A 56,874-nucleotide genomic window follows, 5' to 3' on the forward strand; every position below is an offset into this window, starting at 1 on the left:
TCTTACAACAGGGTGATTTTTTTTTTTAATCCAATTAGTTTTTATTGAAAACACGGCAGATACAAAACAGGGTGATTTTTGACCATACAGATCATGAACAAACTACCTCAAATGCTTCTACTTCAGAAGATATATCAGACACCTCTGCCTCCTCTAATGATATCTCTTTTGTCACAACGAGATCTAAATCATATAAGAATAAAAATAAAAATAAGAACTTTAATTTTTCCTATAACAAACAAGGAGTTTCAAAAAAAAAAACGACAAAGGCGGGCAGGCAGAAAGCATAAAAGGAGCCCGAAAATATTAGAACCTGAGGATGTGCCTATTTGGAATTTGTCTGCCTATATTTTATCTGAAAATCAGATTTCTCTACTCAGCAAAGGTCTTGGTTTCTCACCCAATACCAATTTTGATGTTTTTCATACCATTCTAGATTTAAACAAATTTGCCAGAAATATTACGCTCAAAAGAAATTTCTATAAAGATGCTGATAATGTCATACAGAAAGGAACAGTTTCTGATGTTCCACGGGATGGATTTTCTTTTCCTCTTTTCCATGAACAAAGAGCTCTAATGGATCTACGTCTACTTCAATCAGAACAGAATTGGACTTTGAATTCTGAGGAAATTAAATCCAAAATACAACTGTCTAACCAAGCATTCTATCCAGTGCAATCGCGACCTATGATATTGGATACTTTTCAGGAGTTGATAGTTCAGGATTTAACGGAGTTAAGCAGAACACTCGCCCCACATAGGGATAACCTTACAAAAGGGGAAAGAACCGCACTTTCTGAACTGCTGCATAATACACAGGTAGTAGTCAGACAGGCAGATAAAGGTGGGGCGATTGTTCTGCTTGATTCTGGTTTATACAGAAAATTAACACTTGTGGATCTACAGGATATTGAGACCTACATATTATTACAGAATGATCCTACTGATCACTATAATAACTTAATGTTAAAACTTTTGGAGGAGGGCGTTTGCATGGGAGCCATCGATAGCAAAACAAAGGATAATTTATTTGTCTCATTTCCAATTGTTCCAATATACCACTCGCTACCAAAAATACACAAAAATAAATTTCCACCTCCCCTCAGACCCATAGTTTCGGGAATAGGGTCTTTGGGGGAAAAATTAGGTGGATGGGTGGATCAATTTTTACAACCACTTGTCTATAATATTCCCGGTTTCATCAAAGACACAAAAGAGATTGTTAAAGCACTGGAAAACTTTCAGTGGCAAGAAAACTACCGTTGGCTCTCATGTGACGTAGTATCATTGTATCCATCAATACCCCATCATATTGCTTTAAGATCACTATCACAACATTTAGATAGGTTTAGTAATTATGAGACCGAACTTAAAGATTTCATTTTGATGGCCATCCAGTATCTTCTGGAACATAATTATTTTTCATTTGATGGACAGTATTATCTACAGTGCAGGGGGGTCAGCTTCTCCCCCTCGCTGGCAAATATTGTCATGGCGAGGTGGGAGGAACAGTTCCTGTATGGTGAAGCCAACCCATCCAGCAGCAGTATCCTGTGGTATGGCAGATACCTGGATGACATGCTGCTGATATGGGTTGGGGCGCCAGAGGAAATTGTACATTTTTCTGATTATATTAATATGAACCAAATAATAAATTGGAGATTTTTCATAGATAGAAAAAGCTCACCAACCAGCGCTGAATAATAAGATTATTTGATATTTTAATATTTTATTAATCGACAGTATGAAAAAATAATGAATAATTCCTTGCCCGGGATAATACACACAGATCAAGTGGGGTTCGTACAAGGTCGGGAGGCGCGTGACAATACCAACAAACTGTTCCTCCTGATGACCCGGTCGAGGGCTCATTCTCTTCCCATGTGTTTACTCTCAGTGGATGCGGAGAAGGCCTTTGACCGGGTCAGTTGGAATTTCATGATGGCCGCTCTAAAGCAGGTGGGTTTGGGCAAAAAATTTTTAGATAGGATTGCGTCCCTTTATTCGAGACCCTCAGCAAAAGTTAGGACGAATGGGTTTCTGTCGTCATCGTTTCAGGTCCACAATGGAACAAGGCAAGGATGTCCATTGTCACCTCTGCTCTACGTCATTGTCATGGAGCATCTAGCGGTCGCCATAAGAAATAATGCTAGTATCCATGGGATAGAGGCCGGGGGAGGGAATCGCAAGTTAGCTTTATTTGCTGACGACCTTCTCATGTTTATTTCCCAGCCACACATATCCTTCCCGTCTTTGCTCAAAGAGTTCGAGGAGTTTGGTAACTTAAGTAATTTTAAAGTGAACTTCTCTAAATCAGAGGCTATGAATGTGACCCTGTCGGCGGAAGATCTAGCCCGTACAACCCAAAATTTTCCCTTTAAGTGGCAACCGTCAGCTATAAAATATCTGGGGGTAGTTGTACCTCGGGATCCAACAAAAATTATGCATCATAATTTTCTACCCCTGTTAGAGAGGACAATTAGGGATTTAAAGAAGTACGACAAAAAAAGACTATCGAGGTTTGGGCGTATCAACGCTATTAAAATGGATGTTCTTCCTAGGTTTCTTTTCTTGTTCCAAACGGTACCTATTCAGCTGCCGGGGAGTTACTTTTCCAAAATTCGGACGGCTTTGTCAAGGTTCGTTTGGGGGAATAGGAGACCTCGGACAAGCATAAAAACTCTTACCAGACACAAAAATAATGGAGGGGCAGGGCTCCCAAATTTCCAGTTATACTACAGGGCAACTATTCTAACGAGGATAATGGATTGGCACTTCCATAGGAACTCGAAACAATGGGTCGCGATCGAACAGGACGGATTGGGAGTCCCTTTGCACTTCCTCTCATGGATGGGAAAGGAGAGTAGGTCACAGATAGAGAAGGGAATGGAGTTTATTTGGACAGTGATGGGGACGTGGGACGGTGAGGTTAAGAGGGGTTCTCTCTCACAGGGGAGGGGTCCACTTACCCCCCTCTTTGGCAACCAGGAGTTCCCTCCGGGGCTTCATTCCAATAAATTTCTGGGATATACTCGGGTGGAGGAAACTCGTTTTTTTTATGTGCTCCAGGGAAATACCCTGCCCCCTTATGCATCTCTACGGGCCACAGGGAGAGAGGTTTCCTGGATAGAATATATGCAGCTGAAATCGTTTCTATCCAACCAGGACAGGGAGAGGAAGTTGAGGACCCCCCCTACTCCATTTGAGAAATTGTTCTTGCAGGGTTCGTCACCTGGGCATGTCATCTCTCTTATTTATAAAATGCTGAACCAGAGAGACATGTCGGACAAACCCAAATTTGTCTATAGATGGGGAGAGGACATTTCGGAGGACAGATGGAGCAGGGCGTTTCTGTGGACCCACAAACTTTCTCTGGCTTGTGCCGCCCAAGAGAAAAACTATAAAATTCTCACAAGGTGGTACCAATACCCGACCAAATTGCATGCTATCTTTCCCTCAGTGTCCGACATGTGCTGGAGATGTGGTACAGAAAAAGGGTCTATGTTACATATATGGTGGAGCTGTGCTAAATTGCAACCATTCTGGGACTCAGTGTTTTCTCTGTATAAAAAGATGAGTGGGGGTGAGGTGGAGAGATCTCCCCAGGTGGCCCTCCTCTCTATCCTCCCAGGTTCATTCAAGTCACAAAAGAGGGACCTGCTGCGATTTTGTTTAGCGGCAGCCCGTATAATTATTCCCAGATACTGGAAACAGACTAGATGCCCCACGTTAGCTGACTGGGTAGAGGAGATGGCAAACCTCCAGAGAATGGAGGAACTCACAGCTGAACTTAATGGGCTCACGGAAAAATTTATCACAGTGTGGGGACCGTGGATTACGTTCATGGAGTCTCCTGAGTTCACGGTGAGTCTGGCAGGTTATTTGGGATGAGAAATGGTGACATACCTTGTCTTCCCCTCTCCCCACACACTTTTTTCCCCCACCCCCTCTTTACCCTACTTTCTTCACTCTATTTGATTCCTTCTTTTCTAAGCTTATATCTGTTGTTTTTTTTTTTTCTAGTTTTCTACTTTTTCTTAAATGTTTATTCAATAACTTAAAAGGGGATTGTTTTATGCTGAGAGTGGTCTTGTCAATTATCAGGAAGACATGTTTAGCTGGAACTCTGATTTCTAGTGTATGGTTTGCCATGGAGTGTTAGCATAAGGATAGCTTATAGAGTTCCAATGAAATCTACAATGTGATGTTATTTTTGTCATTCCGAAACTGAGAGATCACTGTTTATGTATTATAATCTTTATAAATGTTCAAGATGTATGCTTGATTTATAAACTTAATAATAATAATACAGATTTGAAATAAAAAATAATGAATAATAATACTACTACATAGGACAAAAAACACAAAAAAACACAAAAAAACACAAAAGAGATATACAGACAAGAGGGAGTATAATAATACTGTACTATCGTGGAGCCCCGGCCGGTGGCACCACGAATATTACTAAGTGTTGGTAAAACTAAAGGTCCGACCAAAAGAAAATGAAAGATGATTGTTATAAAAGTTTTTTTGCCCAAGGGGGGGGGGTACCACGTCCGTGTTAGCCCATATGTGAGGGCAAGGGTTCCTTCTGGCGAATGTTAGTGCACAGATGTATCCTTCAAAATCGATTAGATTGTGCTGACATCCACGCTGCAAGTTTTCACGGTCCCTGAAATAAGATTGAATATGCCGCGCTTCTACCAAAGGCTCTGACAGGCAGAGGGATCAGTGCACCAGGGACTCGTTACAAGTCTCGGTGTATATTACCTGACACCCGCGCTGGCATGGGGACTCCGTGAAGTATGGTCCTTGCGTGGAACGATTCTCTCTCACCGCTGGTGAGGAGGGAATAATGCCGGGTTGGGATTTGCGAAAATCCTTAGATCCAGATCCTTGAGGAAGGGGGACTGGTGACGCCCCCGAAACGCGCGTCGGATTTAGCTCAGTTTAATATTGTGAAGTGGACGCAGTTGTCTGCTTGTTCCTATCGATTACGGACTCTGCCGATTTACTGGCAACTGAACGTTTAAGCAAGGTGCACGGAGGAATCTACGCCTTGGGACGGTGCAATCTTGCTTCAGTAACTCTCAACTAATATCCTGCTTGGATCTAAGGATTTTCGCAAATCCCAACCCGGCATTATTCCCTCCTCTCCAGCGGTGAGAGAGAATCGTTCCACGCAAGGACCATACTTCACGGAGTCCCCATGCCAGCGCGGGTGTCATGTAATATACACCGAGACTTGTAACGAGTCCCTGGTGCACTGATCCCTCTGCCTGTCAGAGCCTTTGGTAGAAGCGCGGCATATTCAATCTTATTTCAGGGACCGTGAAAACTTGCAGCGTGGATGTCAGCACAATCTAATCGATTTTGAAGGATACATCTGTGCACTAACATTCGCCAGAAGGAACCCTTGCCCTCACATATGGGCTAACACGGACGTGGTACCCCCCCCCTTGGGCAAAAAAACTTTTATAACAATCATCTTTCATTTTCTTTTGGTCGGACCTTTAGTTTTACCAACACTTAGTAATATTCGTGGTGCCACCGGCCGGGGCTCCACGATAGTACAGTATTATTATACTCCCTCTTGTCTGTATATCTCTTTTGTGTTTTTTTGTGTTTTTTGTATTTTTTGTCCTATGTAGTAGTATTATTATTCATTATTTTTTCATACTGTCGATTAATAAAATATTAAAATATCAAATAATCTTATTATTCAGCGCTGGTTGGTGAGCTTTTTCTATCTATGAAAAATCTCCAATTTATTATTTTTTTGTATCCAGGCAATTTTGGGGTGTTTTTTGCCTACAAACCAGCTGCAGAATTTTAAGTGAATGGTTGGATCTAGCGCTTACTCCTGTCCTTGGACAATCTATTAACCTCATTATATTAATATGAACCAATTTAATTTAAAATTTACAACTGAAACTCATATTTCCAAAATTAATTTTTTGGATATAACTCTGTCGGTTGATGATACCAACCATTTGACAGTAACACCTTACAGAAAAATTACAGCGTGCAATTCCATACTGACTGCCAACTCCTGCCATACTTCACATACCAAATTAAATATACCTATTGGAGAACTCATTCGTACAAAGAGAAACTGTAGTGACCATAGACAATATTTGATAGAGGAGAAAAAAGTTTGTGACAGGTTGACAAATAGAGGTTACCAAAACTGGAAGTTGAACAGGGCAAAAAATATAGTATCAAAAATGGATAGAAAGGATTTATTATTTAAAGAGAAAAATAGGAATGATATATACTCCAATAACATATCATTTGTAACAGCTTACAGTAATCAATTTTCTCTTATTACCAATATAATAAAGAAATACCTACCTATTCTTAATGAGGATTATAAATTAAAAAACATAATGAAGACCGGAGTAGGATTTATTGCAAAAAAAGCCCCTACATTGGGTAATCTCTTGTCCCCCAGCTTATTCACTAGTACAGAGAATAAAACATCACAAAATTGGCTCAATTTAAAAGGTTTTTTTAAATGTGGAGCAACCAAGTGTAAGGCTTGCAGCTATGCACAAAAAAATCGCACATTTAAATCAAATAAAAACCTAAAAGAATACACAATTAATCAATTCATCAATTGCAATACAAACCATGTAGTATACCTCATTTCATGTGATGCATGTAAACTCCAGTACACAGGATGTACAGTGGGACCATTAAAGACTAGAATAAGACGCCACTTATTAGACGCGATAAATCCACAAGCTGTGTCTGTATCAGCGGCTTCCCGTCACTTCCAAACTGTACATGGAGGGGATCTACATAACTTTAAATTCACAGGTATTGAAAAGGTCTTCAGACCAATCCGGGGTGGGGATCATAGGAGGAAACTCCTTAATAGAGAAACATATTGGATCCTCACCCTGGAGAGTAGAATACCACATGGGATGAATTATCGACAAGACCTTATTTTACATTACTAATCCTCACAATTTTTCTTCACTGCTATTTCCCCCCCCTTTTTGGATTTTGAGATAATGGATAATAATAAAAATGAAATCATATATTAATAATCTGAACTAAAATTAACAATTGGATTATAATCCATATATAGCAATAATTACTATAATCCAATATTTTTCCACCACAATAAATTTAATGTATTAGCTAGATCTCTGGGTTCCAAATTATCAATGGGTGACAAAAAACCTCATATATAGTCCATCAGTAAATTAATTAATGAACATATATATATTTTTTCCCTCTTAACAATTCCATCTTTCATGGTATATATAGTTATGGCAATTGAAAGACTATATAATTATAATTGATGGGATTAATATTTCAATAAGGATTATTTTATTATTAGTCTTCTAGATAAGAATAAAAATAAATAACAATAAATTAGAAATAAAAAATAATATAAATGGAAAAAAATATTGAAATATAAAATATCTAATTAATTAATTAATACTAATGAATTTGTCTGCCAATTACCATCATATACCTATACTAGGTTCTCTACAATGATTTTTCAGGTATAGTTCTTATATAAGATGACCACTTTTTGAAGGTCCTTTTTCATTCTGGATTACGATTATAACCGAATAAGGAGAAATTCTCTCTCCGCCTCCTCTTCTCCTTTATATTGCATTTAGATAGGGGTCTAATTTACCGATGCTTTCTTATATGGAATATCAATAAGTAATGCAAGATATCCACATGGATGTGATTTTTCTATTATGACCGTATAGTGTTTGTTCTATATAATCATGCATTAGCTTACCACATAATTATATTTTAATAATTGTACATGATATGTTTTTAACCACTGTATTTTAATTCACTTTTTTCCATCATTGGTTTCTATCTATCACTTTATTCTTTATCTTTTTCTTTTTTTCCCTATTTTTCTTCATCTTCTTCCCTGTTTTCTCATTCTTCGTCTCTCTCTTTTTTCTTTCTTCTTACTTTTTCCATGGAAAAACCGCAGTGCATACACCTATGTAATGTGATGTGTTCTTTTGTGAAAGTTTCCTTAATGAAAACATGTGCATATAATTTGGGAGGGTGTGTGTTATACGATATAGGAAGCCGACATCCCTTCCTCCCCAGAGCATGATTAAGACTCACGTCGAAACGCGTAGCTTTGTGGGGTCTGAATAACATCTTTGCAATATCCTGCTGACCGCTTGTAATTTCCTATTTTATGGATTTATAAATAAAAATGAATTTTAACAAGATATTTTGGACCGCACTGGAAATTCCCTTTTTCTGACCACTTTTCTATGGTCTGTGATGTCGGTATTTGTTTGAATTATATGTTTTTAAAGAATTTTTCAAAAAATAAACTTGAATTTTTTTAAAATAAAATTATTTATTGTCCAAGTACTATATATTTTTTGGTTTTAGTAAAAAAACAAGAATAAATAAAAAATAATTGACAAATCGTCCTAGATTTTCCTTCTTCTTAAGGACGATATGCCCAAATTATTTAAAAAGCATGAACGGCTATAACTGAAGAGTCGCAGGATGTAAGACCTTTGTGAATGACGCTCTTATCTTCTTCTAATCATAGAGCTAAGATGATAATACAAGTTATTCTGTTGTTTTCACAGCCGATGACTAATTACATTTTATTACAAGGGGCACACATCTTTTTTCCAGATATTCACGTACATTCATGCAGGTTCATGTATCAGAGGACGAGTCTGAAGCTGTGAAAAGAAATGAAAAAAATTGTTTGTCATGGATAATAACATAAAATAATTGCACAATAACATTGATAAATATACACAGAGTATTTATGTTCTTATTCTACTTTGGTCTATGAAGTTACACAGTACATAGCACTTACATTGGGTGAAATAATTATTGAACACGTCACCAATTTTGTAAGTAAATATATTTCTAGAGGTGCCATTGGCATGAATTTCTCACCAGATGTCAATAAGATACCATCCAATCCGCACAGGCAAACCATAGATTTCCAGAAATTATGTGTAATAATGAGAAATGACACATGCAAAAAGTATTGAACTCATTACTGGATTGTATTTAATACTTGGTACATTCTTCTTTGTTGGTGATGAAGCCTCCAGACCCCTCCTGTATGGAGACACTAGTCGCCTGCATTGTTCAGAAGAATTTTGGCCCATTCTTCCGCACACACTCCTCACATCCTGCAGGTCCCGGCTCCTATGATCTCTGAGCTTTAGTTCCTTCCAGACATTTCTATTGGATTCAGCTCCGGAGATCGGCTCCGCCATTCTAGCAGATTTATTTTCTAAAGGGCGCGTTACACGCTACGATATATGTAACGATATGTCGTCGGGGTCACGTCGATAGTGACGCACATCCGGCATTGTTTGACATATTGTAGCATGTGACAGCTATGAGCGACTGTGAACGAGCAAAAATACTCACCTTATCGTTGCTCGTTGACACGTCGCTCATTTCTAAAATATTGTTCAATTTCCTGGATGCAGGTTGTTCATCGTTCCCGAGGCTGCAGACATCACTCCGCGTCACACCCCGGGAACAAGGAACAAAGCTTACCTGCGTCCCGCCGGCAATGCGGAAGGAAGGAGGTGGGCGGGATGTTACGTCCCGCTCATCTCCGCCCCTCTGCTTCTATTGGATGGCCGCTGTGTGATGTCGCTGTGACGCCAAATGTCCCTCCCCCTTCAGGAAGTGGATGTTCGACGCCCACAGCAAGGTCGTCCGTGCGGCAAGTACGTGTGACGGGGGTTATCAACTTTGTGCGACACGGGCAACAAATTGCCCGTGCCGCACAAACGATGGGGGCGGGTGCGATCGCACATGCGATCGCTGGAGAAATCGATGCGTGTAAAGCAACCTTTACTCTGAAGCTAGTTGAGCGTTTCCTTGGCTGTGTGTTTGGGATCATTGTCTTGCTGAAATGTTCGGTCTCATTTCATCTTCATCATCTGGTAGATGGCAGCAGTTTATTATCTAGAATGTCTTGGAACATTTGACATTCATCCTTCCTTCAATTATATGAAGTGTCCAGTGCCGTATGATGAAAAACAGCCCCACACCATGATGTTTCACCTTCACATTTCACTGTTGGTGTTTTTGGGGTGATTTGGCCTCTAAACATGTTGTGTATTATGGGCTCCAAAGAGTTCAGTTTTTGTCTTCTCTGACCAGACTATATTCTCCAGTATTTCAGGCTTCTCTAAATGCTGTTGAGCAAACTTTAAACGCTCTTGAACCTGCTTTTTGTTCAGCAATGAAATCTTGTTTGAAGAACGTGCATACAGGAGCGTGCATACAGGCCATGGAGGCGGAGTGCATTACTTATTATTTTCTTTTAAACAATTGTGCCTGCTGATTCCAGGTCTTTCTGTCACTCTCGACAGGTGGTCCTTGGCTCTTGCAAAACTCTTCTGATAATTATTTTCACTCCTCTGTCAGAAATCTTGCAGGGATCACTGTGTCGTGGCCAGTTTAGAGTCAAATGAGGTTCTTTCTGAATTACGGCCTCAACACTGCTCAATTGAGAAGTTTAGAAATTGCTCTGTAACCAATGCCATCAGTATGTTTTGCGACAATAAAGTTCTGAAGGTCTTGAGACAGCTCACTGGTTTAACCCATCATGAGATGTTTCTTGTGTGGCACCTTGGTAATGAGACACCTTTTTATCAGCCATCAATTCAACCAGCTGATATTATTTTTCATTGAGTGGCAGGATTGTTTTCTAATTACTGATATATATCAGCTGGTGTCAGGACTTTACATGGCTTTTTGCACATCTTTCTTCATGTGTTCAATACTTTTTCCCTGTGTCATTTCTCTTTATTACACATTACTAAATTTATGGACATATATGGATTTCTTTGCCTGTGTGGATTGGATGGGTTGTCAATGACATTTGGCAAGAAATTCATATCAATTGAACATTTAGAAATATATTTACATTGAATATTGGTGACTTGTAGACATGAGTGAGCACTACCATACTTGGGTGCTACTCGTGAAGAGCAGTCGGTCGCTTAGATGGGCACAAATCGTGTACCGACTGTCACGATTCCTCTGTGCAGCGCATATTGCACAATAGGAGATGCTCTGCTGTGTTTTTCAGGAGTACGTCGCTGGCAGTGTCACGATTCCTCTGTGCAGAGCATCTTGTATTTGGAGATGCTCTGCTGTGTTTTCCTGGGGTACTGAGCTGGCAGGTTGATTGACTGCGCAGGATTCCATGCTTGTTCTGGGAGGTGCTGTTTGCTCAGGTATTTCATCGTGCTGGTAATTGCTCTGCTTCTTTACTGAGCATGCTCTCTCAGAACCTCGCCAATAGTACATTCTGGTTCAGTTGTTGTGCTGTTGACCTGTGTTTCTGCAAGTATTCTGAGCTTTATTCTCTGACCCTGGAGTGTTGTTTGACTCCTCTTTGCCCGCTCCCTGTTCCTGTCGTGACCTCCTGGCTTTTACCTTGGACTGTTAGCTGACCACGTCTTAGTTTACTCCCTGAATCTATTACGTGCCTTCCTGGAATTCTGACCCTCGGATTGTGACCTGACTACGCCTCTGTGTACTCCCTGTATCCATACGTGTCCTTCTGCTACCAGACCTAGGCTTTCCTGACTACTCTTCCGTCTGTACTATCCGTAAGTAGTGACTTGCATTACACCGACTATAATGAAAGTCAATGGGAGACTCAAGCCTTTTTCTGGGAAATTTTCCAGAAAATTGCTCGAGTCCCCCATTGTGTAGAAGATGATAAAATATCACAAATAGTGAATGCAGAGATCAGCGCCCAGTGCAGAATACTCACTGCCAGCTGCTGTGTAATTCTTCTTTTCTGAAATAAGCAAAGGAGAAGGGATTAAATACAGAAAACAGGAAAAATTGTGATTTAAGAAAGTTAAAAAGATTCTCTTTCCTTCTGAATATATAGATAGAAATTTTGTACAACAGAATTCTAGGTGACAGATAACATGAGCATGAAGAAGTTTTATTTCTCTACCTCTTATTTATTTTGGACAGGTATGAAATGCTACCATCTTTCCTCCTCACAGGTTCATTGTCTTGGATGTGAGGCTAGGAGTTTATCTCTTGTAGAACGCCTTGTGAGAGAATACAAGCCATTTTGTATTCTATAGAAACCATTTTGTCTTATAACTTTATGATGTTATAGGGTTCAACTAACACTAATGGGCGGGAAGTTTCACATTTCTACACACAGTGGAACCTTGGTGAACGAGAACAATCCGTTCTGGGACTGTGCTTGTTAACCAAGTTACTCGTTCAGCAAAGCAAGATTTCCCATAGGAAATCATTGGAATGCAGACAATTCGTTACACAACTTGTTAAATGTCCCATCCTGGTGCCCTATTGTGCCATTCCACACACGTACAAACACGCACAAACACAGATTATGCTCACCTTACCTTCCGTTCCCTCGCCGGTCTCCTAGAACTTGCAGTTCGCCCGTATAAGATGTGTATCGGGTAACCAAGGGGACCGATGCCGGACCTTCCACACTCAGTGTGCTGAAGTCAAAGGCCTCCAATTGACCAGCGCCTTTGAGTAGCGCCTGACAGCGGACGTTCCTTCCTTTGTCGTGATGGTTACCGGATACACATCCTGTGGAAGGAGGACCTTCCCCTGTCAGCCGCTACTCAAGGCAGTGCGCTGGCCAATCAGAGGCAAGTGGCTCCTGCCTTTGACGTCAGCGCGCTGGGAGCTGAAGGTCCAGCATCAGTCGGCTTGGTTAGCCGATACATGCAAGTTCCAGGAAGCCGGCGAGGGAACAGAAGGTAAGGTGAGCATAATATGTGTGTATGCTTGTGCGTGCTTGTGTGTGTTTGTGTGGACTGCAAGAGCGGGTTAGAGCGCGGTGGATGTACGGAACCGGAAGTGTGTGCGGTGAGTATTTTGCTCGTACAGCAAGGCTTTCTCCTAAACCGAGTTACAAATTTACAGAAAGCTTTGCTCGTTAGGCGAAATACTCGCTAACTGGGTTACTCGTTAAGCGAGATTCCACTGTACACCCCTGCGGCTCTTATTGGTGCATAGTTACTTCTTTGTTTGGGATACTATATCAGCTGGTCACATGATGTAATAAAACCGAAACTCTCAGTACACCATACTAAGTGTGTGTGCTGTGTTGATTTCTCCAGGCGCTTGTATAACAAATCTTATTAATTTGGAGTTCCAGTGGCATAGAAGGAGTGGATTTTGCTCACAGACTCATGGAGCTGAGTATCTATAACTAGATTTATTTTCAAAACAGATTTCTGTGTGTCCAGTGTGTGCAACTCAGAGCGTCTTCTCTTCCATTTCGTGGATCAGATTCGGCCTTAAAGTCAATCGGAATTTATTAAAAAAGGGATGTAAATGGAAGCCATCTTCATCCATTGCTAAACAACAATATCTAAAAAAGTTCACACATTCTTAACCCCTTCAGATTTATAAAAGAGATGAGAAAAAGAAGATGCAAAATGTAGGAAAAAGAGATGACACCTGGAAGTAATGTAGGAGGTGGTCCCGATCCCCCCACTCTTACTAAGTGTTGTATTAAAGAGTATTACATAATGTGTGTTTTGCTGTAAAGATATGATAGCGCAATATGAGGAGCACCCGTGGATAAATTTCTTTGGATTAAATTATAAAAACTGCTCACCTGATTAGGTTGTGCGCCCTCGCACAACCTCGGTGGTGGGTGTATAATTCCTCTGGAGGATGAGGGGCTGAGTTTGCTGGCACTATCCGATGTTTAGCTGGGTGGATATGGACAGTTTACCGCTGATGGCTCCTGGTTTACTGGCTCCTTGGTTCCTGGAACTCAGATCGGCTCTGCGTCCTCCCGCTGGGTTGCTCAGAGTGGACTAGTAAGATCTATAAATCGCAGCAGCTCTTGCCGGATTCCCTTGCGGGAGTAGACAGTGTAGGATACTAAAATGACCGGTCTTTTTGAGCGCTAATGATAGATCTTAAAACTTGGATTATTTAGTAGATAGTAAGGCTTTATTATTAAAATAAAGCTCTTGTTTTCACAATGCGTTTCAGCAAGATCCACTTGCTTTCCTCAGGTGTAACAAGAGCCAATACACATTAAATTTATAGGTGAAACAAACCCCTTTTGGTAGGGCTTATGGGTGTGTCATACATACAAATGATTTAACCCTTAAATATTAAAAAGATTTTTTTAGGTAGGTTATAAAAAGTCGGATAAGATTATGTAAGATCTATAAAAATTATAAAAAGTCTATAAAAACCATAGAACATAATTATCTAATAAAAGCGGGATATATACAACTTTTTCTGAAATATAATATAATATAATCTGGTATCATAATAAAATTTTGTTAAAACTGAGTATACCCTTTTTCTATTATAATATATATCAATATATATAAATATATGTGCAGGTATACAGATATGGGGGATTGTCAGGTTCTTATTGTCATGTTCTTTTTTGTCAAAATTTCTTTTACCCATTGATTTTTAATATTACCAGTATCTCTTTTGATTTTTCAATAAATTTGTATTTTTTCTCAACATACATACAGTTTATTAATATTATATTTTATTCATCTTTTTTGCTTTTATCCTTTATTCATTTTTAATTTATTTGTTTATATGTGTATATATTGTATGTGCACATATATATAGTCTCATGTATACTTATTCTTATGCACGTATTATCCTATGGAATTATTTTCTGAATGGATATAGTTATTATCAATATTTAGCAACATTATCTATCATTACATTGTGCCCTTCCGGAGCTAGCGTGCCCAATTTGAAGATCCAATAACTTTCTTTTTTAATGAGTTTATTCACTGACCTTGGATCTATATTGTCAATGGAATCTATAATTGTAAGTTTCATTTTTGGATCCCTATTATGTACATTATTGTAGTGTCTAGATACACTATGTAAGGGGTATCCATTTTTTATATTATGTCGGTGTTTATTTAACCGTGCATGCATTTCTTGAATAGTTCTTCCCACATATTGGATGCCACATGGGCACTCCAACAAATATACTACATATGTAGAGTGGCAATCATATCTGTTTTTTATTGTAAAGGTTTCCCTTGTAGTTTTTGGCATGTATGTTTTTTCTCCTCTTGTGATTACCTGGCAGCATAGACATTTTGATGTATGGCATGGGTAGCAACCCCAGTGGTTTGTGTCGCTCATCTTAGCAGTTAGAGGTTTCTGAATAGTGTTACTTGGTGCAATTAAATTACCCAGACTCCTATTTTTCTTGTAAATGATAATGGGTCTATTTGGTATATAATCTGTTAATATGGGGTCACTTTTTAATATGAACCAGTATTTTTTGATTAGTCTCTCAATATGAGTTCTTGGTTGGCAGAATGTAGTAACAAGACTCCATTTAGATAATTTGGATTTTTCATCCTTATTCATATCATTCACTTGTTTAGGTTGTACACATATTTCCTGGGTAAGGTAATTTGTTTTTTTTATATGCATCCTGTATCAATCTTTTAGGTTATCCCTTTTCCAGGAATCTATGTTTAAGGATTTTGCACTCTTTCATATAGTCCGTATCTGCTGTACAGTTCTTTCTAATTCTTCTGTATTGCCCATATGGTATATTTCTGATCCATCTTGGTAGGTGTCCGCTGTTATATTTTAAATAGCTGTTCACATCTACTGGTTTAAAGTGTGTGGATGTTGTAATTGTTCCTTCTTCGTTTAGATTGATTTGTAAATCTAGGAATTGAATGGTCTTATTTGAATATGTAGCCATTAATGATAGACCCCATTCGTTTCTGTTGATGTCCTCTATAAATTCTAATAATTTCTCTAGGGGGCCTTTCCATATGATAAAGAGGTCATCAATGAAACGACGGTAATGTACTATGTGTTCCTTGAATATAGATTGCGCGATGGAGACGGATTCAAATGCACCCATAAAGATGTTGGCATAGCTTGGTGCGAATCGCGTCCCCATCGCGCAGCCTCTGATTTGTTTGTAATAGGCACCCTCGAAGGTAAACACATTATTCTCTAAGATAAATTGTATTGCCCTTAGTATGAATTTCCGTTGTGGAGTTGAAATTTCCATATCCTTTAGTAGTACTTTTTCAATGGCTGATAAGCCCCTGGTATGCGTTATATTGTTATATAGTGAGCAAACATCCATCGTGAGGAGTATACTATTCTTCAATGGGGGTAGGGCTAATACTGCCCTGATCAATTGGGTTGAGTCTTTCAAATATGATTCTAACTTTACCACATATTCTTGTAGGAACAGATCCACAAAATGAGAAAGGTTGCTGGTTATGGAATTAACCCCTGATATTATTGGGCGTCCTGGCGGGTTAATCGGGTTTAGATTAATACCAGATAAATATAATCTGGTATAAATACCAGATTATATTATATTTCAGAAAAAGTTGTATATATCCCGCTTTTATTAGATAATTATGTTCTATGGTTTTTATAGACTTTTTATAATTTTTATAGATCTTACATAATCTTATCCGACTTTTTATAACCTACCTAAAAAAATCTTTTTAATATTTAAGGGTTAAATCATTTGTATGTATGACACACCCATAAGCCCTACCAAAAGGGGTTTGTTTCACCTATAAATTTAATGTGTATTGGCTCTTGTTACACCTGAGGAAAGCAAGTGGATCTTGCTGAAACGCGTTGTGAAAACAAGAGCTTTATTTTAATAATAAAGCCTTACTATCTACTAAATAATCCAAGTTTTAAGATCTATCATTAGCGCTCAAAAAGACCGGTCATTTTAGTATCCTATAATGTGTGTTTTGGGACTACTTTAAAGTGTGAGCTCTGCGTGTCATACATGTATGATGGTTATATGTACGGATATAGATGGAAGGTTTGTTGGTGCAGGAAGAGTAATATGCAGGTGCTGGTGAGCAGAGAACTAGATACTTTTGGTAACTAAGGCAACAATGGCCCCTGTTTCAGGTGTGAGTTGGATTGGCTGACTCACCCCCTCCTTGAGACTTCGTATGGTTTAGCCCAGACAGAAAAGTGCAGGAAAGTGTCTGTGAGGAGTAGTGATGGGCAGTCCGGCTCTTTTTGGTGATCCGGTTCCCATGGCTCCGCTCACCAAAAAGAGACGGATCTTTCACCTTGTTTTCAGCTCCTTATTCAATATGTGTTCACCCCAGGTGAACACATATTTAAAATTATAGTAACGCCGCCAAAGCCACGCCCACCCGTGGCTAAGCCCTGCCCACTGACAAGCGGCAATTAGATTGCTGAGTAGGCGGAGTTTAGCCACGGGTGGGCGGGGGTTTGACTGCGAAAAGAGCCGTTTAGTGATTTCAGTGGCTCACACTGGTGATCCGGCTCCTGTCGTTCACAGCAGGGAGCCGGATCTTTGTGTCGAATCGTTCGCGACCGACACATCACTAGTGAGGAGAGAGACGTCTGAGGGAGATTCCAGAAGTGGTTGTGCCACAGGCACGGAGAGAAAAGCGGGACGTTGCCTGAGATGAAAACCCAGAGTGTTACTCAGTCGATACCCGACCCAGGAGAAGATGTCGGCCGGATGAGGACAGTTGCCCCGTGACTCAAGAGAAGAAAAGCTGTTTCCGCTCGGCTCAGGAGAAGTGCACACCAATTGACTTTGTATCCCAAGAGAGGGCCGGCTCCATGGACGATACCGTGAGTTTGTTCTTGTGCGCTCTGGTTAAGGTTTAGTGCAGGCCTCTGTAGTTACAGTGCGGTGTCCGCTCGGTCCCATTAGTGGAGGCCATTAGGTTAGAGCACAGAGTAGTAAAGTATAAGTATATTATCTGCAGTTATTTGTACTTTTATTCATTGTGGTAATTGAGGCGACAGTTGTAGTTTACTTCAGCTAAATAGCTCAATTGTGTATTAAAGGGAACCTGTCACCAGTTTTTTCACTATTAAAGTAAAAGCGTCACCTTCTGCAGCTCCTGGGCTGCATTCTATGAAGGTGCACCTTGTTCTTGACTAAAATTGTAAACCCCTGAAATAACTTTATAAAATCTGACCGCCACGTATGCTAATTGCCTAATCTAGTCAGTCAGGGGTGATAATTTTCGGCTACTTTCCCTCTTTTTGGCCTTGCTCGCAGTCCTCCTTTCATGATTGACCTGGATGGACGCCTCCGTCATCATCCACGTTGCTCTGCCCAATCTCGTGCCTGTGCAGAGTCATTCCTGGCTCTGCCCCATCACTGGCAGAGCTAAAAACATAGTTGCCCTCGCGCGCGCCGGTGAGGTATTTGCGCAGGCGTGAGATTATTGTCAGGTACGAGGATGACGCAGGTGAGGTCATGCACAGCGCCGACCATAATCTCATGCCTGTGCAAATACCTCACCGGCGCGCGCAAGGGCAACTATATTTTCAGCTCTGTCAGCGATGGGGCAGAGCGAACTGCGCCTGCGCGAGCCGGGAATGACTCTGCACAGGCACGAGATTTGGCAGAGCAACGTGGATGATGACGGAGGCGTCCATCCACGTCAATCATGAAAGGAGGACAGCGAGCAAGGCCAGAAGGAGGGAAAGTAGCTGAAAATTATCACGCCCATCTGACTAGATCAGGCAATTATCATACGTGTGGTGGTCAGATTTTATAAAGTTATTTCAGGGTATTTACAATTTTAGTCAGGAACAAGGTGCACCTTCATAGAATGCAGCCCAGGAGCTGTAGAAGGTGACACTTTTAGTTTAAGGCTATGTGCGCACGTTGCGTAATTACATGCAGTTACGCTGTGCTTTGTAGCGCAGCGTAACTGCATGCATCCTGCGTCCCCTGCACAATCTATGGAGATTGTGCAGGAGTCGTGCGCACGTGGCGTATTAGAGCGCAGCGCTTCGACTGCTGCCCGAAGCGCGCGTTCTAAGAAGTGACATGTCACTTCTTCTGTGCGCTTTGCCGGCATCCCCTGCTCTGTCTATGGCAGGAGCTGCAGTCAGAGTGCATGGAATCGGCTTTTTTTTGTTTTTCACTACGGACATTTTCTGCAGCGATTTGAAGCGCACGTGTGCTCTTCAGATCGCTGCAGAAATTTCTGCAGGGCCAGTACGCAACGTACGCACATAGCCTAAGAGTGAAAAAACTGGTGACAGGTTCCCTTTTACCCCTGTTCCAAAATACTCCTTTCTCTGTTGCCCCACAGCCTTTATGTGTTATCTCCCTTCAATAAAATCCACCTGAAAAAGGTGTTGTGTGCATATACCCTTAAGGTGGCTTTACACACTGCAACATCGCAAATGACATCGCTGTAACGTCACCGGTTTTGTGACGTAATAGCGACCTCCCCAGCGACATTGCAGTGTGTGAAACACATCAGCGACCTGGCCCCCGCTGTGAAGTTGTGATCGCTACAAATCGTTCAGGACCATTCTTTGGTCCTTTGTTTCCCGCTGTCCAGCATGATCGCTAGAAAGTTTCAGTGTGTAAAGGGGACTTTACAGCGACTTCGTTAGCGACTTCCCTTTCAAAAAGCTGCTTTACAACGTCCCCAATGACTAGCTAGGTCGTTCTGCAGGTCCGGATCGCTGTTGCGTCGTTGGCCAGGTCTGCCTGTTTGACAGCTCACCAGAGACTTTGTAGCGATCCCGGCCAGGTTGGGATCGCTGGTGGCATCGCTAGAAAGTTTCAGTGTGTAAAGGGGCCTTTAAACTGCATGGGTTGACATAAGTCTATTTCACTATTTACGGCCAGATGCTGGACCAGAGCCAGATCTGAACCTTACATGAAATATTGTAGTTGAGCCTCTGGACCGGTAACAATACCTGTTCAGTGCAAAAATGAATATGCCTGACACAAACAGTGAGATTAATTGCTCCATACTGTAGGTTTCCACCCAGCATCTTTATTAAACGCCGAATGAAATGATGACTCAGTGTCGGCCATATATACAGTATGTGAGCCCAGTCCTAGAGAACCCTTTTACGACTGCACCATTTTGAGTGCCCTTTTCTATGTGAACAGCGATTATTCCCTAATTTGCGGCTGCACTGAGCCCTTTATTCCTGCACTTACTTTTATATATAATAACTCCAGCGATGACAGATGTGAGAATAAGAACGATGGAGACCACTGTGATGACCACGACCAGATGGGAGTTCTGTGGAGGTTCTAAAGGATAAAATAAGGAGAATATTATATAACTAGAAGGTGGCCCGATTCTAACGCATCGGGTATTCTAGAATTTACGTATTGTGTAGTTAATGTATGATTTGTGTTATATATATAGATGTTGTGTGTAGTTGCCAGTGTTTGTGTAGGGCGCTGTACATGGTCTGGGTGTTGTCTGGGTGTGGGGGGGTGTGAGAGCGGTGTTGTATGTGTGTTGCGTTGTGTGTGTTGCGTTGTTTGTGGAGCACTGTGTGTCTGCAGCGTTCTGTGTGTGTGGTGCTGTGTGTGTTGCGCGGTTTGTGTGGGTGTGGAGTGCGTGTGTGTGTTTTGGGGGGAGGTATGTTTTGTGCAGTGTGTGTGTTGCGCGGTATGTGCGTATATTTATGTATGCCGCGGTGTTTGTGTGTTGGGTGTTGTGTGTGTGCGGCGTTGTCTGTGTGTGTGTGGGTGTCTGTGTAGGGCGGTGTTTGTGGTTCCCAGTGTGTGTGTGGTGTGTTGTGCGGTGCGCGTGTGGCGGTGTGTGTGTGTTTTGGGGGGAGGTGTGCACCCCTCATCGTGTTCCATCCCCCATGCTGCGCACCTCCCATCGTGTTCCATCCCCCATGCTGCGCACCCCCCATCATGCTCCATCCCCCATCATGCTCCATCCCCCATGCTGCGCACCCCCCATCGTGCTCCATCCCCCATGCTGCGCACCCCCTATTTTACTCCATCCCCCATGCTGCGCACCCCCATTGTGCTCCATCCCCCATGCTGCGCACCCCCCATCGTGCTCCATCCGACATGCTGCGCACCCCCATCGTGCTCCATCCCCCATGCTGCGCACCCCCCATCGTGCTCCATCCCCCATGCTGCGTACCCCCCATCGTGCTCCATCCTCCATGCTGCACACCCCCCATTGTGCTCCATCCTCCATGCTGCGCACCCCCCATCGTGCTCCATCCCCCATGCTGCGCACCCCTCATCGTGCTCCATCCCCCATGCTGCACACCCCTCATCGTGCTCCATCCCCCATGCTGCGCACCCCCCATCGTGCTCCATCTCCCATGCTGCACACCCCCCATCGTGCTCCATCCCCCATGCTGCGCACCCCCATCGTGCTACATCTCCCATGCTGCGCACCCCCCATTGTGCTCCATTCTCCATGCTGCGCACCCCCCATCGTGCTCCATCCCCCATGCTGCGCACCCCTCATCGTGCTCCATCCCCCATGCTGCACACCCCTCATCGTGCTCCATCCCCCATGTTGCGCACCCCCCATCGTGCTCCATCTCCGATGCTGCACACCCCCCATCGTGCTCCATCCCCCATGCTGCGCACCCCCCATCGTGCTACATCTCCCATGCTGCGCACCCCCCATCGTGCTCCATCCTCCATGCTGCACCCCCCCCATCGTGCTCCATCCCCCATGCTGGGGCCACCGGGGGCGGGTCCGAGCGTGGCAACGTGTGCCGGGGGCGGGGCTGAGCGGGCGAGGCATCAGCGTATGCCGGCTCCCTGCACATGTGTACCTGGAGCCGGTGTACGCTGGTAACCATGATACACATTGGGTAACTAAGGGAAGCGCTTCCTATAGTTACGCGATGTGTATCATGGTTACCAGCATACACCGGCTCCGTCACGATCCCAGCATCGCAAGGTTATATCCGCCGGGGACGGGGCCGAGTGTGCTAACGTGCGGCGGGGGCGAGCGGGCGAGGCGTCAGCGTATGCCGGCTCCCTGCACATGTGTACCGGGAGCCGGTGTACGCTGGAGCGGGCGATGCGTGCGGAGGGCCGGGGCGAGCGGCTAATCCATGTGGGGGGCGGGGCCAGGCCGAGGTAAGCGGCCAATCCGTGGGGGGGCGGGGCCAGGCTGAGCCCAGCGGCCAATCCGACAGTTGTCACTGTAACGACACTGTCACGGTGACACAATTTTGGAGCAAGACAGACAGAGAGAATAAGGCAATTATATATATAGATGATCTAATATAACCTATGTACATATATTGATCAATTTCTCAGAAACGAAAGTCACCTCCCTACCGGAAATTGCAGTGTCTGCCTTCTGTCACCTGCTGCTGCTGTAACCATTCTAAAGCCACACATTCAGTATTTGCTCAGTATTTTACATCAGTAGTTTGCACTGATCTTGGTCTTCTTCTCCGGCTTTACTCTTATATGATCCGAATTATTGGATACCTGTTGTTGAGCCTGAATTAACTTAATCATCGATTTGCTGATTCTGTCCTCGGCTATCTTCTGACTTTGTCTCGGACTCCTAATGTGAGGCCTCAGTTCCACTTGCGTTTTGCACAGATCGAGAGCAATCCTATAATACATCAGACTGCACTTGCACCAGTGCAAAACTATGGGGCAGTGTCCATCTGCGATTTATTTCTCATGTCGTATTGGCCTGAGAAATGAATTGCAGCATGTTGCGTTTGGCAGCGAGTCTCGGCTCACTCACCCCCATACAAGTCTATGGGTGCGTGTGAAACATCGCACTGCACTTGCATGTTATCCGAGTGCAGTGCGATGTACACAGAGGAGATGGGGAGAAAGTGCACCTACCCTCTTCTCCGCACCTGTGATCTGATCACAAGATCACATCACAGTGGCATGACTCTCGGCTGACGCTCGCAGCAGAGGGTCATTAGCATATCGCTTCGAATGCTCTCGCATAGGAAGCTATGCGCAAGTGGAACCGAGGCCTTATCCTGTATCTGGCCTTCCTGGTTTTGACCAGGCTAATCAACTCTTCTCAGCCAGCTCACTCCACGAGCCAACAGCTACTCCATCACCATAAACCAGAGGACCTTTTGTAAGTCTAGATCCTTATATATGGGTTAAAGGGTGAAGGCCACGGTACCTGCTAAGCAGAATGGTTTGTACAAAGTCTGTCCTTGCAAACTCTATTATGAGCTGCCAAGTTTCTATGTACGATTAACCCTTATAACTAATTTATTGTTGACTACAAATATGGCTGCTCTTTCTTTTGTCACTTTTATAAAATAAATAGCCACCACAACGAAACTAAGACAAAACAAAAAATGCTGCTCTCAGTGAGTGAATGGAACATTTGTATGACATTGGTGTTTTAATCTATGATTTAATAATACAAAATATGGTCAATGGTTCTAAGAAGCCGTGAAAAGCAACAGCGTCTGCACAGGTTGCCGATCTCACACGGTTTCGGCATATCCACCTGTTGTTGCGGATTTGCTTTTGATTTCTACCCTTTTCATTCCAATAGTGGATTCACATGTGGAAGATTTTTTTTCAGAGATTTCTACATGTAAAAATCCATTCTGTTCCTGGCCCGTGTAGAATTCCATTTTTTTCCTGCCTCTAATTACCTAAACCCCATTCCATTTATCCTTATCCCACCCATCAGGTGAACCATGAGGAAGGCGTAAATACACGCCGAAACGCATAGTCCTGTGGGACTACTACCCCCATTTACACTACCTTGCCCCTTACTTGTGGATTTACAAATGACTTTTAATGGAAGATTAAATAAAATATGGATTTTTTTATGAAAAGATAATAACTTTTTCCTGGACTTTTTTCCGCTGGAGTTCATTTTTCTTTTTGCTGAACTAATCTTCAGTTGCAGAAATTTCTGTAACAATTTCTGCTATGTGTGAATCCACTAAAATCTGCACTAAGAATCCACTTGGAAAATTGACATGTTGCAAATTTCAAAATTCTGTAAAGAATAAATTAGATTTTAAAATCTCATCTGCTTATCTGCTTCTACAGTATATTACTGTCCATAAGGGTTTGATTGCTAAAATTTCATGTGCTTTTACTCTAAAGAAGCCCTACAGTCATCAAGAAAGAAGTTTTCCCAGCGGTGTGAAAACGTGATTGCCAGCCATCTGTTCGTGACCTCAAGCTGAAGAGCACAGCAGGACAATGAGCACCATCAAGTCCACCACCAAGGCCACCTCTGAAGGGCTTAAGAAAAATGAAGACTTTGGCGTGGGCTAGTCAAAGTCCTGACCTTAAACCGCACCAGTCACCAGGATTTTCCTATATAACCTAAAGCCAATGCTATACTGGCATCATGCTAATTCTATACATGCAGCTGTCAGCTCGGATGTATAGGTTTTGAAACATATGCAATTAAAGTTTTTAAAATGAGCAGCTTTTGAATGACAGTAGCTACCAATCAGCTGATGGCTGGGGGGGTATTCATAGTGATTCCTGAACCCCCTGCGTGTCCGACCTCCCCCTGTTATTTATGCTAATTATATTATAGATTTTTTTTACTTTGTGACTAGAAGGACTTGTGCTGATGTCATACCCATGTTACCAGAAGAGGTGGGGCCTCGGCCTACAGAAAATGTTGCTATCTGGTATCAGCTATGCTGGCTGAGGCCCGCCCCTTCTGGTTACATGAGTATGACATCAGCACAGGTCCTTCTAGTCAGTTAGTAAAACAATTCTATAATAGAATTAGCATAAATAACGGGGAGAACGGACAGGCAGTGGGGCGGGAATCACTACGAATACCCACCCCACCTATCAGCTGATCAGCAGCTGCTGCCAAACAAAAAGCTGCTCATTTTACATACTTTACTTGCTTGTGTTTCAAAACCTATACATCCTAGCTGACAACTAAAGATATGTATAGAATCAGCCTGATAGCACCAGTATACCACTGGCTTTAGGTTATATAGGAAAATCCTGGTGATTGGTGCGCTTTAATCTGATTGAGGTACTGTGTGACCTTAAGGCTATGTGTCCACGGTAGAATGTACCTGCGGATTTTTCTGCATGAAAATCCGCGACTTTCGCGGCAAATCCGCACCCGCGGATTTGCCCCGGATTTTGATGCGGATTTCCTTTTTTTTTTTTTCCCATTCTATACCTAAAATCCGCACCAAAATCCGCATCAAATAATTGACATGCTGCAGATTTTTCCGCATCAAAATCCGCGGCAAATCCGCAGCGGAAAAATCCGCAGCATGGACACAGCATTTCCAAAATGCCATTGAAAAGGCTTGGAAGTGCCGCTGCTGCAGATTTTCGTGAAATCCGCGGCAAATCCGCGGCAAAATCCGCGCAAAATCCGCAGCGTGGGCACATAGCCTTAAAAGGCAATTCATGCTCAGAAACCTCCAATGTGTCTGAATTACAATTCTGCAAAGATCAGTGAGCCAAAACTCCTCAAGAACGTTGTAAAAGACTCATTGCCAGTTATAGCTAACGCTTGAGTGCAGTTGTTACTGCTAAGGGCAGCTCAACTAGTTATTAGATTTAGGGGGCAATCACTTTTTCCCACAGGGCCCTGTAGGTTTGGATTTCTTTTTCCCTTAATAATAAAGACCTTTATTTATAAACTGCATTTTGTGTTATTTGTGTTATCTTGTGTTTCGTGTTGTCTAATATTTACATTTGTCTGGTGATCTGAAACATTTAAGTGTGACAAACCTGCAAAAGAATAAGAAATCAGGAAGGGGTGAAAGACTTTTCCACACCACTGTACAGACCACACAGATCCCACTCACCCCATCGTATGAGGAGCGGCTCCTCCAGGCTGCTATGATCCACATTACAGGAGTAGCTGTCGCCCTCTTTGGGGGTAACTTCTGCGCTGACCCTAATCTGATAGGTGCCGTCAGGATTGGGGAGAACATTTGTGGTCTCATATGAGGGAACCTCGTCCTCCCCGTTCATCCACTTTACATCCACAGCTCGGGGGTGAAATCCGTACACCTGGCAGTGAAGCTTTATGACCGCTCCTGTCTCCCGACCCGTGACCTTCACATGTGGCCGAACTGAAAGGGCAAATAAAAGCCATAAAATGAAATCTATATTGTTTCTGAGTAAAAATAATGTTCGTCAGCACTTCTACAGTAAATAGTCAATACAGAATATACGACAAGCAAATAAAGCTGTTAAATAGCACACAAGGAGTCTGATATTTTTCAGGTATTGATCAGTATATGTGCTGCTAAGCCAAAGAACATGTAAAATTTCGTGCATGTAGAGAAGAAAAATATGCGTCACTCACCACTGGTCCTGTTTAAATATAGCACTTTATTGGGACATCATGTGCAAGATGGGGAATAGAAGAAGCGACTGCTGTTCTGTGTGTCACCATCGCTCATCAGAGTCGCCAGGTATCATGGCGAGCAGTGTGAGTTGAGAGTTGCTGCTGCTCAAAGTCTATGGAGCCTTGTTCTGAGGTTCCATAGCCTTTGATCTACGTAATCAAAGAATGCAATGAGAACCACTGGACTGCATCAGACCTTGGAACATAGCTCTTTAATAAATTGGTGAATGAGGGACAGTGTTGTTCTTTCTCTATTTTTATGTTTTTCAGATTTCCATTTGTGGACTAAATTGGATTCCCTAGACTACGTTGAACATACAGTGGGGAAAACAAGTACAGGGTGGGCCATAAGTATGGATACTGCCTGATATCACTTCGATAATGAATACAGCTAGGTTAAAAATGAGCACACCATTGTTTTTCTTGTGCAGTTCTCTTTTGTGTTTGATGTCACATGACCCCCTTCCCATTGAAAAAAGTAAAGTTGAATTCAAAATGGCGGCTTTGCAGATGGCCTCAATGGGTGTCACCCGGCCTCAAATGTTTTGCCCCTACCGTGTACTAATAGGCCACAAACGGTAAGGTGATATCTGCAACCACTTCCATTTTATCAGGGTATATCCATACTTATGGCCCACCCTGTATTTAGTCAGCCACCAATTGTGCAAGTTCTCCCACTTAATAAGATGAGGTCGGCCTGTAATTGACATCAGAGGTGACCACAACTATGAGAGACAAAATGAGAAAACAAATCCAGAAAATCAAAGTGTCTGATTTGGCAAGATTTTATTTGCAAATTATGGTGGAAAATAAGTATTTAGTCACCTAAAAACATGCAAGATTTCTGGCTCTCACAGACCTGTAACTTCTTCTTTAAGAGGTTCCTCTGTCCCCCACTCATTACCTGTAGTAATGGCACCTGTTTGAACTTGATATCAGTATAAAAGACACCTGTCCACAACCTCAAACAGTCACACTCCAAACTCCATTATGGTGAAGACCAAATTGCTGTCAAAGGACACCAGAAACAAAATTGAAGCCCTGCACCAGACTGGGGAGACTGAATCTGCAATAAGCAAGCAGCTTGGTGTGATGAAATCAACTGTGGGAGCAATAATAAGAAGATGGAAGACATACAAGACCACTGATAATCTCCCTCGATCTGGGGCTCCATGCAAGATCTCACCTCGTGGGGTCAAAATGATCACAAGAACGGTGAGTAAATATTCCCGAACCAAATGAGGGGACCTAGTGAAAGACCTGCATAGAGCTGGGACCACCGTAACAAAGGCTACCATCAGTAACACACTATGGGACTCAGATCCTGCAGTGCCAGACATGTCCCCCTGCTTAAGCCAATACATGTTCGGGCCCATCTGAAGTTTGCTAGAGAGCATTTGGATTATTCAGAAGAATATTGGGAGAATGTCATATGGTTTGATAAAACCGAAGTAGAACTGTTTGGTAGAAACACAACTCCTTGTGTTTAGAGGAGACGGAATGCTGAATTACATCCAAAGAACACCATACCTACTGTGAAACATGAGGGTGGCAACATCATACTTTAGGGCTGTTTCTCTGCAAAGGGACTAGGACGACTAATCCGTACATTAAAGAATGCATGGGGCCATGTATCATGAGATTTTGAGTGCAAACCTCCTTCCATCAGCAAGGGCATTGAAGATGAAATGTGGCTGGATCTTTCAGCATGATAATGATCCCAAGCACACCACCAGGGCAACAAAGGAGTGGCTTTGTAAGAAGCATATGAAGGTCCTGGAGTGGCCTAGTCAGTTTCCAGATCTCAACCCCATAGAAAACCTTTGGAGGGAATTGAAAGTCCGTGTTGCCCAGCGACAGGCCCAAAAGATCACTGCTCTAGAGGAGATCTGCATGGAAGTACGGGCCAACATACCACCAACAGTGTGTGCTAACCTTGTGAAGACTTACAGAAAACGTTTGACCTCTCTCATTTCTAACAAAGGATATAGAACAAAATACTGAGATGAACTTTTGTTTGACCAAATACTTATTTTCCTCCATAATTTGCAAAAAAAAATCAGATGCGGTGATTTTCTGGATTTGTTTTCTCATTTTGCCTCTCATAGTTGGTCTACCTATTATGTCAATTATAGGCCTCTCTTGTCTTAAGTGGGAGAACTTGCACAATTGGTGGTTGACTAAATAATTTTTTCCCCCACTGTATATGCGCTTTTTTTTTTTTAAATAAATTGGTGAACCAAGGAAAGAGTCAGAGAGTGGTTTTTGTTTTTTTTTAAATAAAATAAAAAATTGTGTGTGTTTTTATTTCTTTTGACATGCTGGGTTGGTAATGGGGATGTCTGACAGATGTCTCTCCATTACTAATCCATGGGCTTGATGCCAGCTGACACTACACAGCTGACATCAACCCCATAAACCATTACCCCAATTGCCACAGCACCAGGGCAACGGGAAGAGCCGAGCAAAGTGCCAAAATTGCTGCATCTAATGGATCCGCCACCTCTGGGGCGGCTGTGTGCTGCTATTTTAGACTGGGAAGGTCCAAATAATCAAGGGTCTCCCCAGCCTGAGAATACCAGTCAAGATGTCTACCTTTGCTAGTTATCAAAATAAGAAGGAACCCACGTCGGTTTTTATATGTATTTATTTATAAGGTTAAACAAGGTTAAAAACACCCTTTAGTGAAAATGAAAGGCAATAAAGGCTGCAAGTGTGTTATATGTAGAGGGTTGTGAAATTATATGAATATGCAGAATATCTATCTATTCTTTCACTTGTGGAATTTAACACTGTTAACCCGAGGTTGTCATCCAAGGGCAGGAGCGTGTTCATGTTGTTGAAGGATTCCTGTTGCCATTTGGTGTTGTTCAGTTTTTCTTTCACCCAGTAATGGTGTGGGCATGGCTGAAAATGAGTGCTGTGACCATTTGGCAAGATGTGCGTTTTGTAGGAGGAGATGTTGTTAGGTTTTTTCATTTTGTGTGTGCAAACATTGCCTATGATCACCCAGCCTAGATCAAAGCGTTGGGCAAACGGTGCATCGTGTGGTCCATTAATTTGCTGACGTACCTTTTGCAGAATGTCTCTGCCGAGCAGAATCAGAATTTCTGCGCCGTTGTCAAGGGCTAGTATCTTGGGATCTCTTCCCTGTTGGATGGAATCTGGTTACACTCGACAAGTGTAGGTAAGGGTATTTCGACAGTGTTTTCAAGAGATGTTGCTATAAGACCACTGGCCCTTCTCCCAGAGACTTCTGTAACACAGCTGCAGGTGTCTAAGGTGTAAGGGTAAGCGTTTCCCTTTAAGTTGAACATATCAAAGAGTTCTGACCTTGCGAGTGATCGGTTGCTCTGGTCATCCAAGAGGACATATGCTCTCACAGTTCTCTCTGGGTGACCCTTGGGATATACAGTGTTCACCAGACAGATCTTTGCACAGGACTTGTCTCAGAAGCCTTCTCCGCAGACTTCTGTGCATGAAGAAGATATTGCGGTGTCACTTGTTGCTTGAACTGCTTTCTCCCCGCCTTGGCTTGTGGTGGGGGAAGGAGTAGGTGCGGAGTCAGGTCGGGATGGATGGAGCGCTTGTACGTTGTCCTCACTGTCACACTCCATACATTTGATTGTAGTTTTGAAGTCTTTAGCAAAGTGTTCAGTAGAAGCACAACATCTGAAGCACACCCCAAAATTGTTTAGAAGCTCCTTGCGTTCATGGAGCACTTCCTTTCTGAAGCCGATGCACTTCTTTAAAGGATGTGGATTCTTATGGATGGGACACTCGATTTGGGTTTTCTACCTTTTCAACCTTGTTGCTCTTGTCTGGCACTAATGATGGTGAAGGAAGAATATCTGTCTTCTTCACTGACACTGGACCTTTGCGGTTTCTGTCATTTGAGTATGCACTTACGTAGTTAGAAGGAGGTAAAGCTGGGCCACTGAGTTCTCCATAGGAAAATCTTGGGTTGTTCTTACATTCTGCAATGTCTTTTTATAAACTCACAGAAATAGGAGAATGGAGGAAATGACACTTGATGGTCTTTATTGTATGTTGACCCTAGCATGGTCCACTTCTCTTGTACGTTATATGGTAGCTTGTAGACAATGGGGTTTGCCCCACGGGCAGTGTCCAGGTAGCAGAGGCCAGGTAGGTAGGTGTATGCCTTGACCAGCTGGAGCTTTAACAGCAGATCACTGAGCTCTAGGAATTTTGTCCTTGCTTGATAGCTTTGGGAAACTAGTCGCTTGAACAGAGCATCCTCTATGGCTTCTTGACTGCCAAAGTTTCTGTCTAGTCTTTCCCACGCAGCCATGAGACCAACCATTAGATTACTGATATGTACAGACTTGAGTCTCTTCACACGCTCTGTGGATTGTGGTCCTAACCATCTGATCAGCAGGTCTAGCTGTTCAGCAGCAGTGATGCCGAGATCACTAGTTACGGTTCTAAAAGCATTTTTCCAACCTCTGTAGTTTTCAGGTTGGTCGTCGAACCTTGTGAGACCGGTTTTAGTAAGTTCACGGCGAATTATGTACCTTGCGAAGTCGGACATGTCTGTTCTTTCTATAAATGCAAACAGTTGCACACTGAAAAAAGCCAAAAATTTACCAGGGAAAATATGGCACTGCATTACTGCAAAAGAGAGATATTTAGTTTATGTATTGGCCAATGCATGTAAGCCCGGAGACCAACGGCAAGGTATATCTCTGTAATCCGGGAACCTAACTTAAATGCCACTATCTAGGTTAAAAACATCCTTATCTGGGCAAAATGCCACTATTTGGACTAGGAGCCTATCTATCTTATCTATTAATTTATTTCTAAATTTTGTGCAGTTATATTGGTTTACCTGGTGAAAATAAACAAGTGAGATGGGAATATATTTGGTTTTTATTACGTTACCTAATAATTCTGCACAGTAATAGTTACCTGCACAAACAGATCTCCTCCTAAGATAGCCAAATCTAAAAAACCCCACTCCAACTTCCAAAAATACTAAGCTTTGATATTTATGAGTCTTTTGGGTTGATTGAGAACATAGTTGTTGATCAATAATAAAAAAAATCCTCTAAAATACAACTTGCCTAATAATTCTGCACACGGTGTAGAAGGCAATGCAAACATTAAATTATTTCTCAGGTAGTGGGACATAACACTTCCTGCTGTTGTTTTCATCCTGAATCTCTTATTGTCTATACCAGGGGTCTCAAACTCGGCTGGGTGTATGGGCCGCACAGAGGAAAAAAACAATTTGGGGGGGCCGCATTCTTTGAAGGACAAAGTGACATTTTTATTGGTACCATATATATTTTTTTACACACCTTTGGATCACTGATTTTGAACATTTTTCACTTGTTTATTATAATAAATGTGCACATTCTTTGTTTAAATATATATATAAAAAAAATGTGATGGTAAAAAAAAAGTCATGCCTTTTTTTTTTTTTACATTTTATCCCTTTCTTGTAACTATTAGTGTTACAATTAGCACTATATAGACATTTTGGCCAACATCTTTTAGTAATGTTCCCCATCTTGTTGTAATGTGCCCATGCTTGCCCCCTTGTAGTATTGTGCCCCATCCTAGTCCCCATCCTACAGCAATGTGCTCATCCTTGTCCCCATCCTATAGTAATGTCCCCAGCCTTGTCCCCATCTTATCGTAATGTGCCCATCCTGTAGTAATGTGTCCAGCCTTGTCCCCATCTTATAGTAATGTTCCCCAGCCTTGTTCCCATCTTATAGTAATGTTCCCCATCTTTGTCCCCTTGTAGCAATCTCCCTATCCTGTAGTACTGTGCCCATCATACAGTTGTCCCATTCTATAGTAATGTGCCCATCCTACAGTAATGTCCCTATCCTATAGTAATGTGCCAACCTTGTCCCCATCCTATAGTAATGTCCCCAGCCTTATCCCTATCCTATAGTATTGTTTCCCATCCTTGTTCCCTTGTAGTAATGTCCCTATCCTGTAGTAATGTCCCCATCCAATAGTATTATGCCCATCCTTGTAATGTCCCCATCCTTTAGTAATGTGCCCACCGTGTCCCTATTTTATAGACATGTGCCCACCTTGTCCCCATCCTGTAGTCATGTGCCCACCTTGTCCCCATTCTATAGTCATGTGCCCACCTTGTCCGCATCCTATAGTTATGTGCCCATCTTGTTCCCATCCTATAGTCATGTGCCCACCTTGTCCCCATCCTATAGTCATGTGCCCACCTTGTCCCTATTCTATAATCATGTGCCCACCTTGTCCCCATCCTATAGTCATGTGCCCACCTTGTCCCCATCCTATAGTCATGTGCCCACCTTGTCCCTATTTTATAGTCATGTGCCCACCTTGTCCCCATCCTATAGTCATGTGCCCACCTTGTTCCCATCCTATAGTACTGTGCCCACCTTGTCCCCATCCTATAGTCATGTGCCCACCTTGTCCCTATTCTATAGTCATGTGCCCAGCTTGTCCCCATCCTATAGTACTGTGCCCACCTTGTCCCCATCCTATAGTCATGTGCCCACCTTGTCCCCATCCTATAGTCATGTCCCCATCCTGTGGTGGTAGCGGCGGTGGCTGAAAGGGGGCAGGGGCGCTATAACTTACCGATCACTCTCAGCTTCCACAGACGCCGGAGTGAAGCTGAGGGGGGCGGTCTCCGGCCCCAGATCCACAGTGATTGGAGAGATCGGTCACAAGGCCGATCTCTCCAATCAGAGCTGGGGGCGGGTGAAACTGAGGTCACCCAGCTCCAGCCAATGATCGGTGCTACAGCTGCACTGATCAGGGCTGGATTTCACTGTTTCAGCCGTTTTCAATGGCTGAAACATTAGTGGCTGTGATTGGCTGACGAACGCCGCTCAGCCAATCACAGCCTCCGTAAGTCCGGGGAGGACACACCACCCCTCCTGAGGTCCCCTCCTCCCCGAATCTAAGGTATTTTCATTGCAAAGCAATCGCAGCCACCGGGGCTCCGGGGCCGCAATCTCGCCATGACGTACTGGGTACGTCATGGGTCCTTAAGTACCAGGGAGCCATGACATACCCAGTACGTCATAGATCGCTAAGGGGTTAATGTGCCGTCCTTCACACGCACACGCGCACACCATTCTTCTCACCTGTCCCGCGCTCCCTCGGCTGCCTCATCTCTGCTTTGTGCGGCCCCCAGGCCCGTGCCCCTGTTAAATATCGCGGCCGGTGCAGGCGCCGCAGCCACTGTCAGTGATTTCTGTCAGATGATTGTTTTGCCAGCGCGAGAGCGCAGAGCCCTTGACTCAGAGATCAGCGCCGGCAAAACATTCATCTAACAAAGTGCAGACAGTGGCTGCGGCCCCTGCACCGGCCGCGATAGTAACAGGGGCCCGAGCCTGGGGGCCACACGAAGCAGCCTGCGGGGACGCGTGTTTGAGACCCCTGGTCTATACCTTTGTGTGTGGTGTGTGGCAGAATTGTGGTTTCCCCTCTCTGTCTATTTTTGTGACTTTCATCACACTCCTGTCCCGTCCCTCCTTGGTGGAAGGGGGAATCAGATCAGGACTAGTCAGTAGCAGGGCCAGGAAGGAGACTCGGGTTTCCCCACCATTAGGGATATCCCTGACAATAGGGATAGCACATGGCCCCCTAGCTTGAGGGACGGCTTAGAGGCCCCAATTTCCCGCTATCCCATAATCATCATGACAAAAGGTCCTAATTCACTTTTTTTCAATTTACTTCTAGTTTTGCATTAAAAAAAAAACTGCGTTCAAATGTCACGTTGTGAAAATATCAGTATTACCTCTCCGCTCCAGATCTTCTTTCCCATACTGAATGAAGTTCTTCAGATGACCAACAAAGACATTATCCAGGTAGTATTTGACTCTCTCCCCCATTCTGAAATCCGGACTGTTCCATCTCTGCGTGGTGATCTCAGCCTCACGCATTGTTGGGATATATATCCCTCTCTCTGCATCCAAGAACATGTACTCTCTCCCATCATATCGGTACTGCTGATAGCCTGTGAAACTGCCGTCATCTCTGAGCTCACAGCTGGTCACCACCTGCACAATATGTAAACCTGTGCACAAGCAAAATATGGAGATGAAATTTGTGTAATTTTAAAAAGTGACACTAAAGAATTATGAGAAATGATGTGAAAAATGTACTTTATGCTCCAGCCCCAAAATGTTAATACAAGTGAAGTGAGAGAAGACAGTTGTCATCATCTCATGGCTAGTTATAGGATTCTGTAGTAAGGATTCTCTCTTTCTTGCAATGATTCTGAATGCAGGTTACAAGGGTGCAACGGCGCAGTAAGGCAACTCAGTGGTGACTCACACAGAATTTTTTCACACAGATATCAAGGTAGGGGTGAGGAGGTTCGATAGGGAAAGGTACAAGTGGTCACAAGGCAAATTAATCTAATATTTAAAGCTGATTGTATGTATGTGTGTGTGTGTGTGTGTGTGTACGTATGTATATGTATGTATCTCTGCTAAAGGAATCCGCACCATTGCATTCTCAATCTCAAAATTTCGCAGACACACCTCGTCATAGTTATGTTTTCAGGGGAAATTTTACAGTTATTCGCCAAAAAACCTGCCTCCATTAAAGTCAATGGAGCTGGAAACTACAGGTTATTAATAGGAGCTGTGATTGGTTGCTATAGGAAACAAAGGACATTCATAGTTTAAGAAGTTTATGTGTGAGATAATATGATTTCTGTGGAGAGACAAATGGAGACAGAGAGAGAGACAAGGAAAGAGACAGAGAGATAGAAACAGACAGAGAGAGAGACAGACAGGGAAGAGACAGGCAGAGAGAGACAGACAGGTAAGAGACAGACAGGGAAGAGGCAGACGGAATGAGACAGAGAGATAGAAACAGACATAGAAAGGCAGATAGGGAAGAGACAGACAGGGAAAAGACAGACAGACAAAGAGATAGAGACACAGACAGGGAAAGAGACAGACAGGGAAAGAAACAGACAGGGAAAGAGACAGACAGACAAAGAGATAGAAAGACAGACAGGAAAAGAGATAGAAACAGACATTGACAGACAGGCAGAGAGAAATAGACAGATTTGGAAAGAGACACAGATAAAGAGATAGAAAGACAGACAGGGAAAGAGATAGACAAACAAAGAGATAGAGAGACAGACAGGGAAAGAGACACACAGAAAAAGAGATAGACAGGGAAAGAGCCATAAACAGGTAGGGAAAGAGACAGACAGGGAAAAAGAGACAGACAGGAAAAGAGACAGATACACAAACAAAGAGAGAGACAGAGGAAGACAGACAGAGGCTGAGAGAGAGACAGGTACTATCCAAGGCAACACTGGGTACTACAGCTAGTATACAATAACAGCTACACAAGTTTTGAATGTAATATTTGTACACTTAGTTTCTTATAACAATAGGTAACAGAAAGTTCTAAAGTCTTTTTGTCTTAGAAGCCTAAATGTACCCATTGTCAGTCACAATCCCACTGGTCTAATAATTCAGTCTATCAACACACTTGCTCTAATGGAACTATAGTGCAACCCACTAAGCCACAAGTCCAATGCCAGTGGATAACTTTTACCCACTAAGTACCATACGTCTGGACAGGAAGCATTGCTCACTTCGATCGTTTTCTAGCAGCGTTGTTCAGTCATCGGTATTTGGTGTTCGGTACTCAGGTTCCTTGTGGAGTAGATTTTCAGTATTCGGGTTCCTTTTGGAATGGATTTTCAGTATTCAAGTTCCTTCTGGAATGGATTTCCGGTATTTGGGTTCCTTTGGGAGTCTGGAATGACTTCAGCTTTCAAGGCGATCTGATCAACTATAGGCACTTCTCTGGCAGCAGTGAATGTAGACCCAAGTCACTGCTCAAGGCCAAATCCATACCTCCCAACCATCCCGGATTCAGTGGGACAAGACTGTCCTGATTTGAGGGCTCTCTCCCGCAGTCCCGCTCTAATTCCGGCACCTCCCTCAGGACAGTGAATAAAATAAACTCGAGAACAACGATGCATAAATTAAATTCTCATCTGCTCTGGTTTCCTGGGACGGGGCAACAACTCATGAACTTGTGAGCACTTTGGCCATAGGCAGCAGCTCTACCATTGAGCCACTGCCTGTAATGAGAGACATAGGAGGATTTGGTAATCTTGATCTCTATTGCAGGCAGATAAGCCAGAAGCCTATAGAGAAAAAACCTCACCAAAACCGCAGAGTTTAGCAGCGTCTTTAGACGCACCGAGAAAAACGCAAGAAGAATGAACATGCTGCTGCTTTTTTGTCACAAAATTTTGTCAAAAAACGCTGACAAACTGCAAGGTGCACACAGCAAATCTGACTCCTCATAGACTTTGCTCGGGAGTAGTGTTGAGCGAGTATGCTTGTCACTACTCGGTACTCGCACGAGTATCACTGTACTCGGGCTACTCGGCGGGGACCGAGTAATTTCGCGATACTCGTGCTGTACTCATGGTCTTCATGTTGGCGCTCTTTTTACAGCCATCCCTTATGCAGGGATTGGCTGGCAGACCACTGCAATGCCACAGCCCTGTTACTTGTGGAATTGCAGTGATTGGCCGGCCCGCACAGCATGACCGTGCCTTTAGCCCGACACTTCCCCGCTCGGCTACGGCCCCTCCCGCACTCCACTCCGCGTGCATATATATATATGCACGCTTACACACACGCACGTTTTTTTTTTTAATTTACAGTTTTATGGTTTCTACATGCTGCCGGGGGTCATTTCAGAATAATACTCGGGTCTCCCATAGGATAACATTGGGCTCGGTGCTCGGGCCGAGTACACGAGTATCTTGAGATGCTCGGCCCGAGCCTCGAGCTCCCGAGCATTTTAGTACTCGCTCATCACTACTCGGGAGTCAAATGTCAGAAAGTTCTGACAAAACTGCAGCAAAAATGCAGTGTGCGCATATAGCCTTTCTGTTGTTCAAAGGTTGGGAGGTATGCAAATCCACCGCTCACCGTCTGCTTCCTTCCCAGTCTTGGCACCAACTCCACCCCTTCTCTAATGTCTTGATCTTTTATACTTAGAAGATGCGTCACAACTTTCACCTGACCTGGTGTCCCTCTGAATTTCTTCCCCGTAGCAGATGGCGAAGTTCCTCCACAAACACTGCCAGATGCATATTTTCCTGTCCTAAATCACTTACATTTCTACAACAGTCACAAATAATTTTCCCAGACTCTGTCATGATCATAATCTTCAGGTGGGCAGAATAATTCAGTTGGAAAGTGCCAAGTGGTGTCAAAATCTTCATTTATATTGTGCTTTGCTGTAATTTTTCCAGATAGAATATATAAGCGCTGTCACAGACAGTGCCACCACCAGTCTAAAAAACGCTCTTTAAAAGGAAGCTGTCATCAGGTTTTTGATACCTAATCCGAGAGCAGCATAATGTAGGAACAAAGACCCTGATTCCAAGAACATCAGAGACTGTCGTTACCGCACCCCTTGGGGTCAGCCAACACCAGTCTACCCGAGTAGCACCCGGACCAATACATGAAGAGTAACACCTCCACCATCAAGGGCTCTGGAGAAGACCAGGCACAAGTCTTTAGTTAAGTTCCTCTTGGTTTTCTGTGTGTTGCGGCCCAGTGAGTTCCCTTACACCTCGGCTCGCATGGTGAGCATTGCAGTTATCCATGTATGCAGGACGCTCAATTTCAAAAAAGGCGCGCAAGTAAAGGCTCCATTACACCAGACAATCTATCGTGCGATAGATCGTCGGGGTCACGGTTTTTGTGACGCACATCCGGCATCGCTGGCGATGCCGGCCTGTGTGACACCTCCTAGCGACGCAGTATCGCTCACACATCGTGAGTCGTGTACTGCTCGTTAGGTTTCATAATATCGTTTAATTTAGTTGTTCATCGTTTCCGTGGAAGCACACGCCGCTCCGTGTGACACCCCAGGAACGATGAACAGCAGCTGACTTGCGTCACGCGGCCGCCGCCGGCTATGTGAAGGAAGGAGGTGGGCGGGATGTTTACGTCCCGCTCATCTCCGCCCCTCCGCTTCCATTGGCCGGCGGCCGTGTGACGTCGCTGTGACGCCGAACGTCCCTCCCACTCCAGGAAGTGGACGTTTGCCGCCCACAGCGTGGTCGCACGAGAGGTAAGTACGTGTGACGGGGGTTACCGACTTTGTGCGACCCGGGCAGCGATTTGCCCGTGACGCAAAAAGGACGGGGGCGGGTACGATCGATTGTGAAATTGCACAATCGGTCGTACCGCGTAAAGCAGCCTTAACGGTCAGTCACTTGATGTATTTCAAACATGTAAATAATTTTAACATTCAATAAGAAATGAAATTTAAACATATTATAAAGATAGGAAAGAAAGATGAGCTGTTAAAACATTGTTAGTTGTTGTAGAAATACTGTATATGTGTGGCAGAAAATAAAATATTATTTTATATTCTGTTACACATATATTATACAGAGATCTGGGCTGAGAGCAGGGATTTCTATCACTATATCTGACAGGATCTGACCTTCTCAGGATGGGTTCTTTTTCCGGTTCATGACATTTACTGATTCTGATTAGTCAACATCATACAGGGGTAAAAGTACACGCCCCCCAGATAAGAATCTCTGATAATGCCATATTGGACTTATCATAAATTATTACCTAAACTTTCTAAGCTTATATCTCTGCAACGGAGAGGAGAAATGAAAGACAAAAATGTGTTTTATTCAGCTTTGAGGCCACTATTCAATGATGTGGCTGGTATAACATTATTGATGAGTGACGACTACAATGCTGGAGTGCTCTTTACTCAAGTAGAGCAATTTGGACGCTCGGATGGGCTCGACTCGAGTCACAAGTATAATGAAAGTCAGAGATTGGGCAGTGCATCCACATAAACAGAGCATTTCCAGGGAGGATGAGCTAAGGTTTGGGTTTTTTTACACAAGGCATCTGAACATGCTGCTTTTACCCCCTCTGAGAGCCATTCAGAGACTGTAAGCGGCTCTCACTGGGGTGCGGCTCCTATCATTCACTGAAAAGAAGCAACGCTTTGTGTTGGGATAGTTGAAGAACAACACATCCGAGCACCTGCGATACTCAGCCTAGTACCGAGCGTACCCGAACATCTTGATGCTTGATAGAGTATGCAGCAGTGGGGAACACGCTCACTCATCACTATTTAACATGCTAATACAGTTGAAAGGTCCTGTTTAACCCTTTTATAACCGAAAATCCTTCAGGCTCATGCACCAGAAAATTAAAGCGCACCAATCACCAGGATTTTCCTATATAACCTAAAGCCAGTGCTATACTGGCACTATCAGGCTGATTCTATACATACTGTAGTGGTCAGCTCGGATTTATAGGTTTTGAAACACAAGCAAGTAAAGTTTGTAAAATGAGCAGCCTTTGAATGACAGTTGCTGCCGATCAGCTGATAGCTGGGGTGGGTATTCATAGTGATTCCCGCCGCCCTGCCTGTCCGTCCTCCCACTATCTATTATTTATGGTAATTTTATTATAGAATTGTTTTACTAAGTGCTACAAAACTTTTGCTGATGTCATACCCATGTGACCAGAAGGGGCGGGGCCTCAGCCAACAGAAAAATAATGTTGCTTCTTGGTATCAGCTATGTTGGCTGAGGCCCTGCCCCTTCTGGTCACATGGGTATGACATCAGCACAGGTCCTTCTAACACTTAAAGAAGCCAAGATGAAAATAATTTAAACATACAGTATACCCTGCTTAACTAATTAAAAGCATAATGCATATTATTATTTTATTATTTTTATCTCGGAGCAGTGGGACGAGTTGAGCTGCCGGGAGATAAATGTGTGATTCCAGTGCACCAAATTCCTGGTGGCAGAGACGGCTCTCTGTGGCACCTGCGTCTGCTCTAACCATGATTTGCAGAGAAGAAGCAAGTGTCGGAAAAATGGGCGCTATAAGGGAAGTGTGGTCTAGTAGAGCATATTTTTGGGAGTAGAAAAGAACAAAGTATATTACAGTGTAATGAATCTATACCATTCTGTGTGTCTCACCTTCGCTGTGGTTGAACCTCTTCATCCCAATCTTCACTTCTTGCTTGAACAACACTTCGTCTCTTTTAGAAACTTGTGTTGTTTTCTCCCAGTACCCGGGATCGTTGTGCGCTTTCATCCACTCAGCCACAGGGATACGCTTCTTAACATCACTACTGTACAACTCAATCTGCTGATCATCCAAATATCCAACAACGGAGAACTCGGGTATCCCGGGTAAAGGAGCCGAGATCCCAGTGTAATAATAGCGCAGAGTGTGACTGTCTGAGAGAGACGTACAGAGCGTTAGATACAACCCTGAGCATGTTACCATCTATTACCGGGTGGTACTCATGTGTGTCTGTACCTCCTGGCTGATAATTATCTCAACTTGACATTTTCTTCTCAAAGAGACAATGGTCCAGTAATCAGGTAAAATTACTGGAGAAATCTGCAGGAGGTCTATGGGACAGTCCAGGGAGAGTCTGCGCACGCTGTGTTTTTAATGCGTTTTTGCAGCATTATTTCGTGCAGTTTATTGCCCAAAACTGCATGTTTTTCCTTCTCTCAGCAAAGTCTATGAGAATTCAGAATTGCTTCTTTTTTCCTTGAAGTTTTGAGTGCAGAAAAAAGAAGCATCATGCAATTGTTTGTGGGGGTTTTTTTTAGCCCTTCCAGCCAATGAATACAGTATGTGCGCACGCTGCAGAACATTTGTCCACAAAAAAAACTGCACCTTGTGGCAGAAAAACACAACAAAAAAGCAGCATTTTTGTCCCATGCGTTTTGTTTAGGTAAATTCACCGGCTGGAAGAGCTAAAAAGCGACAAAGAAGTAATTGCTGCTTATTTTTTTCTGCACCAAAACCTGTAAGCAAAAAAAAGCAACGTGCTCACAGCATTTCTGAATTCTCATAGACTTTGCTGGGAGAAGAACAGGAATACAATTTTCGGTAACTAACTGCACTAAAAATTGCTGCAAAAACGTGCAACAAACGCAGCGTGCGCACAGCCTAAAAAAGAACACATGGCACAAAAATGCATCAAAAATGCATGCATTTTTTGGAGCGTTTTTCTGCCAGAGGATGCAGTTTTTAGATGTAGAACTTTCCTGCAGCATGCACACATACCCTTAGGCTATGTCCGCACGTTGCTTTTTACCTGCTTTTTACCTGCTTTTTTGCTGCTTTTTCAACTGCAGCGTTTAATGCCAAAATGGTTGTGTTCTGCTTTTCAAGCAAAGTCTATGGGAATTTGGTTTTCTTGTCCGCACTTTGCAGTTCAAACTGCAGCCTTTTTGTTGCAGAACTTTGGTCAAAAACTCAGCTTTGCAGTGCAAAACCCAAATGGCAAAAACAATTGACATGTCAATTGTTTTTGCCATTTGGGTTTTGCCCTGCAAAGCTGAGTTTTTGACCAAAGTTCTGCAACAAAAAGGCTGCAGTTTGAACTGCATAGTGCGGACAAGAAACCCAAATTCCCATAGACTTTGCTTGAAAAGCAGAACACAACCATTTTGGCATTAAACGCTGCAGTTGAAAAAGCAGCAAAAAAGCAGGTAAAAAGCAACGTGCGGACATAGCCTAAAGCGGGCTTTACACGCTGCGACATCGCTAATGCGAACTCGTTGGGGTCACGGAACTCGTGACGCACATCCGGCCGCATTAGCGATGCCGTTGCGTGTAACACCGATAAGCGATTTTGCATCGTTGCAAAAACGTGCAAAATCGCTAATCGGCGACACGGGGGTCCATTCTCAAATCTCGTTACTGCAGCAGTAACGAGGTTGTTCCTCGTTCCTGCGGCAGCACACATCGCTGCGTGTGACGCCGCAGGAACGAGGAAGCTCCCCTTACCTGCCTCCCGGCCGCTATGCGGAAGGAAGGAGGTGGGCGGGATGTTATGTCCCGCTCAGCTCCGCCCCTCCGCTGCTATTGGGCGGCGGTTCAGTGACGTCGCTGTGACGCCACACGGACCGCCCCCTTAGAAAGGAGGCGGTTCGCCCGTCACAGCGACGTCGCCGGACAGGTAAGTACGTGTGACGGGTCTGGGCGATGTTGTGCGGCACGGGCAGCGATTTGCCCGTGTCGCGCAACAGATGGGGGCGGCTACCCACACTAGCGATATCGGGACCGATATCGCAGTGTGTAAAGTAGCCTTTAGGGTATGTTCATACATGGCGTTTTTGCCTTGGTTTTATGCAAATCCATGCTAATAAAATGCTCCTTTTTTGCAGTCCATGCAAAGTCTATAAGGTTCGTGAAATCTCATGCACACACACACACACACAAACAAACACCTGCAGATTTTTTTACTGAATGCTTTGTCAAATACTTGCGTTTTTGTTGCAGATTTCAAAGAATGAGCATGTCAATTCTTTGCAGCATTTCTGCAACGGTTTTGCATTGAAACCACCCACTCTATAGAAAAACTGCTGCAAATCTATGCAAAAACGCCATTAAATACCGGGAGATTTCCTGCCACAAGATCAGATTTTGGTCAGGAAAAAAAAATGCCCTGTATGAAAATAGCCTTATGCAGGTGTCATACGGTACGACATATCGGGCGATATGTCGTCGGGGTCACGTCGTTAGTGACGCACATCCGGCATCTTTAGACATATCGTACCGTGTGACACCTAGGAACGACTGTGAACGAGCAAAAATACTTACCTTATCGTTGCTCGTTGACACGTTCATTTTCAAAAAGTCGGTCCTCCTTCTGTGCTCTGATTGTTCATCGTTCCCGTGGCAGCACACGTCGCTCCATGTGACACCCCAGGAACGATGAACACAGCTTACCTGTGTCCCGCAGCTCTATTGGGCGGCCGCTGTGTGACGTCGCTTTGACGTCGAACGTCCCCCCCTTCAGGAAGAGGATGTTCGCCGCCCACAGCGAGGTCGTCCGGGAGGTAAGTGCGTGTGACAGGGGGTTAATGACTTTGTGCGCCACGGGCAACTAATTGCCCGTGACGCACAAACGACAGGGGCGGGTACGATCACTTGTGCGATCGCACAATAGATTGTCCCGTGTGATGCCCGCATTAGTCTGATGGACTCATATCTTTTTTCAACCTATGTAACTATGTATAAAAACTCCAATCTGCTTCATTTTTTCATCCTGAAAAAAATGAATCTTTTTTTTTTTTTTTTTTAAGAACATTGCAATCTATGGAAAACTGATGCAAATGTATTGCCATATGCTTCCATCCCTTTTTTTAATCAGTGTTTTATCATCATCTCCTGATCCCTGCATGTCACTTAAAAGATAAAAAAACACGGATACAAAATATTTTTTAAAAAACAAACAGATACACCCATTTGAAACAGTTTTACAGCGGATAATTTTTTTCTTTTTACAATATAAATGTGGTGGAAGCAGAGGCCTCACTAAGAATAATATAATGATACAATGCTATAATAATATAACAGGCAACTCCGTACATACTCACCAGAATACGCTCCAGACACACTCATCAGTATCATGGTGACGGCGTACATCTTCTCTATCCTGTGTGTGACATACGTTATAAACGTTATAATGCTGCCAAGAAGCGTGAAGACGAACAACAAAGCTCAAAAATGGGCCGTACTATATATATAAGAGAAGGAGCCGTGCTCTGATTGGACGATTGCTACATTTACTCCAATAGGAAAATTAGTCTGAGGTGATCAGTAAGTTGCCGGGCAGAATAAAGAAGTGGCTAGAAAGTAAAAGTGAAAGTTTAATATGATGCAGAAATAAAAATTGTTTAAAAGAACCGAGAGTCCTCAGTGGTTGATACCTTTTAATGGTAACTGAAAAGATGGTAATAATTGCAAGCTTTCGAGACTACTCAGGTCTCTTCATCAGGCATGGTATAACACAAAATCTGAAGAGTCACATATTTATACACAACAGGACTTAGAAAAGTGCAGTAAAGAAAAAGAAAAAAAAACAAGTTATATAAAACAGAACTATCTCTATGGCAGGGGACAAACTGTTGTGGCCATACATTTTGCTGCAGTTCAGTGTGAAAGTTTTATTGTCCTTTGATAAGGGTCTGGTCCAGGCTGTGACACGCTCGGATGGTCAGAGGAGCACATCTTTTAATTGATGTAAAAAGACATAAATCCTTGTGACACATTCATTCCTGCTCTGAATGTGTCTCCGGTCGTCATCAGTTTGTGTCCCAGACTCTCTAGTCTCTCTGGGATTTTGCATTTCTTTTTAGTACCAGCACTTTCATGTCCATGATCTTGTGATCAGGGTTACAAGAATGTTTGGCCTCAGGTAGATCTTTCTTTTTTTCTTTAACCCCTTAAGGACGAAGCCAGTTTTGTACTTAATGACCAGGCCATTTTTTGCAATTTTGACCAGTGTCACTTTATAAAGGTTATAACTCTGGAACGCTTCAATGGATCCCGGTGATTCTGAGACTGTTTTTTCGTGACATATTGGGCTTCATGTTAGAGGTAAATTAAGGATGATATTTTTTTATTTTATTTGTGAAAAAATCTGAAATTTGACAAAAAAATTAAAAAATTTTACAATTTTCAAACTTTTAATTTCTATGCCCATAAACCAGAGAGTTCTGTCACACAAAATAGTTAATAAATAACATTTCCCACATGTCTACTTTAGATCAGCGCAATTTTTGAAACAAAATTTTTTGGGGTTAGGAAGTTAGAAGGGTTCAAAGTTCATCAGCAATTTCCCATTTTTTCAACAAAATTTATAAAACCATTTTTTTAGGGACCACATCCCATTTGAAGTGACTTTGAGAGGCCTGGGTGACAGAAAATACCCAAAAGTGACACCATTCTAAAACCTGCACCCCTCAAGGTACTCAAAACCACATTCAAGAAGTTTATTAACCCTTCAGGTGCTTCACAGGAACTAAAGTAATGTGGAATGAAAAAAAATAAAAATTAACATTTTACCTAAAAATGTTACTTTAGCACTAATTTTCTTACTTTTTCAAGAGGTAACACCAAAAATTGGACCTCACACTTTGTTACCCACTTTCTTATGAGCGCGCCGATACCCCACATATGGTCAGAAACCTTTGTTTGGGTAAATAGGAGGGCTCGGAACGAAAGGAGCAATATTTGAATTTTGGAAAGCAAAGTTGGCTGAAACAGATTGCGGGCACCATGTTGCATTTACAGATCCCCTAAGGTACCTAAACAGCAGGAACCCCCCTCAAGTGACCCCATTTTGGAAACTAGACCCCTTAAGGCTTCTATCAAGGGGTATACTGAGCATTTTGGACCCACAGGTACTTCACAGATTTTGATAACATTACGTTGTCATATTGGAAATTGTCATTTTTTTCTCAAAAATGTTGCTTTAGCATCAATTCTCTCACAAATTTGACCCAAATGTTTGTTACCCACTTTTTTTATGAGCGCGGTGATACCTCACATGTGGTCTGAAACCTTTGTATGGACAAATGGGAGGGCTTGGAACGAAAGGAGCAATATTTGAATTTTGGAAAGGAAATTTGGCTGAAAAAGATTGCGGGCACCATGTTGCATTTGGAGGACCCCTAAGGTACGTAAACAGCAAAAAACCACCACAAGTGACCCCATATTGGAAACTAGGCCTCTCAAGGAATTTATCTAGATGTTTGGTGAGTATCCTGAACCCCCAGGTGCTTCACAGAAGTTTATAACGTTGAGCCATGAAAATAAAAAAATAAAATTTTACCACAAAATTGTTACTTCAACCAGGTAGCTTTTTTTTCACAAGGGTAACAGGAAAAAAATCACCATGAAATTTATTGTGCAATTTCTCCTGAGTTTGGTGATATCTTATATGAGGTGGAAATCAACTGGGCACACGGCGGGGCTCGGAAGGGAAGGAGTGCAATTTGACTGCAAAATTGGCTGGAATCAATAGCGGACACCATGTTGGATTAGGAGAGCCCCTGAGGTGCCTAAGCAGTGGAGGTCCCCCACAAGTGACCCCATTCTGGAAAATAGACCCCTCAAGGAATTTATCTAGATGTTTGGTGAGTACCCTGAACCCCCAGGTGCTTCACAGAAGTTTATAATGTTGAGCTGTGAAAATAAAAAAAATACATTTTACCACAAAATTGTTACTTCAACCACATAGCTTTTTTCTTTTAACAAGAGTAAAAGGAAAAAAAGCAGCATAAAATTTATTGTGCAATTTCATCTGAGTATGCAGATACCTTATGTGTGGTGGAAATCAACTGTTTGGGTGCACAGCAGGGCTCGGAAGGGAAAAAGTGCCATTTGACTGAACATTTGGCTGGAATAATTAGTGGACGCTATGTCGCATTTGGAAATCCCCTAAAGTGCCTAAACAGTGGAGGCCCCCCACAAGTGACCCCATTCTGGAAACAAGACACCTGAAGGCTTTTATCTAGGTGTATATTGAGCATTTTGAATCCACGAATACTTCACAGAATTTGATAAGCTTAGGTTGCCATATTGAAAATTTTAATTTTTTTCACAAAAATGTTTCTTTAGCATCACATTTCTCACTTTTTCAAGAGGCAACAACAAAACGTGGACCCCACAGGTTGTTATCCAATTTCTTGTGAGCACAGGGATACCCCATATGTGGCCAAAAACCTCTGTTTGGATAAATTGGAGGGCTTGGAATGGAAGAAGCACCATTTGAATTTTGGAAAAGTTGAAATAAATTGCGCGCACCATGTCACATTAGCAGGGCCTCTTGGGTACCTATAAATTAGAAACCCCCCACAAGTGACTCCATTTTGGAAACTGGACCCCTCAAGGATTTTATTCAGGAGTATAGTAAGCATTTTGAATCCACAGGTACTTCACAAAAATGTTGCTGTAGCAACAAATTTCTCACTGTTAGGCTATGTGGCCATGATCCAGCGACACGGCGTCTAGTACACAGTGCCAGCCTTCCTGCAGAGATGTGAGTGTTGTCCACAGGAGAACACAGCTGCCCGTGCCCAGGATTTGGGTTCAGGCTGCTGTGGACTTTAGTTCTATTCTACCTGCAGAGAACACTCATCTCCGCAGCATAAATTGACATGCTGAGGCTCGGGAAGCTGCGCCACAGGTCGGTTTATGCTGCGGAGAAAAGAAGCACAGTGGGCATGGGATTTCTAAAAATCCTTCCACTGTGTTTCTACTGCACAACGCAGCGCTATGGATGCAGGGAAAACACTCTGCGCCCAAAACGCTGCAAACCCTGATTGTGGGCACCCAGCCTAAAATGCTACAATGGATGAATGGATAGATGTCAAACATATATAACGTCCCACCCCCCTGCATATTCTAAGCTGGCGACCTTCAGTGACTTTCATGTGGCACTAAAGGGTGCCTAGCCTTGTATTTAGCCCAAAAAGAAAAAAAAAGAATTAAAATAAATGACGTGGGGTCCCCCCTATTTTTGATAGCCAGCTAGGGTAAAGCAGACAGCTGTAGCCTGCAAACCACAGCTGACAGCTTCACCTTGGCTGGTGATCAATTTGGAGGGCTCCCCAAGCTGTTTTTATTTTTATTTATTTATAAATAAATAATTAAAAAAAAAAACAAACGTAGGGTCCCCCCAAATTAGATCACCAGCCAAGGTGAAGCTGACTGCTGGGGTCTGGTATTCTCAGGGTGGGAAGAGCCATGGTTATTGGACTCTTCCCAGCCTAAAAATAGCAGGCCGCAACCGCCCCAGAAGTGGCGCACCAATCCTGGTGCTTCGCCCCAACTTATCCCGCGCCCTGGTGCGGTGGCAAACGGGGTAATAAATGGGGTTGATACTAGATGTGTAATGTGACCTGGCATCAAGCCCAGCAATTAGTTATGTCACGACGTCTATTTGATGCCAGACATAACTAATTGACAGTAATAATAAAAAAAAATTGACAACAAAAAAAAAATTTATTTGAAAAAACACTCCCCAAAACTATTTCCTCTTTGGCCAATTTATTGAAAAGAAAAAAAAAATCGGGTCCCTGCTGTAATCCATTGTGAAAGTCCCGCGGCGATTCTGGACCTTCTAGAATATGGGGGGCACGTTCAGGGAACGTATCCCCCATTTTCTAGGAGTGCAGACCCTCCATTTGAGGAGAGTGGGTGCAAAGAATTTGCACCCACCCTCCCCGGGTCACGGCTGTAGACTGCGAGTAGCAGCAGCCAGCGTCTCTGAAGGCAAAGCAGGAAGTGGAGCTGACAGCCGCGCTCTGCAGTGTGACCGGCGTGCACTGTGAAGGAGGAGGGGGCCGCGGGGGATCAGAGCTGACAGGTCCGGGGGACACCGGGGAACACCGGGGTGGGAATAGGGGAGGACCAGTTTTCGTATGTGTGATAGCACATGCGACAGAAATCAGAGGAATAGGGTAAATGCGGCCGGCACGCTGCTGTGCGCGCCGGTATGTGCGGCGCCATGTTAGATTTTCGGGAGGAAGGGGGGGTGGGGGGACACTTTGGCGACACCAGGGGACCGGAGAGGACCGGGGGATGAGATTTTTCTCCCATCTGACATGTTTGTTTATGCCAGATGGGAGATAAATGATTTATTACCGGCGCGGTCATTTACTGTAACCTGATCATCGGTATACAGTTCAAATAAGCCCATAAAAAGGTTAGCGAAGGTAGGTGCTACTTTTGAACCCATCGCTGTACCACAGCATTGATGATACAGAGTATCCTGAAAAGTAAAATAGTTGTTCTCTAATATAAATGTCATCCCATCATGTATCTGTGGTAGGGAAAACAAGGGCGCAATAGGGTCTTACCCGATATTTGGGTATAAAAAAGTGAAGAGATGCACTCACCTGGTCTGGTTGTGATAGTCACAACCCCTATAACAGCGTATGGGAGTGCTGAGCTGGTTCAGCAGCGGCCCCGTCAGAAGTGGTTACTGTAAAAAACGGGGATGAAAGAAGACGGGTTTTTCAGCCGCGCTATGAACCACACCGTTGAAGATTCCTTAAGATATTTTTATTGAGCCATTCCAACGCGTTTCAAAGGCATGACCGCCTTCTTCCTCAGGGAATAGAAATATACCAATACAGAAAAAAACAGGGTTTAAATAGAAATTTCACAGAGAGGCCATATTGCTGAAAATGACCTCATTGCCCCATGACTCATAGACTCTGTGGAGTCATGGGGCAATGAGGTCATTTTCAGCAATATGGCCTCTCTGTGAAATTTCTATTTAAACCCTGTTTTTTTCTGTATTGGTATATTTCTATTCCCTGAGGAAGAAGGCGGTCATGCCTTTGAAACGCGTTGGAATGGCTCAATAAAAATATCTTAAGGAATCTTCAACGGTGTGGTTCATAGCGCGGCTGAAAAACCCGTCTTCTTTCATCCCCGTTTTTTACAATCCCATCATGTAGAAAGTTTTTTGTTCATCAGGCAACCTATCGTCAATCAGAAGGAACTGTTTGAAGCATTCAAGACCTAGGGCGTGAGCGATATTAGTATACAAGGAGGCTATATCTAGTGACACAAAAAGAAAAGATTCTTTCCACTTGATGTCTTTTATGAGATTTATGAGATGTGTAGAATCCCGTAGATAACTTTTCAACCTCATAACATGAACCCTCATGATCCGGTCCAAATAGGCTGCCAGATTTTCCGTTAAAGACCCGATCCCGGAGATGATCGGTCTCCCCGGAGGATTCTGGAGACACTTGTGTATTTTTGGTAAATGATAATAAAATGCCATCTTAGGATTTTTTATATCAAGAAATTTAAATTCTTCTTTGTTGAGAATTCCTAAGGATGCTGCCCTTTGTATTAGTGATAGGTAATTAAGGGTGGCCTGTCTGTATAGTTCAATGTTCACAACCTCATAGTGTAAGGGGTTCGACAAATTTCTGAGAGCCTCCTGAATATATGTAGTTCTATCTTGTAGTACAATCCCCCCTCCTTTATCAGCATTCCTGATTATTAAACGAGGGTTAGTTTTAAGGGAAACCAGGGCTTTTTTCTCCTCACTGGTTAAATTCGGTTTTACTGGGATTTTTGTAAGCTTTTTAAGGTCTTCTAGTACCAGGTCATTAAAGGTTTTTAGATGGTGCCCTTTACTCTGTAACGGGTAGAAATTGGATTTCAGTTTCAGGTCTGTATGATGGAAGATGTCAGATATCTCAGTTTTCATTTTAAAAGGATTGGATTTATTGATCTGAAAATGTCGGGTTAGTGTTAGTTTTCTGACAAATTTTTGAAAATCTATGTATACATTAAAATCGTTGGAATTGGTAGCAGGACAAAAAGAAAGCCCTTTCTTAAGAACATTCAGTTCCCCTTTGGACAGGACATGACTTGATAGATTAAAGATACCCAGACTATCATTTTTTATTTTACACTTTTCTTCTCTTTTTTGTTGGACCCTGGTCCCTGCTCTGGTCCCTCTGTAATATTTTTTTCTTCCCCCCCCCCCCGGGTGTCAGAAAATTGGTTATATGTACCTGGGTGTTTTTTTGCCACAGGTAAAAAAGGTACACATGCATCACCTTTTAAGGAGTTATCAACTATAATGGTGTTCCTTTCAGGGTTGACCAGGGCAGGAACATCAGACAGTACTTGGATTGATAAATCATCAGACCCCTGGGGAATGGGTAAGGGGACATACTCATCATGTGTAGAAAGTTCCAAAAGGTCAATGAAATCTTTTTCAGGAACCCCATTGTTCCATTGTTAATTGATGTCAAATCGAACGTGTCATGCTCTAAATCCAGATCCCTGGTTTTTCGGATCCTTTCAATCTGCAGCCTCAGTGCCTCTAATTGTCTCCTAGTTTCATCAAAATTCCGGGGTTCTAAGCTCACTCTCCCTGCAAGCGGGGGCTCTTTCCCAGATAGGTCGGGGGAAACCTCATCCAGATTAATGATCATGGGAGATTTTGTGTCTATGGCCGTAGAAAAAACCTCATCAGAGGTGATAATTGCAGGAGTTACTGAAACAGGGGTAGACACCTGATGGACAGTTTTTGTGGTTTTAACAGAATTATTCTCATCGGCATGAGATAAGGATTTGTTTTTAGTGAACGAATTGGATCTCTTATTGTGAAATTTACTATTAAAAAAGTTTCTATGATGACTATTCAATCTAGGTCTGTGATTCATGGTTCCCTTATCTATTTCTTTAGTGTTGGAATTAAGCGGTTTGGTCGTGATCATGTCTTGCCTGTCACGTTGAAGTTTTTTTGATTTCCTGAATATGGTATCCTGTTCTAATTGTGTGAGCTTAGTATTAATATATCAAAGTTCAGGATTCTGTATTCAGGATGGAGATCATACCGGGTAAGGTCCTTATAGAGTTCATTAATGTTTACTGTAGCCTCATTAGCAATCAAGGTTCTTTTTTTGTAAAGGCATTGTAACATTGCCTGCATGCAGTTCTTAAGAATACCATCCCACTCGGACGTAAAGATCGGGTCCGCGGGAAAAGGAGAGTCATGCTTGACCCTTAAACCCCTGGGGCAAAGTTTTTCTTCCATATAAATAGAAAGGAACCTGGCATCAAGCCCAAACCTTAGTTCCTCCTTAAGTAGGTCCTCCAACCGTAGAAATAATTTCCTCAAAGTCACTGTATCTTCCTCAGTATATATGTTGGGCAAGTCAAGATCCCAATCCACATTATGATTCTCATGTGTACCTACTGTTTGTAGGATCAATTTTTCTCTGGACGTAAGTCGGTGGTTAAAATAATCCATATTTCAGAAGAAACGACCCTCTGCTGCTGTATCCACGAGATGAGAAGGAACTGGTCACGCCAGGTCCAGTAATACAGGAAGAAGCAAAACTGTGGAAAAATGAAGCGCAATAGGGTCTTACCCGAGTAAAACACGGGGTGATAAGAGTAATATACACTCACCGAATCGAGTTGTGAAAGTCACAACTACTATGCGTGCATGAAATCCAGGTCAACGGCAGCAGCACCCAGGATGGCTGATAACGGAGAGTAATAGAGTAGGGCTTTGAAAGCCGCGCCAATGACCGCTATGACCGATTGTAAAGATTAATGTACATATTCAGGTCAACGCGTTTCTGGAGTCTCTGCTCCCTTCCTCAGGACATACAGGAAAAAGTACATCAAATCTGCTGGAAAACACGAGGAATACAGGATCTATATACACTCCGTCACTGTGACGTCAAGAACCAGCCTCCTTTACAAAAAATCCGCGGGAAAGAACAACATATACAGATAATCATGACGTAGTACAATAATATAGACAATTTTCTCACCCCTTTTCTTTACTACTTTTCATGTGTACTCCACAACACCGTTCCGGTGGAGACATAGGCTTGCACTTCACTGTTGTCTGTTTCACTTGATATGTAGTAACCTTATTGGAACAGAGGTTCGAGACTGACCTACTGTAACTTTCTACACTATATATATAAAAAGGACCTTTCCCTCCCTTTCTCCCCCCCCCATCACCCCCCTTTTTTACACATAAAAGACACAATTTTATGTCAAAATCCATTTAATGATGTTGCATATGACACATCATAGTAATATGGTTGCTGATAAATTTCGGGAATTCCTGTTATCTTATTACAGGATGACCCTTTTACATGTACTCTTGGATGTGAGTATTTTATTCTTTTTAATTATCAGGTCACACCTTTCATCATAGGGATATATCTGTATAATGTTATCGTCCCTTATCAGTTTTTATTGGTTTTATTATTACATATAATGCACATTGCACTTTGAATTTATGTTCCGCCTGTCAAATTGACGGGTGATGAGGTTTTTCACCAGATTCCTGTATTTTTCTCTGAGCGCCACCTTGGGGAACACACTAGCTCCTTATCTCATTCTCTGACATGCGCACTTCGTTTTTTCCCACGCTCTGAACTTTAGTCACCTCGCCTCCGGCGTCTACGCTAGTTTTTTACGCTTTTGGAGTACACTAGCAATACCGGTGTTTATTCGTATCTTTCCTTACGTCTGTGTCTGATTTATCTTATCCTTTCCTTGGTACCTATCTCCTATGTGCACTTCACAACACTGTTGGTGGAGACATAGGTATATGTTTCACTGGGATTCTGCTTCACTTAATAGGCAATAACCAAAGGGGTTCGAGACTGACCCATATCCATTTTATTTTAAAATGTGAAAGGGTCCCCCCCCCCTGTTTTTCTCATACACATAAATGACACATTTTTTTATTTCAAAATCAATTTTATTGACGCTCCATGTTTTGTGACACATTACAGTTATATGTTCATTTGTGTGTTCCTGCATTTCTTGTCTATCTTATAGTACTACGTCATGATTATCTGTATATGTTGTTCTTTCCCGCGGATTTTTTGTAAAGGAGGCTGGTTCTTGACGTCACAGTGACGGAGTGTATATAGATCCTGTATTCCTCGTGTTTTCCAGCAGATTTGATGTACTTTTTCCTGTATGTCCTGAGGAAGGGAGCAGACACTCCAGAAACGCGTTGACCTGAATATGTAATAAAAAGTAACATTAATCTTACAATCGGTCATAGCGGTCATTGGCGCGGCTTTGAAAGCCCTACTCTATTACTCTCCGTTATCAGCCATCCTGGGTGCTGCTGCCGTTGACCTGGATTTCATGCACGCATAGTAGTTGTGACTTTCACAACTCGATTCGGTGAGTGTATATTACTCTTATCACCCCGTGTTTTACTCGGGTAAGACCCTATTGCGCTTCTTTTTTCCACAGTTTTGCTTCTTCGTGATTGGGTGCAGTGAGACACCTGTCACTCAGCGTGGGGGCGTGTCTCACTGCAACCAATCATAGGTGCCGGTGGGCGGGGAAAGCAGGGAATACGAGATTGTTTAATGAGCGGCCGGCTTTTTCAAAAGAGGAAAAGCCGCTGGAGCAGTGTGAATGCCGTGCAGCGCCACGCCGGTGATCGGGGATCAGTGAGTATATGAGAGAGGGCTGCTCAATTCAGTCACTCAGGGGATTAGCGGTCACCGGTGAGTCCTTCACGGGTGACCGCTAATCAGGACGCGACACAGACAGAGCCGCAGTATGACAATGAAGTCGGGTGAAGTTAACCCGAGTTCATTCTGATCGTGCGGCTCTTTCTGTGTCTGCTGTCATCTGCCATTCAGCTCTGCTACATGGCTGTCTGTGTCTGCTGTTAGCGGCCATGTAGCAGAGCTGAATGGCAGATGACATAGTAAAAACGCATCCATACACATTACACACGCTTGGCAAGTCAATAAATAAATAAAAAAAAAGGGTGCCCAATGCATACGTCACAGAACACATGATCTAAGGCAGTCATGACGAACCTTTTACAGGCCGAGTGCCCAAACTCTAGCCCTAAACCCATTTTTTTTTCCGAAGTGCCAACCAATCCTATTATGTAAATAATTGATTGTAACCTTACCTTTGCAGTCTTCTCTTCTCTTCAGCAGGGGGCATCACGCTCATGCTTACCACACATTAAAGCTGAGCCCCTGCCCTTTCCAGACACAGCAGTTGGATTGATCTTTCTGGAAAAAATTGCATATTAGAGATTTTAGCCTGGAATGCAATCAGATGTCACACTGTAATCCACATCTACATTTCAAAGTCTGAACATCCTGAAATCCCATAAAGACGTACAAGTTGCTCCCCTCCCCCTTCATTGTGTAGTTCTGTCCCACTTCCTGGTAAACATCTCCCCCATCCTGATATATATATTTCCTACATTCTGGTATATTTGTCCCCATCATGGCCCCATCCTGGTAAATGTCCTCCACTCTGGTAAATGTCCTCCATTCCTAGTAAATGTCCTCCACTCTGGTAAATGTACCCCATCCTGGTAAATGTACGCCATCATTGTAAATGTATCCCATCCTGGCATGTTCCCCCATGCTGTTAAATGACCCCATCCTGGTAAATGTACCTCATCCAGGCATGTGGCCTTATCCTGGTAAATGTCCCCTTTCCTGGTAAATGTACCCAATCCTGATAAATGTCACCCCTCCTGCTAAATGTTCCCCATCCTGGCATTTGTCCTCATCCTGGCATGTTCATGTACCCCCATCCTGGCATATTTCCCCCCATCCTGCTAAATGTACCCCATCCAGCCATGTATGCCCCGTGCTCTGTTTGCCCCCGTGCTGGCTCTGTCCCCAGTGCTCCCCATGTGTCCCCCGTGCGCTCCACATTCCCCCCGTGCTGGCTCTGTCCCCAGTGCTCCCCATGTGTCCCCCGTGCACTCCATGTTTGCCCCGTGCTGGCTCTGTCCCCCGTGCTCCCCATGTGTCCCCCGTGCGCTCCATGTTCCCCCCGTGCTTGCTCTGTCCCCGTGCTCCCCATGTTTGCCCCGTGCGCTCCATGTTCCCCCCGTGCTGGCTCTGTCCCCGTGCTCCCAATGTTTGCCCCGTATGCTCCATGTTCCCCCCATGCTGGCTCTGTCCCCGTGCTCCCAATGTTTGCCCCGTGCGCTCCATGTTCCCCCCGTGCTGGCTCTGTCCCCGTGCTCCCAATGTTTGCCCCGTGCGCTCCATGTTCCCCCCCGTGCTGGCTCTGTCCCCGTGCTCCCCATGTTTGCCCCGTGCTGGCTCTGTCCCCGTGCTCCCCATGTTTGCCCCGTGCGCTCCATGTTCCCCCCGTGCTGGCTCTGTCCCCCACACCTTGGCACAGCTGCACACAGCTTAAAAATAAAAACTCACCTTGCAACACCCGCACCATCGCTGCGTCCTCAGTTCACTTCCCGCGCGGCCACAAGACACCGGCACCGCCTACTGACGCCACTCCGTCTCCTAGGCAACAGGCCTGCGGCCCAGGAGAGGAGGCGTGTCAGAAGGAGCAGAGATGTCCTCTGCTAAACACCAATTTACACTATCGGCGCGACCACACCGATAGTGTAAAGTGGTGCAGTGTGGCGACAGCGCGCGTGCCAGCAAAAAGGGCTCTGCGTGCCCAGTCTGGCATGCGTGCCATAGGTTCGCCATCACTGATCTAAGGGATCGCACACAAAATTGATCAATTTAACATAGACTACTAACGCTCGTGTGACAGCAAATGAACGACCTACGTGCGATCTCATTAAATCGCATATGCGACCTGGGCGTGTCACATCGCATACGAGATCGCACACCTAATTGTAAGGTGTAAAGCTGGCTTAAGAGCGAGGTGTACGTGTGCTTTGAGGGACCGCTAGGGGCTCACCTCAAGAAAGAGGTGAGGGAAAAGATTTGGAAAGGGGAGTATGTGGAGATATTTTCCTGCTGCCCCTGGAAAAATTTAATCTGGAGAGGGTGAAGCCGAGCGACTCCAAGAAGGAAAAGGAAGAGGAAGAAAAATGCCGTTATAGGCTCCTCGCTCCTTTTCCAATTGGCTGCAGGCGTTCGCAATTTTGGCCAGCGTAATAGGGGAAAAGGAGCCGGAGCACTGCTCGGCTCTGTTTGGCTATCTGTATGCAATCGGGGAGGCGTATCGCACATACGGGGGCTTGGCATAGCTGCGGTATGATGAGCAGTTTAGGCAGAGGAAGGCGTTGCGGCCCGGCATGCGGTGGGACCATAAGGACATTTCCTTATTGATGCGTTTAATGGCGGCCCCGAGCCAGCCCTTTCATGGCAGTGCCGGGGGAACGGGAGCCAGGCCCTCGGGTACCCAGAAAAAGGGATTGTGCTGGCAATTTAACGAAGACCAGTGCAAATTTGGTGCAGCATGCAGGTTCAAGCATGAGTGCTCCGGTTGCGGGGGGCACACAGTTTGTCCAAATGTTTTAAAAAAGGGAAAGGCAAGGCCGGGGACGGGTCTGGTAAAAGGGAGGATGCCAGTGAAAATAGAGGCGATGGCGCCGTTTTTAAATAGGTATCCGGACGAGGCAG

The 56,874-nt window shown here is 43.5% G+C and overlaps 1 protein-coding gene across 1 annotated transcript; it reads right to left on the minus strand.

Moving 5' to 3' along the window:
• Positions 1-7,982: 7,982 nt before the first annotated feature.
• LOC142250859 (class I histocompatibility antigen, F10 alpha chain-like) lies at positions 7,983-43,695 on the minus strand. The gene is made up of 7 exons (XM_075323133.1): positions 43,567-43,695; positions 40,138-40,401; positions 33,904-34,182; positions 25,585-25,854; positions 19,991-20,086; positions 11,783-11,809; positions 7,983-8,699 (listed from the first exon to the last, which is right to left on the minus strand). The coding sequence occupies exons 1-7, from the start codon at positions 43,613-43,615 to the stop codon at positions 8,674-8,676; spliced, it is 1,011 nt and encodes a 336-aa protein (XP_075179248.1). The 5' UTR covers positions 43,616-43,695; the 3' UTR covers positions 7,983-8,673.
• Positions 43,696-56,874: the final 13,179 nt, after the last annotated feature.

The sequence above is a fragment of the Anomaloglossus baeobatrachus genome, chromosome 9 (genome assembly GCF_048569485.1).
Source record: "Anomaloglossus baeobatrachus isolate aAnoBae1 chromosome 9, aAnoBae1.hap1, whole genome shotgun sequence".
Classification (NCBI taxonomy): domain Eukaryota; kingdom Metazoa; phylum Chordata; class Amphibia; order Anura; family Aromobatidae; genus Anomaloglossus; species Anomaloglossus baeobatrachus.

Bases quoted from the DNA above. Each gene is read 5' to 3' on its own strand.
- LOC142250859 (XM_075323133.1), bottom strand. From the start codon at position 43,615: ATGTACGCCGTCACCATGATACTGATGAGTGTGTCTGGAGCGTATTCT. The intron at 20,087-25,584 runs GTGAGTGGGATC...TTTATCCTTTAG, and splicing joins GCCGCTCCTCATACGATGGG to AACCTCCACAGAACTCCCAT. The intron at 8,700-11,782 runs GTGAGTATTCTG...TTCTTTTCACAG, and splicing joins GAATTACACAGCAGCTGGCA to CTTCAGACTCGTCCTCTGAT.